Here is a 71094-nt window from a genome sequence, read left to right on the forward strand (position 1 = left end):
CTCTGCAGCTCCATATCCCATACTGCTAGGAAACCTACCAGCAAAGAAATAAGCCGCAAGAAGCACATGATAAAGAAGATAAAAACCTTTCCTTTGTGTCTACATCTTTTGACAGCAGAAAAAAGAAATAAACATTATTCCTACTACCTGTGCATCAATGACATATATCAATGCTCCTGTTCCCCTGAAGATCATCTCGTAGTCAAAAGTTGGGTCAAAAAAGTCCATTTGTCCAGGAAAATCCCATATCTGGAAATTCACAAAGGAGCTATTGGAAATGTCATCTTTATAAATCTTGTTGGTACTTTCCAAAAAGAGAGTCTCGTTGGGTGACATTTTATGAAACACCACCTGTTAAAAGAAAGAAGATAATTTTATGACTATTCAACTTTGTACTTAAAGTTCAAAATTCGACCCTGAATTAACATATAAAGGATTTGATCCTATAGCAAGAATTTTAAAAGAGATAAAAAGTGAATGGTGTATCATCAGTATTCACTATCCTTTTACTTCTGAGAAATGAGAAGGCACCAAATTACTTTCCATCAAACCTATTCTGGAGCTGAAATTTTTCTGCTATTTTCTCTGCACATAGTAAATCCTAGTAGAGCAATGTCTTTCATTGTCAATTCATTTTATTTTCTGTTAAACTGTATTAATTCTCCCAAAACCTGCTTTAATATCGTAAAAGCTTAGAGCTAAAGTTTAAGAATTTTTGTTCACTGAAAACTTACCGAAATGCCTCTATCAAGCTCTGAGAATTACAAAGGTAACTGCCTAGACTCTGCCTTCACTGAATTTGCAGTCTTGTGGAAGAAATAAAAGACAGTAATTATACCAAGTAGAAAATGATTGTGGGGTGGGGGAGTCAGGAGAGGAGTTGACAGGGAAATGACTGCTCCCATGAGAAAAGAAATGGTAAAAGTAACAGTAAAGAATCAGGATAATCACAATCCATACAACTCTAACATAAAGCTAATTTGTCTCTCACTGTTACTTTCTAGAAAAGGAAACTGGGTAGCTACTACCAAAGTTTAGTCAATGAGTAACAAGCAAGAAGAATTAAATTCAGCTTGCTAAAACCCTACCACGAATTTACTCAAAATTTGCTGTAGAGGTGAGAAAATAAAACCCAGCAATCCAGTAAATTCAGAAGTTAATAAAACAAAGTAATCCAGTAACTTCATTAGAAGGCTACTTTTCAAAACCATCACGTTTACAAAATATCACACAGATTTATTTTAGATAGACCTCTGCAACGGAATGGAAAGGGCAACAGACCAGTTATCTGGCGTCTTATTACCAGCTCACTTGTGTGTGAGGAGGGTGGCTAATGGAGGATGCCAACCTTGCCTCGGTTTCCCCCTTACTAAAAAGGGTCTAGCCCTCCGTTCGTTCCTGACAGACCCGAAGTGAAAGCAAATGGCCTGACAAAGATCTGCAAATATTCTCGAGGTCTCAGAAAATTTTTGCATCTGCACACATAACAGGAGGGACTATAACCAGCAATTACACTCGCCCGGCCCCAAATACTAAAACTGGTGGAATAACAGCTCCCCAATCCCCATCGATGTTAAATTCTCCTTCGTAGTAGGAAGCATTAAAACCGCCAGTGACTTAGTTACAGCTCTTCCTGACGCTGCTCCCTGGGGCTCACCTGGGAAGCCCCACAAACTCAGGTCACCTGAAGTGAGAGGAATACACAAAATCGGGGCAGGGGAGGGAGTCGGACAAGTTCTCCAAGTTGGAACTGCAGAGTACGTCTCAGTTTCGGAAAGGACTCTGGGGCTGGGCCCCAGGGGGGCGGAGGTCCTGGGTGGTGCCACCGGCACCTGCCTCCCTCCAGCCAGTCTCGCCTTCGGGGACCCACCTGGCCTCGGCTGACTTGGGCGTGGACTCCGAGTCGGGGTCCTCCCCCGGGCCGCGCCTCTGGCCTCGCTCCCCAGAGGACAGAAAAAGCGCGGTGGGACTGCCGGGCCGGCCAGCCCCGGCCGCCGCCCTCCTCTGGCCCTCCGCCTCAACGCGCCCGGCGGCCACCCAAGCCCCTAGGAGGGGGAGGGGGCGCCGGGGGATCCGGCGCGGTCGCACTCACCTTCTGGATGGAGGACTTGCCGCTGCGCCGAAGCCCCATGAGCAGAATCCTCGGCTTGGAGCTGTCAGCGCCCCCAGGGCCACAGCCTCCGCCGGCCCCCGCCCCAACCCCGCCGCCCGCTGCTGCCGCCTCCTCTTCCTCCTCCTCCACGCCGTAGCCGAAGTCCTTCGGAAAGGAATCCGCCGCGCCGTAACTGCCGGCCAGGGGCGTCTCCTCCGCCCCGTACTGCAGGGACATGGTGCTGGAGCCGCCGCCGCCCGCGCCCTGACAGGCCAGGCCAGGCCAAGCCAGGCCGCCGCCTCCCGAGTCCGCCGCCGCCGCCGCCCCCGGCAGCCGCCACCGCCGCGGGGCCCGCCCCCTAGAGCCCGACTCTCATAGGCTCCGCGCCGAGACCCAGCCTCTCATTGGCCGCCCGAACTGCCACTCGGGAGCAGCAGGGTAGGTGGTGCCCGTCACGTGCCCGGAATCACCTGACTTGGAGCCGTGGAGGGGGGAGGAGGAGTCACGAGGAGGGTGGCCCGGCCGGCGGAGCCCTCTGCCCTCCGCCCTACCGAGCACCTCGGTCCTGCCCAGCCACGCGCCTTGCTCCTCGCCGCCTTTCTGCCTTCTTGGGAGCTCTGGAGGCCGTCGCAACGGGAGATGCTCTCTGGGCATTTGGGGGAAGAACTGATTGTGCTCCTACAATGGTACTCGCCCAACCAGTATTTACTGATGCCCGCGATGTCCTGGGGGGGACAAGGGACACAAAAACTGAAACGGACTCGGACCCTGCCTGCCCTCATGTTGCTTGGAGATTAATAGAGCTCGGATCTCTGCGTAAGTAGCTTCGGTACGAGATATGAAGTGTAAAGGTCAAAGGTACAGGTAAAAATGCTCGGGAGTTGGGAGGGTGAGAAAGTCTGTAAGGAAGTGGCGTCTGAGCAGGTCTAGATGGATGGATGTGTTTGGGATATGCAGGGATAGGGAGGAGGAGCCAGCCTGAGTGAAGGTAAAGCCTCAACCAAAGGCAGAGTCAGGGTGTGATACAGTTCAGTCTAGCATGTAGCAGGAAAGTAAATGCAGCCAAGCTAGAACAGCTTATCCTCCCTCTTCAGCAAATCAGACGGTGGTTACTACTACCACTTCAAAATCAAAAGGACTCAGTTTCCCCTTTTCCACACCCAGTCTGCTTTGCATGTAACTTATCCTTCCCTGGCCCCATAGAACATTACATCTGCTGTGACCTTCAGCTTACAGACCAAAGGAATGAATAATGAAAGCAAACTAAAATGTTTTCACTAGATTGGTCTGAGAAAGCTAGAGGAATTTTCACTCTGGACAATCAGGCTTTAGAATTGGAAATTTGACGAAACAAGAGCCTCGTATTAAAATGGAGGTGATGGCGGTGGCACTGATTTTCCAAAGACTTTAACTTCTAGATTATGAAAGGAAAGCATGTTCTTGCCAGGTCTGGGACTTAGTTACATCTGAATATATACGTTGAAGGTAGGACACATCCTCAGAGGTCATCTAGTCCAATCTCTCTCCTAAACAGAGTCCACTCTGTAGCACCCCAGCTGATAGATAATGCAGCGTACACTTCAGTGCTCCAAGGGAAGAGAGCTCACTATTTCAAAAGGCAAGCACATCCACTGAGGTAAAACTTTGTTTGGAAGTCTTCTATTTAGACTAAAAATCACACTCACTGGAGCTTAAAATGGAACAATACAGGAGTAGTCTTCCATCTTTTTCATGACAGCCCTTCAAATATTAGGTTGCAGTCTTCATTACCCACTAAGTCTTCTCTGTTCACGTTAAACATACTCCGTTCCTTTGACCATCCCTTCTATGCTGATGTACAGTGGACCTTTCTGTGATGATGGAAATGTTCTACAACCATACTGTTCAGTATAGTAGCCACTGTGGATTGAGCATTTGAAATGTTGCTACTGTGACTGAGGAGCTGAATTTTTTAAATTGTAGTTCAGATGCGGCTAGTGGCTACCGTATACAAGCCACAACCTTGTATTTTTAAATGCATTCTCCCTGTTGATCATTCACTTTTTTACATGCATTTGAGCTTCCACCAAATGTCTAGCGCCTACAATTCAATACTAACCAATACAGCCTTAGGGATGACTGTTTGCACCTGGACAATATTTCTATTAATGCTTTCCAGATGGAATTTTTTTTTTTTAATATCCAGAGTATATGTGGTTCATAATGATAATCACTGGAACTAGTATTTTGTCAGCAATCGTAGTACCTAAACTTGTATCACTGCATTTTTTAACCTAAACATAAGACTTGACATTTTAGCTTTTTGGCTTAGGCCCAGAAGTTGGGGTACTCCAAGTTTATCATTTTCAAACTTGTTTCAATATAATTTACCAACCAGCCAACTTTGTGTCATTTATAGATTTGGCATTACACCATGTGACCAATACGTAGTCCTTTACAATTTACAAGGTACTTTTCATCTGTTATATTTAATTTGATCCTTACAACAGCCTTGTGAGGTAGGTAAGATATGAAATCTACATTTTATAGATAACGCAGCTGAATGAAGCATAGCAGGATCTGAATGGATGACGTCCTTTTTCTACTCCATTGAGCATCTTCTTGTACATTCTCTTCATCCATATCCTTGATAGAAATGATGAAGAGGATCTCCAGAGGCCAGGCTGACTCTGAATTCTTAAATAGCACTGACTGATACAACAGTTTAAACAGGTCAGTTTCCTCTTAAAAATGTGGTTATCCAACCCACTGGTTGCCCTTCTGTCCAAAAGGATGGTACAGGAGACAGTAACCTGACTTATGTAAACACTAATACTAGTCCCATAGTAGAGAAGCAAATGAGGGTCAGCTGCCAGAAAAAAAATTCTGCTTGTCTGTATTCCACAAAGGGACTGTCATACCAACTGTTTAAAGAAGCCAGGTCTCCCTCTCTTTGAAAATCCCCATGGGGCCACGTTTTATTGTTCTCATGGTTCTTAGCACTTCCTATCCCACATTGTTAATTGCTGATGTACATGTCTTATAATTAACTTCAAGTCATTCATCTCTGTAACACCCAGCACTCAGCCTACTGCTGAGCATGTAGGTGGCACTCAAATTGGTAAAAGATAAACCGATTCAAGTGAATGTTCTTCCAACAGTATCTGGCCCCCCTCCAAAAACAAACTTGTGACTAGAAGAGACACAGACCATTGCCACATTCTTGCCAACATGACTGATTAAAATGCCCTTAGAATTAGCTCGGTCACAGTTTCCAGCAAGTGCTGAGGCTTTTGCTAGTTAAATCAGCTTTCATTGATTTGTTCGGTTTTCTACGTGTGTTTTGACCAAAGAGTAAAAACAGGTTCTCTAACAAAAGGGTTAGAATACATGAAACAGGATGACTCTTAATAATGTCAAGTCAGTCAGTAAGGTATATAAGTCACCAATAAAATGAAAACATCTGACTGTAGGTCTTCCAAAAGAAAGGAAAAGGACTAACAAACAAGAATATAGTGCTTTACCATTTACACATCTTTCACATACATTCCATTTGACCCTCACAACAACCCTGTGAGGTGGGCAGAACTGATAGTATTCTTCTCATTTAACAGATGAGGAAAGTGAATCTCAGCAGGTAACTGAAGTGCCCAATGTTCTACAGTTAGTAGATAATTTGTATTAATATCAGTCTTTGGCCTAAAAATTCAGCACCCAACCTCGCCTCATACTTGCTGTACCTACTTCACAGGGATAATGAAGATAAAATGAATTCAAGGCTAGAAAAATACTTTGAGGGAAAAAGCACTATATAATTATACCCGCAAACTATAATTTTCCACAATATATGGCTCATTCCCCTTCTCATCCCAGCCTGTGCAGGAACCCAGAATTTTATATTGCCTCGTTCTGTGCTCCGCTGAGCAACTAAGTAAGGCAGGGAAACAGTGTGATCCTGTTTGAAGTTACATAAATTACAATCAGGATAACTGCTAGTATAGCAAATTGAAAAACAACACAGGCCAATGTGCAGCTAGGACCCACTGAAGCACAGAGCAAAGCAAGGCAACATCATCAGATAGGGCATGATTGCATAGAAGGAAACGTGGTGTCAGAGTTCCAACTGGCACACACACAGTCATCTAAGGCAAAGTGGTGGCAAAGAAGAGTTATTTGTTCCACATTATATAAACACGAGCAGAAGATTCATGGGAACCCATGCAAAAGCATCTTCTGTCACACTGATCTCTCCAGCTGCCTTCAGAGGATATAAACAACAGTGTCATCTTCATTTTAACAAATGACTGTAGCTGTGCTCATATCCTGCACTGAACCAAGGAACAGCTCCATGCTGAACTTCCTTGGCTAAAATACAACCAGTACCATCATTGCTAGTCAGACTAATAAACAGAATGTCTTTTAAGGTAATGAATTAGATGGCTGTGTTTAGGTTTTTTGTTTTTTTTTTTTTTCAGGATTCACTTTGGATTCTCCTGCTTTTAAGACCCAAAGAAAGTTATATTGAGTTTTTATTGGTGATTCTAAGTATATGTGTTTATGACAGTTAAAGTGTGATAGGTGAATTCAACATATTAAAAGAGTTCTAGAGCATCTGTTCAGAAAAGGTTATATACTATACAAACTATTCAAGTCATACAAAACCATTTTTTCAGTGTCTTTTCAACTGAGAAGGATCCTATTCAGCACGCTTCTCCTCCTGAGGTGGTTCATACTGAGCAAGCTATAGGGCAAAGACAGAGGAGTTTAGGTGAATTTTATTCTAAATTGGGTAAAAAAAACTTAATAGTAACAAAATGAGTAGTTAACTATTCAATTACTGAACCAGGAACTTTATATGAATATCCTATCCATTTTTAAACCATTTAAGATTGATACAATTTAAGATTTAATACAATCAAATGTAATGAAAACTCTTTTCATATAAACCTTTAAAATTACTGGGAAACCAATGCTGAATTTCAGTTCATAACTGCACTGCTCAAATACTTAATAATGCAATAATCTGTCTCTTTCTTCCCAAAGATGCTATGGCTTCTGGTAAAGGACTTAACTCTTTCTCTTTAACAAAAGTTTATTGAACTTTCTCTTAAAAAGCAGGAAAAAAGAATAATATAACATATATTAATCTAGCTAGTCAGTGAAGAGGAGCTCATGTCTTTGACTTAAATGGTGCCAAAGAGTTAACTGATAATTTGTATTGTGGAATCTTGGATTATTTAAGAGGCTGTATTTTCTGTTATGCTGATTTAGATTATTCCAGTTAGTTGAGAGATTTGAGAAGATAATTAGACTTCACTGTGCTTTAGTTTCACTGTGCTTTTAGGTTCTGTGTACCTGTTTCGCTTATCTCGCAAGGTCGTTGAGCAGATAAATCACATTATAAGAAATTCCTAGAGTAATGTAAAATGCATTATGTGATTCAGAATGTGGAAAAACCTCAAAGACTTAGAGTTGACTAATTTGAAGTTTATGAAAAGTCTCACAGGAGTTTCAACAGAGAAAAAACTTGAGCACAGACAAAATTAAGTGCAAACAAATTTATAGAGATAAACACATTACAGCGCCAGCACATACGACTGTGCAGGTTACACACTGCACAACTCTGAGAGGTGCCATTCGCAAAGCATTGACCTTACAATGACCTACTTAAATCAAGTGCTTAGGACTCCCAGAACTCTCCATTTACTCATAAGCAGCATTAACCAATGTTCTCATCCTTTTTTTTTTTTAAAGTAGGCGCCATGCTCTGCATGGAGCCCAATGCAGAGCTTGAACTTAAGACCCTAACATCCCAAGACCTAGGCTGGGATCAGGAGTTGGCAGCTTAACCAGCTGAGCCACCCAGGCGCCCCCCTCATCTTTTTCTTGATGCAGGTTCCCAAGAAGCTCTTCTTGACCACACATTGCTTGTCCTATTTACAATTTGTGGTTTTCTAGATAGAGCATCAGTTCAGCCTTGCAGTTAATCAAGATTATTTATCCTCCTCCCTCCCCTAATATCCATTTTAGTGAGGTTTTGATCTTTTAATCATTAAGGGTGAAATTATTTTTAACATGAATTCTTTTAAAACATTTACCTTTGTTTTCAGTTTTTTATTTTCTTCTACAATAGCTTCATATTTCTCTTTCATTTCTGCCAGTTCTAGGCGAAGCAGCTCTATTTCTGGATTTTCTGGAGTAGCAGCTCCTAAGTGATGCTTTAAAAAACTAATACCAAAGTTAAGAATTTACTTGAGCTGAATGAAACTAATGAAATAGCTCAGAGCAGTATCAATATCTCTGATCATGGTCACCCCACCTTACCACCACCATTTACCCAGAGATCATCATCGCAAAACATAAAGGAAAGTAACTTTTTCAATCGTGAAAAATATTTTAAATATTTATCTATGTGAAAAAATAAGAGTTCCAAAAATAAGTCCTTTTTCTGACTTGAAAGATGAAAAGGATACTCCAAAGCACTATTAGGTTTCTCTGGTTCTTCATATAAGGCTACCAATACTGCAAATCAAAAAGCAGAAAAAAGCAACAATTAAAGTCTTAAATTTGAATGCCTGAAAATTATATAGCCCAGTAAATGTTAAATGCCTGTTATACGCCAAGCACATTGCTAGGACTGCCATACCATACCATAGGACTGGTAAACAAGGCAGCTAAGGTCCCTGCTCTCAACAACTTTACAGTCTAGTGCAAAAGCAAAGAACTAGACCAAAAAAAAAAAAAAAAAAAAAAAAATTGCATCAAGTGGCAATACAAGATGATGGATTATGGGAGCACTTTGGAAGAACACCTAACTCAGCCTAACAAACCAGGGAAGGCTCCCTAACAAAGGGAAATAAGACCTGAGACTTGGCTATGAGGGTTTCAGATAAAATGGGAAGGTGAGGGGGTGGGTAGGGCAAGAGAACAACACATTGAGGAACCGAAAATTCAAGTATGGCTAGATGGAGCCGTGAACAATGTGGCAGGAAAGGAAGCTGGCAAGGTGGTCAGGACGCAGACCAGGGAGGATCCTGCAAGTTTGGTTGGACTTTGATCCTTAGAACAGGCATATAATTAAACAGTTTTAAGCAGGAGAGTGACAGGATCGCTCTTAACTACTGTGTGGAAGATCCTGAGTGGGACAAGAATGAAGGCAGGAAGAGCAGTTAAGAGGCAGGTGTGGCAATCCAGCTGAAAAAGATAGCAACCTGCACTAGAGTGAGGGGGGGGTGAAAATAAAGTAGATAAATTTGAGAAAAATTTTGGAGAGAATCAACAGGGCTATGGTAATTACTGAAAGAAGCTTTGAATTCAGAATGTGCTTCAAGAATAGTTTCATATACAACATGCTAAATAACCACCAACCAAAGACTTTACCAGTTATCCGCATGCTCAAATCAACATTATTTTAGTTTGTATCCAAAAGCTCATGTCAGCACTACCTTGCTTATCTTCTACTGAACAAATTCCTCCTGGGATTTACTACTCAGATAAAAGTCTCTAGACCAGTGGTTAAATTTTTTGTGCATGGAACCCTTTGAAAAGTGACAAAAGCCCAAAAATGTAACTACACACAAATAATGTCCATCTCTAGACTCCAAGTTAAAAACTGTTGTAAAACAACTTACACGCTTCCTTTTTTAGTTTTAATAAATCATCAAAATAGTATAGACAGTATGAGAAAATCAAATGGCAATGACTTTTTAACACCCTGCACTGAGTTCTGATAGTTATTCTTCTAAGTATATATACAACCCTATTTTTTGAGAAATTGGTAAGTTTACATCACCACCACCCTCTCTCTTCAATATGTTTTTCTTTAAATAACACACTCAAACCTGTTTCTTCTTCCATTAATTTCCACTGATCTCTGCCAACTAACGTTATAAGACATGAATACTCTTATCCTTTTCTACCTCTTCTTCCCCACCCCATTTCTTTCAGCTTCTAAATTTCTGTCTGTGGTACTATGAGGTTGATAATTACAGAACATAATGTAAATGTCAAGTTTCCTGTGCTTTTCTATAGATGAAATATACTTCCTTTTAATCAGATAAGAACTCAATAGCTGGTGTTTCCCTTTTTGCCTTAGCAGGAGGGATTTTTAGAGATTGATGTACTCAAAATAACTCAAATGCTTCTTTTTCCATATGACTTATCTTTATCTTTAGCCGTCCTTTAGTGTTAATGTTAGAAGCAGTTTCAGATCCTCTTGGAAATATGCTGTATTAAAATTAAATATGTGTAAAGTACCCGTGTTTGAAACTGAAAATCAAATTTTAAATAGGTCACATCAGTAGAGACATTATGTTAAATTCTCTGATATTATTTAGGAGACTGGAAATCTACAGAGATTGAGAAGTTAGATACCAGTAGATGTGAGCAAGGGAAAAGAAGCCTTCAGGGGTTTCCAATCTCCCAAGGGAAGATCCATGAATGGCCACAAGGCGGTTACTCCCCACCAAGGTCATTTATCTGTCTTCTAACATTCTTTTACTCTGTCCAGCCACTCTGGCCTCCTTGCCTTCCTGGAATGCTTGACATCACATTTCATCCAGATCTCTGCTCAATGTTACTTCTTGAGACCTTCCCCCATCACACCTTATAAATGGCACACCCATTGCTCTTTATCCCCTTTGCTGTGTTTTTATTCATATAATTTCCCACTGGCTGGCACTATGTATTATCTGTCTCCTCCAAATAGAATATAAGGTCATTTAGAGCAGGGGCTTCCCCCCACCCCACTGCTGTATCCCCAGTGCCTGGAACAGAGACCTGAATAAAATGATGAAAGTTAATTAACTTATGGAGTGTTTTTTTTTTTTAAGGGGAGGGGTCAATGAAATTCCAGCCTTCTGTGACACTTCAGAAGAGGAGAGAGCACAGCACTTTCATAGAATACTTCTATCATGTTTGCTGAAATTTAATTGCAAAGAGATAAGGAAACTGGTACCTGAACCTAAGGTTGGTAGCAATTCAGAATTCTCAGCCCATACATGGGAATTAAAAGTCCTGCTTTCTGTTAAGACCCAGAGTTAATCTCCCAGAATTTTCTCCTAACCTTTGCTTCCAGCCAAAGAGCAGTTACCAAATTAATTCCCACACACTTCTCATGTGGAGCCAGTCATCATTCCTGACAGCTCTTCTGTTCTATACCCTCGAAAGTCCTAGCCAATGAGCTGAATGATACATAGCAGACATTCACATTATTGCTGAGCTAATGAAGTAAGCAGTACCCCAGCTATCTCTTGGAACTCTCCAGTTTGAAGCTCCTTATTCATCTTAGGTCTTGAATCCCCTTGGAGAAAGAGATACAGTGTAACAGCTTCCATCTTAAAAACTGTAAACAATATAACCATTTTCATGTGCCCTCAAGCTCTTTAAACTGTAATTCTACTTATGAAATCTGCACAGAGCAGGAATTGGTATAGCCTACGAAATGGGGGTTGAAAAACCGCAGCCAAACTGACTATGAATCGCCTACTTGGGGGATTGAGTTCACTCAGTTACTTTATAAGCAACTTTGAAATCAGGTAATTTTCCCACTGGCCCTTTGTTCGAGGGGAAAATGCTTCTTTACATAATTTTGACTCCGCAAAAACTGTAAGGAGAGAGGAATTGGGATCTCAAGGTCTTTAGCAAACGTGCTCGCTGCGACCGCTCGAGGCAAAGCAACGGAAGTCGGAGGGACTTTGCAACAGCTGCAAGAGTTTCACTCCCCGCCCGGAGAGCGGTAGTGTGAGCGAGGCAACCCCAACTCCGGCGCCGTCCGACAGCCAGACGTGCGCCAATGCCTGCTGAACCCCGAGGCCCACCTAGCTGGACCCCAGACAGATCCCACCTGTTCCCCTTCCTTCCCTACGCCTTGGCCCGTCGGGGGCTCAGCGCCAAGGAGCACGGCGTGGACACGAAGAACCCTCTCCTAGCCCATGCTCACCCTTGGTCAGCGTGTCCAGCACCCCCGACTTCTCCAAGTACCTCCGGAACTGCTCGCGCTTCGAGTCGGCGGCCTGAGGAGACACGGCGGGTCAGTGGCCAAAGCCCAGGGGCCGGAGCAGGAAGAAGGCGCTGGGAGTCCGGCAACCCCGCCTCCGCCTCGCTACCTCAGGCCCCCAAAACCTGCACGCGCGCCCCCATTCCCACCCTCAGCCGACCAGCGGCTGGCAACCGCCCGCACGCCCCCAGCCACGCCGCGCCCCCCTCACTTTGTAATGGGCCATAGTGACAGCGGCAGCGGCGTAGCTGGCGCCCGAGACCGTGGCTGGCGGGCTCTGAGCCGCACTGCTCATGCGCGGAAGGGCGCGCGCGCCTGCGTACTTGCGAACCACGGTCCGAGATCGCAGGGGTGTGGCCTGTTTTCATGACGACCAGGACGCTGTGAGTGCCCCATAGTGGGCTAAGCTGAGGGAGGCTGCGTACGCCCGCCTCTCTGCTCCCGGAGCAGCACCTCTCCTTCCTCTTCCGGTCCTTGCCGCGACTCGGTTGCTTAGCGAGAGGCGAGGTTTTGGTAACTCCGGACTGGTGTCCAGGTGGGGCCAAAGATGGGCGTGGCGCCCGGGGGCGGGGCTTGCGGAGGCTGGTAGCGCTGGGACTGGAGCTGGGTGGGATCTTCGGACACCCGTCTGGAGCAGACCTGTCTCAAGTGGGACCTCATTAGGTGTGGCAATCTATACGTGCTGGTTTCTTGGCTCTCATCCTGAAAAGGTGCGCACGACCGACGCCGGGCAACCCTTGGGTATGCAGTGTCTGGAAAGGAGTGCTTAGACCCGTGTGTTTCTGCTCCCGCTCTTTTTGGAGTTCGTTTTGTGGCGGGCTTGATAGGGGCCTCTGGAGGATGAGAGGTAACGTACTAAGCTTTTGAGCGCTTAATGTGTGCCAGGCATTGTACTAAACACGTTTCTTATTTTAATTCTCATGCTATCCTTGTAAGGTGGGCAGTGTTAGTAAAGTGGCGAAGTTAGAGGACCAGGGAGTGTAGAGCTACGACTCCAGTCTGGGTACTGAATCAAGATGCTATAAAGCCATCAATCTTTTTAAAATTTTATTTACTAGATAGCAATATTATCACTGTACTCAGGAGACATCAGGTTGCAGTCAATAAAGAAACTAAATTAAGTCCCAGGGACAAACAATTGAACCATTGTCCAGAAATAAAAGATTAGCAAGTAGAAAGGAGAATTATGCAGAACAAGGACAGTCTCCTAAAGCTGTACTCCCTTCAGGGAAAAAGCTGTTTCCAAACCATTAAGCCTCGATTCTGAACATGTGACTTTCCCAGAATCAGTTTTCATGAATTCTAAAGGAAGCCTCTGAAAAAGTAATCCTGATTTGGTAACTATGTCTTTGAGTTTAAAACTGCCCCTTCACCATTCAGAATTAATCTCTTTTTCCTTTTTGAAATGGGTGTGCAGTTGTCTGCCTTAACACCGGGTCTTTAGGGCTACCCTTGTCTTGCCTGCGCTCCACCACCACTAGGGTACTTCTGTGATAGCTTAATATGCAGAATGTCTAGAAGCCAACAGCTGTTCAGATCTGAAGGTCTGTGGGAGCCCGCCTACCAATGAGGTTGTTTGTCAGCAACCCCAAATGATTTGGAGGACAAGCAGTAGGATTATTGCAGCTTCTGACCAAATCAGATTCAAAGGACAACTGTCCCAAAGCAGCAGGAGTATCTGGAATGTCAAGTGACTGGCAGTCTCCCTGGGAAGGAGGACGGGTGCTAATTGTGCCCTCTCTGAACTGGCCCTTCAGGTTTCCTTTAGGAGGTGACACCTGATTTTCATCTTCCTTAGAGGGACCCCATGTAGCACTAGGCCACAACTGTTCCCAGGCACAGGTAGCAGGTAGAGGGAAAGCTGTTTGGGATGACTGCCCTATGTGGTTGTCCAGATCTATAGCAACACCTGGAATAGAACAGTGACCTCTAGAGCAGTGGTTCCTTTTGCTGTCTTTGCAGTCAATTTCTCTCTTTTCCCTTAATGGGTTACCCAATTCTTTTCTAAATATTTTATGAGTGTCTTCATTATTACATGAGCTGATGTGTTGAAGATGACTACAGGTAGCGCTAAGTGTGTGCATCTCATCAGAAAGTACAATTTCTTGTTTATCCAAAACACATTTCTCATCATTTCCGCTGTGATTGTCAGGATCCACCTGAAATGCAGGTGAATTTAAACTAGGGCACACTGCTGTGTGTTTTTGCTTTTCCATTAACAGGTAATAATCAGGTGCAGAAGAGGGTCTCTTCAGTGAATTTGCAGATGTGCTCTGATACTTGGCAAGATTTTGTTTTGACTTGTTCGCAAAGAATTCATTGTGTTCATCCTTCCATTTATATTGTCCCCAAAGCCCTCTTTTAATCTTTTTAAAACCTAGGTGGAAAATTTCTAGAACATTTAAGAGAAGCGAAACAGTGGCTATGGATTGCATAAATAGTAGGAATATTGTCTTTTCTGTTGGTCTTGAGACAAAACAATCAATTATATTTGGACACGGGTGGCCATGGCATTTAAATAAAGGCTCTAAATGAAATCCATATAAAAGATACTGTCCAATCATGAACCCAACCTCAATCACGGAGCGAGTGAAAATGTGTACCACGTAAGTGCAAAGCAGTGTTCCTCTGAGTGGAGCTTTATTTAGTTTCCTTTGTTCCAGCTGACGAAGTTCTTGCTCCAGTCTCCTTCCATCCCCAGGCATTTCAAACTCCACCCCCTCCAGTGCTCCTCTCAGTTGAGCTTTCTTCCTCTGCCTCTCTTTCTCCAGAACCCTCAGTCGGTATAAAGCATGGCCCATATAGACCAGGGATGGTGAAGACACAAATATCACTTGCAAAACCCAGTATCTAACAAGGGAGATAGGAAAGGCCTGGTCATAGCACACATTTCTGCAGCCGGGTTGTTCTGTATTACAGATGAAGCCAGACTGCTCGTCATTCCAGACATCCTCAGCTGCTACACCCAGAACAAGCATTCGAAATATGAACAGGATAGAGAGCCAGATCTTTCCAATTATGGTGGAGTGGATGTGAACTTCCTCCAGGATGCCTCCAAGGAAATTCCAGTTCCCCATGTTTATTTAGTCAGCCATCTTCACTCTGAACCCCATCAAATAGGAGACAGATAAATTCTTCCATTCTGAAGGACATGCTATTTCCTAAAGCAAACCTATGGCAAAAGCATGAACAAAGCATCACTCTCTTCGTGTGCGGGTTACTCTCCTCTTTCCCTAGAGAACTGTGATAATCTTACCAAGAATTTTTTAAGCTATGAGGAATTTAAAATCACTTACGTTTAGACATTATAATGCAATGAAGAAAAAAAAAGATAGCTGGAGGAGGGGTTGTATATATTCTCTATGAAGAATAGAACTGTAGATGGGGTGCTTGGCTGGCTCAGTCGGAAGAGCATGTGACTCTTGAACTGGGGGTTGTGAGTTCGAGCCCCATGTTGGGTGTAGAGATAACTTAAAATAAGTAAATAAAAATTAAAAAAAAAATAACTCTGGGATTCCCTATAAGAGTCTTGTTATTGTTAGTTGAAGTTTATTACTGTTTTACTTTGTTTAACTGAGAACTTTCGGGGAGGTTCCTAAAACTACTGACATGATCTTACAAACCTCTCTATTAAGATTATATAAAAATTGGGACGCCTGGGTGGCTCAGTTGGTTAAGCCGCTGCCTTCAGCTCAGGTCATGATCCTGGGGTCCTGGGATCGAGTCCCGCATCGGGCTCCTGGCTCGGCAGGGAGCCTGCTTTCTCCTCTCTCTCTGCCTGCCTCTCTGCCTGCTTGTGTGTACTCTCTCTCTCTCTGACAAATAAATAAAATCTTTAAAAAAAATTATAACCAAAGTCAGTGATTTTAAAATCTCATTTATACACAAAGGAAAATGAATGTGTTTCATTTGATAATTCAGTAGGATATAGCACTTAATGAAAATCAGAGGAAACAGATCTGGCTCTTGCTATCAGAATTTAGATTTGTTTTTTAATCCATGTTTAAATGTCTAAATTCTCTTGGCTTTCTGACAGTTGTTGAGCACTTTCAGAAATCAGAAATTTCAGTAATATTTATTAATATTCATAAAATTCTTAATTAGCTATGAAAAATTGTGTACATTTTTATCATCTTAAAATGAACTCCAGTTAACTAAGTAAAACTTAAAAAAACAGAACTTCAAGATAAATACAAATAAAAAAAGAACTCCAGAAATTCTCAACTATTTTTGTCCTAGCAGAATGTTTTTAGATAGTTCTTGAAATAAACAAATGGCTGTGGTGGTGGTGGTATTATAGATATTTTCATTGTAACAATATTTGACCTACTTAGGATACATAGCTTGCTTTTATGGAAGGAACAGTGTAATAATAGAGCAAGTTATACTTTAGATGCTTGGATTATCAAGCAGTACATTCCATATTAAGGTAGAGATTCTAGTGTATCTAAGAGGAAATATATCCTACAGGAAAGATAAAAAGATGAGTGTTTTCATAACTCATTTAAAATATCAGTGTGTGTTCTATATCCTTTATATAAAGGGAAATGTTACACAGTTAAATACAATACTGGGATACTGTAGCTAAACAATATGTTCATCACAAAAACCTTATGAGGTAGGAATATTGTTTCCCCAGTTTACAGATGAGGAGACTGAGGCACACCTAAATTATCCAAGGTTGGGGCAGCTGGGTGGCTCAGTTGGCTAAACATCCAACTTTCAATATTGGCTCAGGTCATGATCTCAGGGTTGTGGGTTCAAGCCTCACATCCAGCTCTACACTGAGCACAGCATCTGCCTGGGACTCTCTCTCCCTCTTCCTTTACCCTCCCCCAACCAAATGAATAAAATCTTTAAGTTACCTAAGGTCACACAGCTGGAACTGGCATTGAAAACCAGTGTGGCTCTAAAGTCAGGTCCTGTTCTATTTTTCCTCTTTGGGTGCACTTAAGATCTGCATGAAAGAAACATTAAGAAATCATCTGTTTTCTCTTAAAAGTTTACTTAAATTAGGTATGTCAAATAGTGATAGTTTGGACTTTTTAAATAACTGATTTTAAAGTCTTTAGTTCCTTTTCTAAAGCTTCATTCAGTTGAAAAGATTTACAAAAGCATCAACCTTCTAAAATTAGTTGTACTTCTGATATAGAGAAAATTTCTATTTAACTTTATTATGTTAATAATAATATATTCTTTGATCCAACAATCCAAAACACTTTAAAGCGTAAGCAATGGTATCATTCATGTTGTTTTTAATAGTTGCAAATTGAATATGTCCAAAGTAATTATCACTACAAGAAAGGCAATGTTGTACATAATAAATAATAGTGCATCTATAGTATGGTACTATGCAACCAGTAAAAATGATAAATATATACTAATATAAAAAGATATTTGATATATTGTTTCAGTTTATAAAATAGAACAGTATGACCCCATAATCATATATTTGTTTATATGTAGAAATGCATATGAAAAAGCCTAGAAGGAAATTCATCAAGGTATTAACTATGATTAAAAAAAAAAAACTAAAGATATTAAGTATGATAATCTCTGGGTGGTGTAATTACAATTGACTTATTTTTTTATAATTACATGTATTTTAATTTGTTTTTACCATGAGCACTTCTATAATCACAAAAAAAAAAATTGTTTTTCCTTAAGATACAAAAGCATAGTATTTCCTGAAAGGAGCAGTAAATTAGCTACAAATCTTAAGTTCTGAAGCTTTCCTAAATGACATGAATACTAGTCTACAAAGACTCAATCCCACAGAATTCAAAAGCAAAGAATAAAAACACTTCAAACAACTCTTTCTTAATTTGCTAAAACAGAGATTAACACAAACCTGTTCAGATAAATCCGAGAAGCAAATCGTGTTTGTTCTCTGAAGGTGTCCTTTCCCAGGTGTTGCAGGTGTAGTGCAGTTCAATTCAATGCAGTGAGTCAGCCATCTGCTAAAATCCATTTGTGCTCATTGTTCCTTTTTCTAAAGCCACTCTGTCCAATAGAACTTTTGCAACAATGCTGAAACAGACTCTCTCTGCACTGTCCAATAAAGTAGCCACTAGCTACCATAGAGCCATTGGGCACTTGCATCATGACTTGTGTAACACAGGAACTGAGGGGTTTTTATCTTATTTAATTTTAATTAAAATTTAAGAGCTGCATGTGCCTTGTGGCTACTTTATTGGATGGGACAAATAAAGAATATTTCCAGTATTTCTAATAACACAGCAGTTTAGAAGACTAAAGTTCTGAGCCCCAAATTAAGCTGAATAGATGGTTCCTCTATAATTCAGAGACATCAAATTGAAAACACCAGATGTTCGTATGTTATTTTTTTAACAGTAATTTTGCCCTCTGGGGAGCCCAATTAGATATCACTGTTTTGGGTAATGTGAACCATGTTTCTAGTACCAAAAACTCTTTCTGACTAAAAACAGTTTCTTTTTTATTTATTTATTTGAGAGAGACAGAGAGAGCACATGATGGGGGGAGGGTCAGAGGGAGAAGCAAACTCCCTGCTGAGCAGGGAGCCTGATGTGGGATTTGATCCTGAGACTCCAGGATCATGACTGGAGCTGAAGGCGGTCACTTAACCAACTGAGCCACCCAGGCACCCCTAAAAAAGTTTTCATAGTTAGATGAATTCTGTTTCTCTGTCTAGTTTTCTGTTAGGAACAATTAAATTTCCATTTAGGTCATTAAAGTTCTCTCTTCCGAGCTAGTGACCTGATGGGTTGGCCATGACAGATGACTATTTCTTCTCTGAGCTTTTGGTTTTTTCCCTTAAGATTTTTTATTTTTAAGTAATCTCTACTCCCCAACATGAGGCTTGAACTCAGAACCCTGAGATCAAGAATGGCAGGCTCTTTAGCCTAAGCCAGCCAGACACCCCTTCTCTGGGCTCTTTACCAATTAACAGATACTTTTCAGATTAAATGCAACTATTTTACAGGGGAAAAATTATACATTTATATTAATATTTTTGTTTATTATATAAGTTACATATGTGTAATATATAAATTATACATAAACTATTAATAAACTTGAAAAACACTAAGCCTCATTAGTAGTTAGATAAATACAAATTTAAAGGAAGTATTATTTTTTCACTATGAAAATGCAGATTTTTTCAAAGATTTACAATATCTGCTTTTGGTAAAGGTATAAGGAAACTTACTATCACCTGCTGTCAGTAAGAATGTAAGTGAATGCAGCTACTTAAAAGGCAGTTTAAATCTATCAAAATTTACAGCATTTCTGTTTCTGGATGCTTAAAATATTCATTGAGCAAACATACTCAAAGGTATCCTGCACCTAGGAAGTGCACATAACACTGTTGATAATAACACAAAATCAGCAACAGTGTCCAGTAGAGGCGTGGTTAAATAACCACAGTACATCTTTATCATCCCGAGACTCAGAGAATGGAAGTCTCTAACGTCACATTGTAGAGCAAGTTACAGAGCCACACCCCTAGTATAATCTCATTTATCCTGTTAAAACCTACAGTTCATATGTATGAACTGTATACATATGTATGAACATATACATAATATGTATATTTAATTAGAACAGAGATTAACCCAGATCTTTCTAAGTTGAGGTAAATCATTCTTATAAGTTATACCAGTCCCCTTCAACTTGTTCTCTGAACTTGTCCCTTTGGGGATGCAGAGCAGATTCAGTGCCATTTAGTACAGTGAGGGAGCCAGGCATCAACTCAAATCCGTTTTCCTTTCTGCGCCTCGTGGATAGAAAAAGGTCTGCGAGAACATAGCCCCAGCTGTTGACAGCAGTCATCACCAGGGAAAAAAGCAGGTTTGGGGTGGGAAGGTAAAAAGGACTCTTTGATTTAAGTTCTTGTTCAAATCTTTGTTTAACCAAAAACATATGCATATTCTCATACTCAAAAAACTTTTTTTTTAAACAAATCTCAGATCAGTTTTTCTCAAAATGCTGACATAATACTTGGCATATTTCAAAGTAAGTATGTATGCTCCTTTCAGAATACAGCAACATGTTTAGATAGGTGTTCAAAAATAAAACATGTCAATGATGAAAGAAAAAAATTGTATTTCCTGTGTTCAGATAGCCCAATACTGTTTTGGGAAAAGGGTGACCAAGGCACCTGGGTAGCTCCTTGGTTAAATGTCTGACTCCATCATAGCTCAGGTCTTGATCTTAGGGTTGTGAGTTCAAGCCCCATGTTGGGCTCCATGCTGGGCATGGAGCCTACTTTTTTTTTTTTCTTTTTTGAAAGGGGTAGAGAAAGAGTGCAAGGGGTGAGGAGGAACAGAGGGACAGGGAGAGGGAGAATCCCGAGCAGGCTTCATGCTGAGCTCAGAGCCCGCTGGGGGGAGGGGGGAGGAAGAAGGGGGAGGGCACAATCCCGTGACCCTGAGATCATGACCTGAGCTAAAATCAAGAGTGAGCCACCCAGGTGCCCAGACATGGAGCCTACATTTAAAAAAAAAAAAAAAGGCTAACAGTCTGGGTTCTATAATAAGAAGGGAGACAGGCTTCTCAGCTTTCAGATTTGACATTTTACCTTTTGTAAATAAATCCTACCCACTCCCAGGAGAGCCACTAGCCATGTAAAGGATGAGAATCCAGAGTCCGGGATTGCACCAGAAAGCCAGTTCTAGGTTCCTCAGGCTCCTAGACACACTTCTTGAATTTTAAACTGGCAGTCCAGAAAATTTTCAGTCTCCTTTTGTAAGATATTTCTACCATCTATGATGCACTCACAGAAATGTTTGTTCTGTCCTCCCATGATACTCTCAGCTTTCAGTATTTGGGGAACATAGCCTCATTAGAGGAGGAGAGAGTGGGCTTTCGAGTCATTACCAACCTTTAAATCAGTGCCCTCTTAGAGAAGTTACTTGATTTTTTTAAATGATTTTCCATGTGGTCCTCTCTAGATAGAGTAATCGCCACCTTTCTGGGTTGCTGAAAAGATGAGCAATAATGTATATCAAGCACCTCAAACAGTGATCTGTCCACCCCCAACAGTGACAGAAAGTGATTATCAATAGTCTGGCACAGGTATGAAAAGTTTTTATTATCAGCACAGTACAGTATGTGTGAATTCTATCAAGCAGTCTCTACAGCATACCTTCCAAGGAGAGCAAGTCTTACTTAGATACATATGATGCACACCATGTGTCTGGAAAGAGCCAATCCCTGCTTCTTCTATCCCTTCCCTTTTCTCTCTTCCTTTTCCCTCCTCTGCGTTCAGAAGCTCCTTCCCTAAACCTTAACCCCTTTTGTAAACAGTCTTTGCAACTGAGGACATCCGTCATGTTCTGACCTCTTTAAAAACAAATTGTTAGCATTTGCAAGGACTTCTTGATCTCTTCGTAGACTTCAGTTTTTTTCCAGATGGCTCTTTGCATTCCTTGGTTTATATATCATGAGGCAGTTCAGTTTGCTGGGGATAGGAAAATGTTGAAAAACACGGCAAATAAGACACAAGCTAAATAAGCTGCAATTGCTATCCAGAACCTTGGGTCCTTCAGCAGAGCCTTATCAAAGCAGCTAAACACAGTGTAACCTATGGACATTCCAGCGAATCCACCTGCAACATGGGCTGCAAAAGACACCTTGGGAGGAAAAGGGGAGACATGAAAATAAGTGAAGAAAATGCTAATTGCATATTTCAGTTGCGTCCCTCTTCCTAAAATACACATACAATCAGAGTCAAACAAGAGTCTTAAAAGCCTGAAGGACAAGGAGGTAAGCGAAAAAGAGACCCAAAACTCCCAGGTGCACAGAGAGGAGATGTTCTGAAACCATGCTGAGCTAAAAAATGTCATTTCATCCACACTCCGAATGCACAGGACTGAGCCGTTCTTTCTCATTCATTCTGTCACCATCACATTCAGGATAGTTCTGTATAATGTCAAGAGGAGGTGTTGTATGACCACAGGGGATCTCTGTAGGAGCTGCATCTGACCCCACATAAATGGAATGTCAGAATGAAAACACGGATGACGGAGACACACATATGCCAGCAGAAACTACCCAATTCAAAGACTAATAACAGGGGTGCCTGGGTGGCTCAGTGGGTTAAAGCCTCCACCTTCGGCTCAGGTCATGATCCCAGAGTCCTGGGATCGAGCCCCGCATTGGGCTCTCTGCTCGGCAGGGAGCCTGCTTCCTCCTCTCTCTTTCTGCCTGCCTCTCTGCCTCCTTGTGATCTCTGTCTGTCAAATAAATAAATAAAATCTTTAAAAAAAAAAAAAAAAGGCTAATAACAAGAAAACTGGAAATCTCTCTTTTTTTTTTTTTATCTTGCAAATTCATCTGGACCAAATTTTCATTGCTGTTTTCCAATCTGCTTTGTATTCTCGGCAGACAGTGAAATCCCTTCTCTCCTGTTTTGCTCCCAGGAGTCCCAGGAGGGCAGGTGCAGAGTAGTAGAGTCAGCAGTCAGGGCTCTGAGAGAATTAAGTGAAATGGATAATCCAAAAATCTGATTTCCTCAGGAATCTGTTTACCTTCCACTGAAAAGTGTGGCTGCCCTAAATCACAGAATTGTTGCCCCTATTTGATGACCCTTTTTGGCTACTGATATGATAGCTGAACAAGTTCTTGTTAAAAAAATAATAAATGGAACTCACCGGTGACCCGTCCGCAGGGACAAAGAACCTTCTGTAGAGAGCAAATCCCATATCCGACCCAACTAGAAAGAAAAACAAATTGATGAAGACCCAGGACCACCAGAGCAATACACCAGATGTTTTGGGTTCTCTTCTAGTCATGGCAGCAGCTAACATTTATGGAGACTCACTCTGCCAGGTGCTATTATAAGAGCTTTAAGAGTATCAATTCGCTAATCCTCATAAGGACCCTATGAAATGAGTATGCCATTATCCCATGTGACAGATTGATTCATCCCACCTGTATTTGGTGGTTATCCTCTATGTGCCAGGCACTATTCTAGGTGGCGGAGATACTCTAGTGAACAGATGAGACAGCCCTGCCTCTGCCTCCTGGAGCTGATGGTCTCGTTCCGGGAGGCACACAAATTAGTAAAACATAAAACGTGCAGTACAGCAAATGGCACTAAGTGCTCCATCAAATGGGCAAAATGCAGAGAGGAAGGAGGATTAGGAATGCTGGGAGTAGGGTGTGATTTTTAATAAAGTCAAGGACAATCTCACTGAGAATATGACATTTGACGGAGATAAGAGAGCAAGCGATGCTGACATCTGAAGTAAGAGTCTTCCAGGCAGTGGGAAGAGCAAGTGCAAAGTCCCTGTGGCAGGAATGTGCCCAATGTGCTGGAGGAAGACCAGAGCAGCTGAGCTGGCTGAGTGGGTGGTTTTCAAAGTGTGGTTTCCTGCCCCTCCAAGATCAGCAGCAATATTCACCTGGAACTTAATATAAATGAAACTTCTCAGGCTCAACCTAGAATTCTTGAACCAGAAACCCTGAAGATGAGGCTCAGAAGTCTGTGTTTTAACAAGACCTCAGGTGATTATGGACTACACTTGGGGATAAAATGTTAGGCGAGGAGTAGGGGACAAATCATGTAGGGGCTTTATGGGCCAGTGTAAGGACTTTGGCTCCAAGTGGTAGGAAACCTTTGAAAGCTTTTGAGCACACGAGTGATATAATTCAACTTATGTTTTGGTTGTTGTTGTTGTTGTTTTAAGATTTTATCTATTTGCTAGAGAGAAAGAGCACAAGCAGGGGGAGCAGCAGGCAGAGGGAGAAGCAGGGTCCCCCACTGAGCAAGGAGCCTCATGTGGGACCCTGGGATCATGTGGCACCCTGGGACCCAGGACCCTGGGATCACGACCTGAGCCGAAGGCAGCTGCTTAACAGACTGAGCCACCCAGGCATGTACCTCAACGTATGTTTTAGAAAGATCATTCTGGCTGCTATACAGGAAGGAGTGTAAGGGACCAAGGACGAGAGCAGGAGACCAGCTAGATCACAGGTATGGTACCCATCCAAGTGAGGAATGATGGCGGCATCTTATCCATAAGGAAAACAAAACACAGGAGGTAAATACTTGTCCAAGGCCACACAGCTCAGAGGCAGGGACAGGATTTGAACCTTAAGAAGTCTGGCCATGGAGGCTCCCCTCTCACCTACCACACTAACTGCCTCTAAGTACCACCAGAGCACTGATGACAGGTCAAGGAAAGAGATGAGTCCATACTCTCCAATGGAACATCAAGAGCCAGAACTTGGCCTTCTTCAAATAAGTCAGATCCATGATGCCAAAGGAGCTTCCAGGACTTCTTGGCATAGAAGAACTCCACCTTCCATGTGGCCTGAACTTGGAAACATCTCATGCAGCTGTCACATTCCACACCCATCCCTCAACTCCCTGTGCTCCACTTAGTGGAGCCCCAGTGTCCTCGGAGATGGAAAGACCTAGTCCTTGCCTTTGGGGAAACAGCATCAGGGCCATGTGCTGTGGCTGGTTTCCCTTTCAATACTGTATTGATTGATGTTCAAGTGACTAGACGGGAATTGAGGTCGAGGAAGTACTCAATATTAATTTAACTGTGAATGACTGTTACACAACATGCTGGATAAATGCGTCTGAGTTGTATCTGCAGCCATCGTTTGGATTTCCTAGTCCTGTGTAAATAAATACACAACAGAGGTAGAACTAGGAAAGCTCTTACTTGAAAAAGTTACTCTGGCCTCATCGTCCACAGAACAAGGCCGCCTTTCAAAAAGTTCTTGTAACCCTTCTTAGCACATCCATTCCTCCAACCTCTTTCTCTCTGGACATGCCCTTTCTGTATCTCTCTGCCCGACTCCTCCTGCATCCTGGGGGAGTTTGCTTCTATGTCTGCTGCAGTAACTACACTGGGACATGTCTTCCCACCTGAAAAGAAGCTTCTTTTCCAATAAACCAAGTTATCGTCCTTGCTAAAAATTTGACACTGATTTTTAAGAGAGTTGCCTTTATATGGATTTTATTTTTGAAGGGTGAAAATGTGATTTCATCTTTCAAAAGCTCAGCTGCTTTTTCAGTAGACACATGGAACAATAATGCTTAGGAAGGAAGGTCCATCAGGCCAATTGTTCTTGCAATTAAGAAGAATAATTTACCTTTTTTTTTTAAACCAGTTTTAAAAAAAAAACAACTATACACTTTCCCAAGGAAATGTGTTTAAAATAAAAATATACTGTATTTTGTTAATCTCGCATGTGTTGTAATTTGCCTCTTCTTCAATAATAGGTAAACCAGGCCAAAGAACATTTAGAAATGGTCCATGCCAGGGAGTGGGAAAGGTTAACATTAACGGGTCTTAGCTGCTCTGTAAAAATAAAGTGACTTTATTACTTACCTCGGGAATGACATAATGTTACATAAACTATTTTTGGAGAACCCCTGTGCATAAGGAAAGGGTTTTTACTCCAACACTGAAGAGTATTAAAACCATTTTCCCATCAAGGGTTTGAGGCTCATTTTACAAAGTCATTCATAATTACCCTAAAAGAAACAGACTGAAAACCAGGTAACGTGTGTGTGGCAACATGTTTTGGTCTCAGGATTTGTCCCTTGGTCCCAGTTGTGACGCTTAACAGCCTAGGTGGCAGCTCTGCTCCACAGTGACTCTCACAACAGACATTTGCTGTCCTTTCTGCGCTCACAACTTTTGCCTCACATTTTCAATTTCTTATGGACAAAAATATTACATCGAGTATGTGTAACCTATAAACAAGTCACTTACCTTCTCTCAAGATGAAACAGTGTTTTTACAGCTGAACTGTCCATAAACTGGATTTAGTCTCTTTCCTCAGAGGTAGTTGGCCCTATTCCCAGCAATGTGGATAACTGAACTCTTGATACCGATTAGCAGAACCCTTTCTTCTTACCATGCAGACAGCCAAAATCTTAGGTATTATCAAGTATCGCCTCCATCATGGCCTTCAAGTGGGACCCTACCGTCTCACCCCAGGGTCTGCCTTCTCCCCACACCCTCTATGTGGCTCCAGCTTCTGCAGAAGCAGATCAAAAAACATGAGTTACTAGCCCTGCCTTGGCTCTTTTTCTTCTACCCAGTGTGGCCTGCCACCACCCAAAATCTACCATGACGTTCAGACTCGGCTAAAGTTCTGCCTCCTCTCCAGACTGAGCACTCTTCCTAAATTCCTTCAGCATGTAATTCTCTGCTATAATTCTTGGAGATTTCAAAAGCCACATTGGCCATCCTCCTAGTTCCTTGACCTCTCTGTTCCCTCACCCTCTGCTCCTGTCTTTAAGCCTCAGCCACCACTCCATGCTTAGATCCTAGATCAGATTTTTTTTCCTTAATCTAAAAATGTATAAAGTGAGGAAGAGAACAGATCATGTCAGTGTTTTTCAAGCTTTCCTGTTTCAGACAATATCATATACAGAGTCCAATGTATGAGAAAAATCCAGTATATAAAACATAAATGAAGCTGTTGTGGTTAAAGTAGACAAACTACCTAAAGCTCTACCCTCTTGACTTCCCCCACTCCAGAAAGAAACAAAAAGCAGAAACTCATTACTAAGGCACCTCTAAAAACCTCCCACAGGGGTGTGAAAACTCCTCCGTTTACCTTTCTGCTTAGGGCTATGGAGCCAAAATTCTTTGTCACTCCCTGCCAGTGTTTAGGAAAAGTGAGGCCCTCTGGAAGTCAAACTGATAAAATTACAGGTGCAAAGTGTTCACAAAACAAACTTACTTATGATGGGGCACCTGGGTGGCTCAGTGGCTCAGTGGGTTAAAGCCTCTGCCTTCGGCTCAGGTCATGATCTCAGGGTCCTGGGATCAAGCCCCGCATCGGGCTTTCTGCTCAGCAGAAAGCAGGTGCTTCCCCGCCCCCCCCCACCGCCTACCTGTGATCTCTGTCCGTCAAATAAATAAATAAAATCTTTAAAAACAAAAAAAAAAAAAAAAACTTACTTATAAGGATGATGATCAGTAGTCTGACAATTCCGAAGGCAGGAATCATTTCTCGAAAATTCTTGCAAAGAGATAAATAAAAATAATGTAAGCTATCTATTGGCAAATGAAACCTCGACCGTACTCTCTCTTCACGGGCTTTTTCATTTGAAGTTTGAGTGTCAAGTATTTACAAAATAAAGCAATGCTCTTGCAGCCCAGCTTTCAAATGTATTTGGGAAGTATAATGCTGGTGCACTTGAGAGCAAAAGGAATAGTTAATTCCTTTTAATTCCTAGTTAACTAGACAGGACTGTATTAGCAGGAAAAAAAATCTAAATATGGGTAATGTGGAAATCAATACTTAACATGTCATGGATAGAGATATGATAGGTAGATAGATAGATGCTGTCAAATGAAGTCTGATGAACTATTTCTAAGGGTTTTTTGGTTAATATTCATTCAATACTTTATCCTCTTCCTTCCAAATAGGAGTTAGTTAAAATTTGAATATTACCTCAATTCTTTTAGAGAATTTCAAAAAATTTTAAAATATTGGTTAAAAAAAAATAAAGTTTCATGTTAGCTTTGAAAAATCTCAGTCCAGGGGCACCTGGATGGCTCAGTCAGTTGAGTGTCCAACTCTTGCTTTCAGCTCAGACCATGCATGGTCTCAGGGTCATGAGATCAAGTTCCATGTGGGGCTCTGTGCTCAGCCGGGGAGTCTGCTTGAGATTCTCTCTCCTCCTGCCCCTCCCCGTTCTCTCTCTCTCTCCAAAATAAATAAATAAATCTTTTAAAAAGAAAATCTCAGTCCAGTTTACAGTACCCTCCTGTGTTACTAAAGAACTACTGAGTCAGGGGCACCTGGGTGGCTCAGTCGGTTAAGTGTCTGCCTTCAGCTCAGATCATGATCTTGGGATCCTGTGATCAAGCCCTCCATTGGGCTCCCTACTCAGTGAGGTGTCTGCTTCTCCCTCTCCCTCTCCTCCTCCCCCTGCCCCTGGCTCATGCTCTCTCTCTCTCTCTTAAATAAATAAATTAAATCTTAAAAAAAAAAAAAAAAAGAACTGAGTCAGAAAGACATCTCCACTTTAATTTATTGAGTTACTTCTCCCTTCCCTTTCAATTTATTAATTCTCTTCCCAAAGAGTAAAGACACTGAAATACCCATGTTTATTTTAAATCAATTATTTTTAAACTGTTGGGGTCACAACCTATAATAAGAAACAATTTACATAAAAATCCAGTACACACATAAATCAAACAGTATTACACGCAATACATACTGAAATTTTTTAAAAATTTTTTCTTTTTAATTTAAAAAAAAAATTTTTATTAGTTTAAGTCAGCTCCATGCCCAATATGGGGCTTGAACTCAAGACCCCAAGATTAAAAGTCACATGCTCTGCCTACTTAGCCTGCCAGGTGCCTCTTTTTGTTTAATTTTTGGTCACAATTCCTTAAACTGTGTTCATAACCCACTAATGGGCTGCAGTCCAAAGCCTGAAAAACATTTTTCTAAATAACTTCTATTTTTGGAATAGTTTTATAATTGCTTCCTATTTTCCTCCTAGGGTATTTTTTTTTAAAGATTTGATTTATTTATTTGACAGAGAGAGACATAGCGAGAGAGAGAACACAAGTAGGGGGTGTGGGGGAGGGAGAAGCAGGCTTCCCACTGAACAGGGAGCCCTATGCAGCAGGTTGATCCCAGGAGCCTGGGATCATGACCTGAGCCAAAGGCAGACTCTTAACAACTAAGCCACCCAGGCACCCCCCCCCAGACTATTTATAAGTATACCTTCGTGGGTCAAAGGGTTTCAGAACTAGCCAGGATTTAACACTATAATCTCTTTTAAAAGGTGGTTGACATTCTTACATACTAGACATTGACATATAAAATGGTATTTTGCATTTATCTATGAAAATTTAAAGCCTTTACCCAGTAAATCCACTTCTAGGAATTTATCCTACCAACACACACACACACACACACACACACACACGCGCGCGCGCGCGCGCAAAAAGATAAATGTAAGAGAACAACATCCTTACAGCATTATCTACAAGTGTGAATAGGTAGAGTCACCCCAATTTTTTTTCATTGAAGGATTAAATCAGGATACAGCTCTACAGTGTGCTGTGGGGCACTTGAAGAGACTGAAGTGGATTTCTGTGTACTGATAGGGGTAGATGGAGTCAAGATAACTCTATGTTAAGACTAAGAACAGTATCTTTAAGACTGGGTCCATTTTTGTAGTCTTAATTTTGGCAGGATTTTGAATACATCTAGGAAAAGATCTGAAAGGATGTATATCAAACTGTTAACAGATACTGTATTTGAGATTTTGACTATTTTTCTGCTTAAAAAATTTTTTTGAGTATTCATCACTTTTGAGATCAGGAAAAAAGAAAAATAAAGATAAAATATGAAAGGAAAATCCTGGTTCCTAAAAGGAAGATGAATGCTCAGTAAATATGATAAAGATTCCCTGATCCAAATACCAGTTATTCTTTAAAAGCAAAAAAAAAAAAAAAAAAAAAAAAATCCATAGATTCCATTCCCAAAGTTCTTACCACCAGAACATTCATAAAATAGCCTCCCATCAGAGCATAGACTCCTCCTGAAGCACCCACAAGATATCTGAGTGGGTCAAAAATGGAACTGGCAAGCGACCCTAAAGAAATAAAACACAAAGGATCGCACATAAGAATCATGAAAAGATAAATCTTTCTAACCTAAGGCAGAAGTTGGGAAGATTGGACCATTATCATATTAATAAGCAGCAAGTTTATTTTGTTTGTCCCTTCCGTACTATAAAAGTATAGCTATGTCACGTCAATTTTTCTGAAATATTAAATGTTCAATATGAGGACAGTATAACAGGGACAAAGAGCATAAACTCTAGAGCCAAAATTACCAGGTGTGTGACTTGAGCAAGTTTCTTAACCTCTCTGTGCCCTAGTTTCCCTACGTAAAGAGAATATTAATAGAACTTACCTCAGTGCATTGTCAGGGGAAGTGAATGAGTTGATATGTCCATCATGCTTAGAATGCTGCCTGACATGTATTATGTACTTACTAACTATTGTTTCATATTGCACATGTTTAGCCAAAACTATCAAAATACCTGAGACATTCCAACATCTTATGATCTAATGGCTGGCTTTCTCATGGAGTGAAGATGTGACCTCAAAACCCTTCTCAACATAGTATTCAATCAGATTCAAACAAGAGGAAATCTATTTGCCAACCCAATCTTAGACTGTCTGAACCAAAACAAGCCTTTAAAACCACCTTCTGCAAACTCAAAGATGGTCTCTCTGTACTGCTTTGTTCTAATACTTGGTATTTTGCTTTTAAGGCTCTCCTTCATTCCTTAGGATACAATGTAATATCTGCTTTGTGCCAGAAAGACAAAGTGGCCTTAGGAATTTTATAAACAAATGAGTAAACAAGTATAAGAAGCAGAATAAAACAACTACTATGATTTCTTAAATGTAATGAATTTGCTATGGAAGCACTTAGGAAGGAATGATTTTTTTTTTTCCCCCAGCAGAGAGGTAGAGGCCTTGCTCCACTGAGGAGGAGGATACAGCATTTTGATTAAATTCTAAAATATCTTTAAGATTTGGAAGGGAAACAAAGGAGGAGAAAGTATTCAGGACTTAGGTAACTGGAAAAGTAAAGACATAGAGACAAAGGTATATGGGTGACTAAAAATCAGTGAGTAGTCCAACAGGTTGAGGGGATGGTCCTCAAATGTCAACCTTCTGACTCGGGTTCAAGTGGCTGCATCTTAATCATACGAGTAATTTATTTTTAAAACACAGATATACATGTCCACTTCTGGCCATGATGGAGTAACAAGGATAAGATTTTCTCTCCTGCTTGAAACAGCTAAAACCACTGGACAAAATATATGAAACAGTGATGCCAAGATACTGGACATAAGATAACAAAGGACAGTGAAACCTGATGGACAAGAAAGAAATGAAGTGAGCTATCTGATTGCGCAGCTTACTGCCTTGAAAGAAATTACAGGTTACAATGCATGAAGGGGGAACCCAGATAGCTCTCAGTTAACTTTAAGTTGATGAGATAGAGTTTCAAGTCCAGATAGTCCTAGGCAGCTGGAGGTTGCAAGACAGTGCACCAGAGAGAAAGGAGCAACAGACAGAACTCCAGAGAGGAGCACGTGAGGAAATTACCTAAGCTAAAGAAAAAACCATCAGAAATGAGTAGAGGGGAGAGCAAGTAGCTTTGCTCATCCAGCACCAGAGAGGCCAAGTAACTTTCCAAACCAGAAAACTTCATAATTCATGGGGCATTGCATGAAGTACACAGAAGGGTCCTACCCAAGCAATGGGTATTAATTAGCACTAAACATGACTCAAAAACACACCTAGCAAATCTTACCAGAAAGTTTCAAACTACTTCCAAGTAACTGTGTTTCAGAACAAATTTAAGGAATATTTATAGGAATACAGTAATATCCACCATCCAAAGTTTAAATGTCTAGCATCCAAACAAAAATGGTCAGACATGCAAAGAAACGGGAAAATAGGACCAATAATAAAAATAAATAAATAAAAATTTAAAAATCAATTAAAGCCCCGAACTGACACAACTGTAAGTTTTAGCAGATAATAGCAATAAATAATTATTACAACTATATGCTATCTGTTCAAAAATTAAGTAGAGACACACAAGATATAAAACACTCAAATTTCTAGATGAAAACTACAATGTCTAAGATGAAAAAAATACACTGGCTGAGCTTAATGGCACATTAGTGCAGAAAAGATGAAAAAATACACTGGCTGAGCTTAATGGCACATTAGTGCAGAAAAATAGATTAGTGAACAGAAAGACATGGCAGTAAAAGTATCCACACATAATGAAACACATAGAGAAGAATATTTTTAAAAATAAATACCTTGGGGACACCTGGGTGCCTCAGTCAGTTAAGCCTCTGCCTTTGGCTCAGGTCATGATCCCAGGGTCCTAGAATTAAGTCCTGCATTGGGCTGCTTGTCAGTGGAGAGCCTGCTTCTCCCTCTCCCTCAGCTGCTCCCCCTGCTTGTGCTCTGTCTTTCTCCTTCTCTTTCTCTGACAAATTTTTAAAAATAAAGACAGCAGGGCACCTGTGTGCTTCAGTCAGTTAAGCATCTGTCTTCAGCTCAGTCATGATCCCATGTCCTGGGATTGAGCCCCACATCAGGCTCCATGCTTAGCGGGGAGGCTGCTTCAAGTTTCTCTCTCTCCCTCTGCCCCCTCCCCTCGCTTGCTTATACTCTCTCTCTAAAATAAATAAATAACTCTTTAATTTAAAAAATGCTAAAGAAAATTCTCAGGGAGAAGGAAAAAATATCAGATGAGAATATGGAATTACACAAAGGAGTGGAGGGCACTGGAAGTGGTGAGAACATGGGCAAACCCACAAGATTTTGCTTATTACTTAAATTCCTATAGAAGATAAACATTTAACTACTTGAAATAATAAGTAAATTATGTTGGAGGATAGAAGATCAATGTACAAAAAAATCAACTTGATGTCTATGTCATAGCAGTGAAGAATCAGAAATAGAAAATTTTTAAATAGTACCATTTACAGAATATCAAAAATATGAAATATGGAGATAAATCTGACCCACACACACAAATATGCAAGAGCTGACACTGAAAGCACAGTTCCTAAAATTTACAAAGTGATAAATTATACTTCATCAAAACTTTAATCTCTGGGTTGTGACTTCAAGCCCTGTGTTGAATGTAGAAATTACTCAAAAATAAAATACTTTTTTTTAAAGATTTTATTTATTTATTTGATAGAGAGACCATGAGAGGGAACATAAGCAGGGGGAGTGGGAGAGGGGAAAGCGGGCTTCCCGCCGAGCAGGGAGCCCATTGCCAGGCTCCATCTTAGGAACTTGGGATTGATTGTGACCCAAGCCAAAGGCAGATGCTTAATGACTGAGCTACCCAGGTGCCCCTAAAATACTTATTTTTAATTTTTTTAATTTTTTAAGTAGGCTCCACACCCAGCATGGGTCCCAACATGGGACTTGAACTCACAATCCTGAGATCAAGACCTGAGCTGAGATCAAGAGTCAGCTGCTTAACCAACTGAGGCACCAAGGTGCCCCCAAAATAAAAATTTTTAAATATAAATAAACAAACCAACCCAGTGAGATACCATCATACACCCAACAGACTGGCTAAAATTAAAGACTGATGATAGCAAGTGTTGTTGAGAATGTGGAGGAGCTGGAACTCCTGGTGAAGGTGTAAAATGGTGCCACAGTTGATCCTTGAACAAATGGGTTTGAATTGCTCAGGGCCACCCTTATGCAGATTTTTTCCCACTGAATACAGTACAATACTGTAAACGTATTTTATCTTCCCTGTGATTTTCTTTAAAGTTTTATTTATTTTTTTTAGTAATCTCCATACCCAACATGGGGCTCAAACTCATGACCCTGAGATCAAGAGTCACATGCTCTTCTGACTGAGCCAGCCAGATGCCCCCTTTGGTTTTCTTAATAATTTTTTGCTCTAGCTTACTTTACTGTAAAAACACAGTACATAATAATGTATACAAAATATGTGATCATCCACTGTGTTATCAGTAAGGCTTTGGGTCAACAGTAGGCTATTAATAGTTAAGTTTTGGGAGAATCACACATTATATGTGGATTTTCAACTGTGTGAAGGATATCAGTGCCCCTAATCCCCACATTGTTCAAGGGTGAAGTGTATTTTGTACCGTATAACCTAACAATCCCACTTACAGATATATATCCAAGAGATGAACACAAAAACTTATACACAAATATTCATAGCAACATTATTCATAATAGCCAAAAAGTGAAAGCAACCTAAACATGCATCAGTTGATGAATATGTAGAGGAAACGTGTATAGCCACATAATGGAATATTGTCTAACTATAAAAAGGAATGATGCACTGACATAACAACATCGATGAACAATGAAAACATTACATTTAAATAAAAAATGCCAATCACGAAAGACTGTATATTGTATTATTCCACTTGTATAAAATGTCCAGAATGGGCAAATCTAAAGAGACAGAAAGTAGATTAGTGGTTGCTAAGTCTGGGGAAGGGAGAATGGGGTGAGGAGTGGGGAGGGATACAGGGTTTCTTTGGGAGACAAAAAATGTCAAATTCAATTGTGATGATGGGTATATAATCCTGTGAATTAAGTTAAAAAAAAAAAACAAAAAAAAAAAAAAACACTGAATTAGGAGCGCCTGAGTGGCTCAGTGGGTTAAGCCCTGACTTTGGCCCAATTCAAGATCTCAGGGTCCTGGGATAAAGCCCCATATCGGGCTCTCTGCTCAGCAGAGAGCCTGCTTCCCCCCGCCCACCCCCCCTCTCTGCCTGCCTCTCTGCCTACTTGTGATGTCTCTCTCTGTCAAATAAATAAAATAAAAATCTTTTTAAAAAACTGAATTAAATAAGTGAATTGTATGATATATGACTTAGCTCTCAGTAAACTTACTTTAAAATGTTGGCAGTTTCTTAAAAGTTAAACATACCCTCTGAAAGGATCCAGTCATTCCATTCCTAGGTATTTACCCAAGAAAGCTGAAAACATCTGATTACACAAATACTTACACACAAATGTTGATAGACGCTTCATTTGCAATAGCCCCAAACTGGAAACAACCCCTAATGTCCATCAACAAGGAGAATGGACAATTTGTCTATTCCCACAATGAAATACAACTTGGCAATAAAAAGGAGTCAACTATTGACACACGCAGTAACGTGGATAAATCTCAAAATAATTATGCTGACTGGCAGAAGCCAGACAAAAATAAGAGTACGTACTCTACGATCCCACTTATATAAAATTCCAGAAATACAAATTAATCTATAATGATCAGTAGTTGCCAGGGAAAGGACAGGGAGGGGCAGTAGAGAGCAATACTCAAGGGTCACAGAGAAACTTTCTGGGGAGTGATGGATACATTTATTATTTTGATTGTGGTGATAGTTTGTTTCATGATTGTATACATATATCAAAATTGTCATATTATACACTTTAAATATGTACAGCTTATTATGTGTCAGTTATACCTCACCAAACAGAAAACAAAACAAAAACAAATGCCAGGGCCATATCCTCTGAGATTCTGAGTCAGTAGATCTGGGTGGGATCTAGATGGTTTTAGCTATGACAAACTCTCCAGGTGATTGTGATGATCAGTCCCACTGGGGACACTGGGTGGGACTGCACACCAGCACTTTGATCTTTAACGTGCATACAAATCACTTTTAGATTTGGTCAAATGCAGATTCTGATTAGTAGGTCTGGTTGGGGTCCAATATTCTGCAATTTTTAATGAGCTCCCAAGTGATACACATAAAACTAATCTATGGATCACACTTTACCAGGAGCAAAGATGGGGAAACTAAAGTTATTTGACATATTAAGGAATCTAGAAAAAAAAGCAAGAAAGACAGTGGACAAGAGGAAACTTTTAGAAGTGATGGACATGTTTATGACATAGATTGTAGTGAAGATTTCACAGATGTATACTTATCTCCAAACTCATCAAGTCACATACATTAGATATATACAGATTTCGGTATGCCCATCATATCTCAAGTTATTTAAAAAAAACATTTTACATCAAGTTCCCCTTAAACTATTTATGTATATATAATTTCTTTTTTGAACAGTAGTAAAGATTATGGTTCCAAGGAAAGAAAAGAAAGGCAATGGGGCCACATAGTGGAGGTAATGAGCAATCTTGGATGTTTTGACTTTCTTCTGGGCATTGTCAGTGTTTTAGGAAGGATATAATATGATCTAATCTGTGCTTGAGGAAGGTGACCTAGGCAGCAGTGTGAAGACCAGAATAGCAAAAAGACACACACCTGCCAAGAAACTATTGCAAAAATAGCCAGAGATGTGAACAGGTTAATCACGTTCTCTCCTCCCTGTCCTCTGAAACTGGGGCAGGGCTGATTCCACAGGTTGAAATCAAACTGCAGGGGAAACCCGTGCAGATGCTAGAGCCCTGAGGGCCTCACCAGCGCAAAGGCTTTCAGGGGCAGGAAAAACACGCATGTGCAGGACCGGAAGTAGAAGGTGGGAAAACAGATTCCACAAAAGCAGGAGGGAAGCCCCTGGGAAACTATGTCACTGAGCATTGCCAAGTCTGTCTCATGAAGGTTTCCTGCTCTCTGGCCCCACTGCTCTAGGAAGCTAGTAACATTTTCATCAGTGAAAAAATTTCAAGCCCTGCAAAAGGTTGGCCTATATCCCCCCAAAAAGATGTGTTGACATTCTAATGCCCAGCACCTCACAATGTGCTATTGTGTGGGAATAGGATTGTTGCAGATATGATTAATTAAGATGAGGTCATGTTGGATAGAGTGATATGACTGTGTCCTTATTAGCGGAGACAGGCACATGTGAATGGTGAACTCCACGTGACAATGGAGGCAGAGCACGAAGGGCTACAGCTGCAAGTCAAGGAATGCCAAGGACTGATGGTCACCACCAGAAGCTAGGGAGAAGGGAGGAAGGAAGGATTCTTTCACACAGGATTAGAGGACAGAGCATGGTCCTATTGACACCTTGATTTCAGACTTCCAGCCTAACTGTGAGATAGTACAGTTCTGTTGTTCAAACTGTGAGATAGTACAGTTCTGTTGTTCAAACCACCCAGTCTATGGTTCTTTGTTAGAAGAGCCCTAGGAAACTGATACAACCAGCCACTTCAATATAAGTATATTAACTTATTTGTAGGTTGCATATAAAAGTACTACTAATGTGAGTGTTTTGATGGCAGGTACATTGTACTGGTTTTCTTTCATATACTAATATGTATTTTTAATATAAAATAGATTTTTTAAAAGATTTTATTTATTTGTCAGAAAAAGAGGCAGAACAAGCAGGGAGAGCAGCAGAGGGAGAGGGAGAAACAGGGAGAGGGAGAGGGAGAAGCTCTGCTGAGCAGGTTGCTGGAGGCAAGGCTCCATCCCAGGACCCAGAGATCAAGACCTGAGCCAAAGGCAGATTAGCTTAAGCTACTAAGCCACCCGGGTGCCCCTAGAAATAGAATTTTTAAAGGATGAAACATTGATTACACAATATTTTTAAATCATTTTTACTTTATTATTGGTACAAAAACGTGGTTTTTTTAAAGATTTATTTTAGAGAGAGAGCACAAGCAGGGAGAAGGGCAGTGGGAGAGAGAGAATCCTCAAGCAGAGTCCCCACTGAGCCTAACACAGGGCTTGATCTCACAACCCTGGTATCATGACCTGAGCAGAAATCAAGAGACAGCGGCTTAACTGAGCCACTCAGGCACCCCTGGTACAAAAAGTGTTTACCAAACCATGAAAAGACAAAAGAGAAATTTAAATGCATGTTTCTAAGTGAAAGAAGCCAATATGAAAAGGCTACGTGCTATGTGATCCCAACTATATGACATTCTGGAAAAGCTAAAACTGTGGAGGCAGCGAAAGGATCAGTGGTTACCAGGGGGTTGGGGTCAGAATGGGGGTAGGGATGAATAGGCAGAACACAGAGAATTTGGGGGACAGTGAAAATACTCCATATGATACTCTAATGATGGATACAGGTCATAACACATTTGTCCCAAACCACAGAATGTACAATGCCAAGGATGAACTTCTTTATGAGCTTTGGGTGATTATGATGTGCCAGTGGAGGATTCATCAGTTGTAACAAATACCCATCTGTAGGGGATGTCAATAAAGGGATGGGGTGAGGGGACTATGCATGTGTGGGGGCAGGGGTTATGGGGAATCTCTGTGCCTTCCTCTCCATTTCTCTGTGAACCTAAAACTGCTCTAAAAAAACAAAGTCTTTAATTTAAAAAAAAAAATCTTTCAATGAGCAGATTTATAAAAATAAGCTTCATTATTTGTTTGAAAATCCTCATTAAATATCATAACCCTGAAGTACAATATATACTCCTAGATTCAGTTATTTTCTATAGAAATTTCCTCTTACTCACTGTCATAGCAAAATATAAAATTTAAAAATGACATGTAGTTTCAAATGGGAGAATTACATCATTGACTTTGCTTACTCCAATTATGAAAAAAAAAATGTGTTGTAATTTACCTGTTAATCGCCACCTTTCCCAGCATCAGTCCTCTGTTCATGCAAACTAATCAGAAGGTGTTATAAAATAGGTTTAAAACCCACTAAAACTCTTTTTTTTTTTTTTTAAAGATTTTTTTATTTATTTATTTGACAGAGAGAGATCACAAGTAGACAGAGAGGCAGGCAGAGAGAGAGAGAGAGAGAGGGAAGCAGGCTCCTCGCCGAGCAGAGAGCCCGATGCGGGACTCGATCCCAGGACCCTGAGATCATGACCTGAGCCGAAGGCAGCGGCTTAACCCACTGAGCCACCCAGGCGCCCCTAAAACCCACTAAAACTCTTAACTGAGAACTCTTGAAACTGATGAGGAAATTGTTTCCTGTGTTTTAAGTGTGAATTTCTACAACTTGTTGCATCATTCCCAGCAGCAAAGTCACCCAATGAGAGAACGATTTCCAGTTATTAGTTTTTAAAATGCCCTTTCAGAGCATAAGTATTTTTGGAAAAGCAATTATGTTCTTTCTCCTTGTATGAAAAATGCTATTATGTCATCAATGGACCATATTTTGCACTTGTTTTTTCAACAACATCTGTTCAGTAGCATCCTACTGAAAACCTTTTGTTAACACAGGGCCAAAAAAGTCAGCAAATTAGACACTCATCTTTTTGTACAAGAAAAATGCATAGTCTTTAAAACGAGCAAAAGAGGAGAGGACTCTCACTGATTTCAAGACTTACAGTGTGCGTACAGTAGTACGGACGACATGGTATCGGTGGAAGGTACCACATAGGTCGATGGAACAAACAGGAGAACCCAGAAACAATGCCCTACAAATACAGCCAACTGATTTTTGACAAAGGTGCAAAAAGAATTCAATGAAGGAAAAAGAATTTTTAATAGATTGTTGCGAAGATATGAAGTCATTTCCAAAAATCCCCAGAAGAACCTCAATCTAAACCTCACAGCTTCCACAGAAATGAGCCAACTCAAAACAGATGTCCTATTCCAATGTAAAGCATAAAACTGTGACTATAAAGGGTAGTGTAAGAGAAAATTTTCAGGACCTAGAGCTCAGTGAAGAGTTCTTAGACATCACCATGAGGAGGATTCATAAAGGAAAAAAATGGTAAATCAGACTTCATCAAAATTAAAAACTTCTGCTCCATGACTCTATTAAAACTGTGCAAAGGCAACTACACATTGAGAAAAATATACCAGTCAACCACTTATTCAATAAAGGACTAGGATCTAGAATACATCAAGAACTCTCAGAACTCAATGGTCTAAAAAAACCTAATTAGATTTAAAAAAAAAAAAAAAAAAGGAAAGGAATCCAATTAGGAAATGGGCAAAATACATGAGCAGGCATATCACTAAAGAGGTTAGGCACATCAACAGGTGTTCAGCATCATTAGCCATCTGATGGCAAATTAAGGTACTAAGGCCATGATGAGATATGACCTTAGTATCACATGCTTCTGAGCACAGCTGAAGTAAGAAATGGCAACAACACGAACACTGGTGAGGATGTGGACAAGAGAATCACCTCTACACTATTGGGGGGAATGTAAAATGGAGCAGCCATTCCGGAAAACATTTTGGCTGGTTCTTAAAACAACTCAACAGGCGCTACCATACAACCTCAGAACTGAGCACTTGGGCATTTATCCCAGAGAAACGAAAACTTCTGTTCACAAAACTTGGTACTTCTGTTCACAAAAACTTGTACACAAACAGCTTTTTTAATTTTTTTATTAACAGCTTTTTTTTTGTAATAGCCCCAAACTGGAAAAAACCCAGATAGGCTCCAGGGAGTGAAGGGTTAAAAAAATGGTGGTCCATCCACACCATGGAATACTACTCAGAGATAAAAATGAATGAAGTATTGATACATACAGCAGCCTACATGGGTCTCCCAGAGAATGATGCTGTGTGAAGACAGCCAACCCCAAAGGCTGTATACTATACCATTCCATTTACAGAACATGCTTGAATTGAGAAAATTATGGAAATAGAGAACAGATTAGTGGTTGTCAGGGGTGAAGGAGGGAGTGGGGGGTGGGGAAGAAGAGGCGATGGCTGTGAAAATGCAACGTGAGGAATCTTTGTTTTGCACCTTGACAGTATCAAGGTGGATGTCCTGGTTTGGAGACTGTACTAGAATTTTGCAAGCTGTTACCATTGGGGGTAACTGGTGAAAGAACAAATGGGACCCCTAGGCACTGATTTTGTACAACTGCAATGTAAAAAAAGTTTAATTTAAAAAAATGTTTTCAATAAATAAATGGATAGATGGGAATTCTCATACTTTCTCCTCCAACCAAAGTGGATCCTCTTAAGACACACCCCCTTTCAGAGATCTCTGCGTATTTTGCCAGTCCCTACTGAGCCCTGGGCCCCTGTAGCTCTTCTCTATGTTCCCTTCAAGCCGTCTTTCTTAAATGCACATTGGCTCATGTGACTTCCCAAGATCGCTAGTCTGACATGCTGGGCCTTCATGATCTGCCTGTTAAGTCTCTACCCAATATATATGCTCCTGGGCACCAATGTACACACAACTTCCAAGTGTGCAAAACCCAGTCTGATTCTGAGATACCCAAGGACAGGCACAATGACCTATCTCTGTGTGCTTCTCTCAAATATTTTAACTGCTGGGGGTTTTTTTGGTTTTTTGTGATTTTTGTTTTGTTTTGTTTTGTTTTTCAGTTTACATATTTATTTATTTACTTAAGTAATCTCTACACCCAATGTCAGGCTCAAACTCACCATCCTAACATCAAGAGTAGCATGGTCTTCTGACTGAGCCAGCCAGGCACCCCTCTAACTTTTCTTTCTTTCTTTTTTCCTTTTTCTTTCCTTTTTTCTTTCTTTCTTTTCCTTCCTTCCTTTCTTTCCTTTCTCTCTCTTCTTTTTGTTTTTTTTTTAGCTTTATTTATTTAAGTAATCTCTGCACCCAACGTGGGGCTTGAACTCATGACCCCAAGATCAAGAGTCCCATGCTTTTCTGACAAAGCCAGCTAGCTGCCGCTGATTAACTGATTTCCAGTGCTTATCAGGTTCCCCAGCATGTATTAGGAATGCAGGAAATCTTGACTTAAATGATTACTTTTGCTCTGGGCATTGTCCCCTAAGAGTGCAGAGGCATTGATTCTGTGTTACCCTCAGGATACTAACCTGCAATCACTCCTGCCAGGTACACCAGCCCTACTCGGAGGCCTTTGTGGACCATTTCCAAGGGAATACCCAAAGCGAGCTGCATAATGAGATTCCCCACGATGTGCTGAACTCTGCAGAGACAAACACAGTAGTCCCATATTACGACTAACCCACACTGTTGTTTCTTTGGGACATGAACAGGCATTGGTGTACTATTTCTAGTTCAAATTCCATTTTCTAATTTTTTTAGGTGACTTTTATTTCTTTAATAAAAATCTCAACACGGTGCCTCAATATGTAAAACCGATAAAAGGACATTTTGAAAGTATCATTTATTTTGTAAGTTCTGTCTTGAAACAGTGACTGACAACATCAAACGATCAGCGATGAGGATGGCTTAAGGAACATAAACTTGAAGTTAGGCTCAGATGACAATTGCCATGTTATGTCAGCCCCCTGCATCTGATCTTGTTTCGGTAGCATGGTAATGAGAAAATCCTAATTCACACGTATCAAGTTTTAAGTTTCAATAGTTTTGTTGTTGTTGTTTTCTTTAAAGGAGGCTCCATACCCAACGTGGGGCTGGAACTCTCGACCCCGAGATCAAGAGTTGCATGTGCTGACTGAGCCAGCTGGGCACCCCAAATTGCAATAGGTTTTTAAACAACTGGTCTTGCAATCTTAGGATATTCTTTTTTTTTTTTTTTAAGATTTTATTGATTTATCTTACATAAAGAGTGAGAGACAGGGACTGTGCATGAGCAGGGAGGAGGAGCCAGAGGGAGAGAGAGAAGTAGACTCCCAGCTGAGTAGGGAGTCCAATGTGGGGCTCAATCCCTGGACCCTGGAATCATGATCTGAGCCAAAGGCAGATGCGTAACTGACTGAGCCACCCAGGCACCCCAGGATATTTTTTAATAAAACAGAGATGGCAAGGGAAACCAGTTCTATTTTAAAAAGTTGAGGGGTAAGCTGCTGAGCAAGGAGCCTGCTTCTCCCTCTCCTTCTACCTGCTGCTCCCCCTGTTGTGTGCTCTCGCTCGCTCTCTCATTCTGCCAAATAAATAATTAAAATCTTAAAAAATAATAAAGTTGAGGGGCGCCTGGGTGGCTCAGTGGGTTAAGGCCTCTGCCTTTGGCTCAGGTCATGATCCCAGGGTCCTGGGATCGAGCCCCACATGGGGCTCTCTGCTCAGCAGGGAGCCTGCTTCCTCCTCTCTCTCTCTCTGCCTGCCTCTCAGCCTACTTGTGATCTCTGTCTGTCAAATAAATAAATAAAATCTTTAAAAATAAAAATAATAAAGTTGAAAAAACAGTTCCCCAGAATGAAGAAGAAAGTTTACACTAGCTGAAGTTAGTATCTCCCGTGTACTACAGTTTGGCATATAACATATTTGAGTGCAGGTGGTTTTTATTCCAGTTCTGAAAGAGGTAAAAATATTTTTAAATAAAATTCATATTATTTTGCTTGTCAAACCCTACAGGCATCTCTGGAGAATCTCTGAATGTAGTTTGGTACATTCCCACATTCTACTCATCCTTAGTTTAGTTACTACATAGCACAAGACTTTTTTTTTTTTTTTTAAGAGATTTCAGCTTAGGGGCACCTGGGTGGCTCAGTGGGTTGAGCCTCTGCCTTTGGCTCGGATCATAATCTCAGGGTCCTGGGATCGAGCCCCGCATCAGGCACTCTGCTCAGCAGGGAGCCTGCTTCCCCCTCTCTCTCTGCCTGCCTCTCTGCCTGCTTGTGATCCTTCTCTCTCTGTCGAATAAATAAATAAAATCTTTAAAAGAAAATAAGAAGACTATACAGCGAGAGGAGAAAAGGCATAAGGATGAGATCCCCCATCATAGACCCGGAATAGAAATGCTAACTTTTTCATTGAATTTTATCTACACTTCCAGGTCTAGCTTGAATCCATGTCATCTGGGAAACCATCCCCATTCGGATCTTTCTGTCTTTCTGTTTCTGTTACAGTGACTAATCCCACATCCATCTCCTTACCACCTGTCTGCCTCTTTTAGTGAGGCTGGAAGAGTTCATGTTGACTTTGCCAGCCTCTCCTAGTGAGGGGCAGCCTTGTCCATGGGTCTGGCCATTGAAATGCAGGACAGAGCAGCACCGGTGGGAAACTAGGAAGAGAGCTGCTTTCTTGACGAAAGGGATGAATGTCCCCACACCTGGTCTACCCTTCCCTTTCCTGTTTTTAATGCCCAGCTATGCTGCCAACTTGCAACCACGAGAGAAAGGTCAAGGGGAAGCAGATAATCCAGCACGGAACCAAGAGTCTTGGCCTCATTAAACTGAGGAACTAAGCACATACCTCGGGGCTTCTTATATGACAAAGAATTAACCTCCATTTGTTTAGGCCCCCATTCGATTTTTTGGTTACCTATAGCCAGAAGCATTCTGAACTCCTATACCCCGCTATGTGACCTGTCCTACACAGCCTTGAGAATCCTTTTTGAGGGCATTACTATGTGTCAGGCATTGCAAAAATTACATTATAACCACAGCCTCAATCACAGCAACCTTATAAAATAGGTGCTCTTACCCCATTTTACAGATGTGGAAACTGAGGCACAAAGAAGTTAAATAACTACTGTATACTATAATACTATATGGCCTCCCATTACTATTTAACTGACCTGACCATTTGCCCTTATAATTTTAAAGTCCTTGAGTGCAGGAACCACATTTGCTCAGAATATGTTAAATGAAAACGTAAACAAAGTATCCATAGAAACTGGGCAGTGAGCAATTTTGTTTTTATATTTCAAGTCTCTGAGCCCTCTGTCCTGCCATGGATGCCTATTTAGACACTGGCCAGAGTCATCCTTCAAGGTCCAAGGCTGGGTAGGTCACACAGATGAAGCTGGCCTCATCTGAACCCCCAGGTAAAGCATCTACTGGAGAGGGGTGGCCACAGCAAGCTGCTCATGGTCTGCAGTGGCCATAGTGAATCTTGGGTTCCAAGCAAGGTCACAAAAGACTATTAGCATATAAGATACTATAACTAGGGACTCCTGGGTGGCTCAGTCAGCTGGGGTGGTTGGCTCAGGTCATGATGTCAGGATCCTGGAATTGAGTCCTGCATCAGGATTCTTCCTCCTCGGGGAGCCTACTTCTCCCTTCTCCCTCTGCCTGCCACTCCCCCTACTGGTGCTCTCTTCCTCTCTCTTTCTGATAAATAAATAAAATCTTTAAAAAAAAAAAAAAAAGGAAGCAGTAACTAAAAAGCACTGCATTGTCCATTGCTCATATCAGTCCAGATGGACCACAGTATTATACACTCCACAAAGTGCTCGAAAATTAATTCTCCTTAAGTGTGTGGCAGGGCAGGGACGGAGGGACTGATGATCCATACCCTAAAGGGAACATTTTCACAACATCAAACAACTAGGGGAACATACGTGTGCTTTAGTAACGATGGGGTCTCTTCTCACTAATCTCCCTATATAAATGCCAGGATCAGGCAGTTACAATGCAATACAAAGTCCACTGGACTTGGGGTTAGCACGGATAGGTTGAGGTACTAGCTCTGCAACTTAGCCACGTGATACAGAGCAAGTAACCACATGCCCGAAGCCTCAGACACAAATCGGCAGGAGTAATCCCTGCCTCCCGGGGCTGCTGAGGATCAAACAAGATTATGGACGTATAAGTGCCTTATCAGTAATGAAGCACTGACCCAATCGATGCTGGGAGCTACGAGGACTCGCAGTCACCTCCGACATCAGTGACTTGCGGTGGTGTCTTACCCAGCGTGGACCAGCATATAGGAGACAAACCTCCAGGCTTGCTCCCGCTTCTTGGGATTGTAGGTAAAGGGACTCTCCAGGATGCCTGTGTCCAGGGTGATCCACTGTTTCTGAGGCTTCCACACGGCATAGTAAATAAACACCGCCAGCTGCCGGGAAGGGGCAGACACGAATGTTAACACCTTCAGCAGAAGTGGCCCCGGAAGAGCCCTCGGGCACTACTACTTTGCTCTCAAACACTCAGCTCTCAAGTGGACCCCTCTGTTGCATGTGCTCAGGAGATGACAGGAATTGGGGCACCTGGGTGGCTCAGTGGGTTAAAGCCTCTGCCTTCACCTCAGGTCATGATCCCAGGGTCCTGGGAATGAGCCCCGCATCGGGCTCTCTGCTCAGCGGGGAGCCTGCTTCCCCCTCTCTCTCTGCCTGCCTCTCTGCCTACTTGTGATCTCTCTCTGCCAAATAAATAAATAAAATATTTAAAAAAAAAAAAAGGACGACAGGAATTAAATGTCCTCGCTGTATGTCTGACCATGTAACTGGTGATATCCCACTTCTCCAGTGATGAGAAGCAGCCCTAGGGCAAATATAAAGGCTCTTTCCAAACCCCTCTACCCCCTTACGTATCCTCCACCCTTATCTTCCCACACCCACCATTTTGTCTTTCACTTCCAAGTTAACTATAAAATTAAGTCACTGCTGGCCTCCAAGGAACAGAATAGGGAAAGGGAACGATAATGACTCTACAGCACAGAAGCCCAGCAAACACGACCTTAATGGAGTGAGGGAGGCTCAGGTTGCCAGGGATGTCATGGGGATGTCCCATACTCCCCAATGTGACGTGAGGACAAAGGCGCTTCACCTCTGTATGTTCCTCCCCAAAACCTGTTAACTCCAATCTAATCATAAGGAAAACCTCAGACAAACCCAGATTGGGCAATTGTCTACAGAAATCTTGCCCATACTCCTCAAGACTATCAAAGTCATGAAAAACAAAGACAGACTGAGACAACTGTCACAGATGAGAGGGCACTGGAGAGCCACAGGAACATACTGCAAGGTGATACTCTGGGTTGGAGGGTACAGAAGGGACAGAAAGAGGACATTAATGGAAAAGCTGGTAAAAATGCATATTAAAAACTCCAAAGGAAGCCTGCAGTTTAGTTAATAGTAGTATACCCATGTCAGTCTCTTCATTTTGACAAATGAGCTATGGAAATGTAAGGTATTAACAACGGGAGAAAGGAAGTGAGACCTACACAGGAACTCTCTGCACTATCTTTGCAACTTTTCTATAAAGCTAAAATTAATCAAAAATAAAAGGTTTATCCCAAAAACTTTTATTTGAAAAACGGATCTTTCTGTGAGAGAACAGGCATCCCAGCACCCGCCCCACAGCCCTTCTATAGAGAACTGCCCTCTCCACAGCACAGACTATGGCAGTCATGTTCGGTATCATGTTCGGTATCACCTTATCCTATTAGTCCCCAATTCCCACACTCGCCAAGCACTCCCACACCTGACTAGACCATGGGTAGGCCTGCCAACCCATAGGCTGGCAGGATAACATGACAGAGTATGCCAGAAATGTTGATACATTGGGCTTTTCTTTATCTGAGCCATAAGAGGCTAGGTCCCTATGCTGGTTAATGTTATGTGTCAACTTGGCGAGACCATGACACCCAGAGAGATTTGATCAACCACCATTCTGGATGTTTCTGTGAAGGTATTTTTTAGATGAGATCAACATTTAAATCAATAGCCTTTGAGTAGGGCGCCTGGGTAGCTCAGTGGGTTAAGCCGCTGCCTTCGGCTCAGGTCATGATCTCAGGGTCCTGGGATCGAGTCCCGCATCGGGCTCTCTGCTCAGCGGGGAGTCTGCTTCCCTCTCTCTCTCTCTGCCTGCCTCTCCATCTACTTGTGAGCTCTCTCTGTCAAATAAATAAATAAAATCTTTAAAAAAAAATAGCCTTTGAGTAAAGCAGATTACCCCCCATAACATGGGGTCACATCAGTTGAAAGCCTTAATAGACCAGACTGATCTCATCTGAGGGAAAGGGAATTCTGCCAGTATGACTGCCTCTGAACTCCAATGGCAACTCTTACTCCTAGGTCTCCAGTCTGCTGGCCTATCCTAGATTTTGAACTTGCCAAGCTTCCATAATGGCACAAGCCAATTCCTTCAAATGAATCAATCTCCCTCTCAACATACATGTGTAGATAGGTAGATGGATGGATGGATGGAAAGAGAGATAGAGATGACAGATAGATGATAGACAGATGATAGATAGATAATATGTGTGTATTTGTGAATGTACACACTCTATTTATGTTTTTCTATAGAACCCTAATACAGTCCTTGATAAGGAAATTGAGACATTGGTGGGAATTAAGAGGATTACATTAAGGACTTCCTAATGTCCCTGAAGTCACACCCACACATATCCATCCCCCACCCATTCTTTTATGAGACATCATGGTAGGTGCCATGAGGCTCAGAAGAAGCCCAGTCCCGGCCCAGTCACTAAATGTGACCTTGGGCAAGTCATTCCACCTCTCTGGGTCTTGTACTCTTTTTCTGGAAAATAAAAGGGCTGACGAGATCAGAGTCTGAAAACACACTACTTGCTGCCCACAGTAGGGGATCCCATTTTTTTCCCCTACTGAAACCTGGAGCCCTAGAGCTCTTCTGGTTAGGTGTCTCTGTTGGCTCCACAAAAAGACCTTAACCAATCAATCTGAATCGGTTCATAAAATCAAACCAATTTGTGACCCCAAGATTATTTGGTGTCTAAAGCCCCAGCAACTAAAATGAAATGAAGCCACTGAAAACTATAGTCACTGCTGGGCAGTGAAAAATAAAACTCAACTCTTGGCTGAAAGTGACTGCAATCACAGGGAAGACCCAAGGGGGCTCCAGAGAGGGTGAGGTTGAGTTCCGTGTGTGCTGGACTTGCCACCACTAAGCTCTCTTCCTTCCAGTCTCTCCTCTAAATGTGATTGAAGCCTCTCCCCCCTTTCCCCCAGTCTTTTTGCAATTCCCCAGTGGTACTTGCTCTAGTGCCCACCGCCCAACATACCTCAGCAAGGCTGACGGAGATGATAAACACAGGGGGTGGGAGGCAGTTAGCTCTCTCCAAGTATGTTCTTCGGACCTTTTCAGGAAGCATCCATTTCGAGACAACCCTATGGACCTTTTTACTCTTGAAGGGATCTTCACGTCCACTGTCCTCTCTCATTTCCTTCTCTTCTTCCAGCTCTCCTTTCATGTCTCTATCCATATTCAGATTCATATCCTCCATCTCCAAATCATGATCAGCAGCCATTGTCCTGGGTCCTCCCTCCACCTGAAAAGGGCCATGAAAGTCAAGGAAAAATAGATAACCCGATAGTCCTTGGGACATGCTCTTTCCTGAGCTCTCTGGTATAACCATTGTTGGTTTCCAAGGCCTTTCCTATATACTGATAGAAGGCAACTTAAGATCTGGAGCCCAAATACTCATAGTATCCATTCCCTCATCATCTGGTTCAATTGTGGCAAAGTACTGGGGTCTCCCCAAATGAGGGAGAAGACCCCCAGGGATCACTTCTGGTTTCATCTATTGCTACCACCTGAAGGATGGACGAGAGCCTTGGAATAGAAACTCTACCTTGTATACCCTTTCCTTCCCCTCTGCCATTGACTGTCAAGTCAGCCATCAGCATAAGAGATGCCTTTGTCATAACATGATACATCTCAGAGCTTACACCATACACACTGCATAACTTGAACCCAATCTTGTCCACCTGGAGTAAATGGTCTCCTTTCCCTTCTTAGGTCTCCTTTCCCTTCTTAGTTTCATCTTGCTTCTACTCAAAGGCCAGACATAGGTCTCTGATTCCTGATTCAGAATCAAAAACAATTTACTGAGCAACTACTGTGTATCAGGAACTAAGCTGGGGCTTTCCCATCTATTGACTCATTGGACTTCCACAATAAACCCAGAAGGTAGGGTTTTGCGGTCCCATTTATCAATTTTAAAAAAGAACTGAGCAGCCCAACCTGCACCCCCAAGAAAGATTCAAGCCTACATCTTTCTAAAATACCCGCACTGCCCATTCTGTAGCACACTTGAGGAAGAAAAGCTATTCCTTACTGGTTCTCCAGGCACAAGGTCAATACCCTTGCTGAAACACATCTTCCCAACAACTCTCTGACATCTGGAGCTCTAATTTCCACATCCAGTATCCCCTTGAACTCAATCCTCAGCATTCAATTATTCAAGCATTTATTCAGTAAATATCTACAAATACCTACTATGTATCAGGCCACCATCTACCCCAAAATGTTTATAATGTAATGGAGGAGATGGAGGTCAATAAAAATCATACAGATAACTGTATCATTACACCGTGATAGAGGACACCAAGCAGGTGGGTAAGACACCAAGGGACACCTCACTGTAACAGTGAGGACAGATCCATATACTCTGTGCTTTCCCGGTGCCATGCCCTCAACCATGTTCTATCCATTTCCTGTTGGTCTGGTTCTGTTATTTTTTTACTCCTGGTTAAACTACTTAAATCACTCAAATGTTTCTGTGGTCAAGGGAGGTGGTGCTCAAAAATGAAGGGAAAAATAATAAAAATAATGTTGCAAAATAGTACAGAGAGTACAATCCAATTTTTGTAAAAAGTAGTGTACTGATACACATACAGGAAGAAATCCGGAGAATGAACCATGATTTTATCTGCATGGTGGGATTTCACTACATTTTTGCCCTCCATGGAGGAATGGATCCAGATTTTGTGGAGCCTGAAGTGTAAACAATTTGGGGAGTTTTCTTTGGAAAAATAATATAAAATGAAAATTCCAAAATATAAAAATTACAAAAGTGGATACACGGCCTTTCAAGGAGCCCAAGCCAAGTGAGAGATCTGAAGGTTAAGCTTTATTAGCTTCAGAGAAAATCCACCTGTTTATATTTGCTTTTTTTTTTTAATTTTATTTTTAAGTGATCTCTACATCTGATGTGGATTTTGAAGTTACAACCCCAAGATCAAGAGTGACACGTTCTACTGACTGAGCCAGCCAGGCACTCCTATTTGATTTTTTAAAGTATATATTACTATTTTAATTAAAAAAAAAACTAATAAAGCCATATCTATGACACCTTTACCTGATCCTAACATCTCAACTACTGTACTGTTTCTCCCCTCCCCTTTGTGGCCCAATGTCTTGAAGAAGGAATCTATACCCAACCAGCTGGTCATCTGCATGCCCCGTTGAAACTGATCTCCTGAGTTACGCCCGTCAAACAAATCCACTTCCGGAGCAATGTGAGTCCCAAACATGAATGCAGAGTACTCTTGGCACTTCAAAACTTATCCCCACTGCAAAATCTCATGTATTCCTCAGAATTACCTGAAGTAAAAAGAAGGCAATGATTATGTTCCCAATTCTTCTCATCTTCAACCTCCCTAACAGACTTTCCTGTTGAAATCTCTTCCTCCGTCTTTCATCTCAGCCATAATTCATTCACTGACTTCGTTCTCCTGCTCCCCAGACACAGGCATTCCCTCTGCATGCTTCAACAACACTCTTTTCTTTTCTTTTTTTTTTTTTAAGATTTTATTTATTTATTTGACAGGCAGAGATCAAAAGTAGGCAGAGAGGTGGGCAGAGAGAGAAAGGAAGGGAAGCAGGCTCCCTGCTGAGCAGAGAGCCCTATGTGGGGCTCGATCCCAGGACCCTGGGATCATGACCTGAGCCGAAGGCAGAGGCTTTAACCCACTGAGCCACCCAGGTGCCCCAACTCTCTTTTCTTGCAACTGGATTTCTCTAACTCGGTGAAGAAGAGTGAGCTAGTGGCAAGGTCACTAGATGACAGGAACACGGGTTTTGCACTACTCAGACCCCGGGGAATGGCCTTGTCTTGTTTTTCTTTGCAACCCTAGGCAATGGCCCTGGGACTGGTACCATGAAGAGTAGAACAGTGGTTTCTAGGGGTAGGGAAAGGGGGAAATGGGGAGTTGTGGGTTTAATGACTACAAAGATTCAGTTTAGGAAGACAAAAAAGTTCTGGAGATGGATAGTAGTGAGAGTTTCACAACATGGTAATATAGTTAATGCCACTGAACTGTGCACTTAAAAATGATTAAAATGGCAAATTTTAAGTTATGTACATCATACGCACACACACACACACACACACACACACACAAACTAAATAATGTGAAACTTTCAAAGTCACTGAGAAGATCAAATCTAGTGTTTGTGTCACCAATATGGGCTTCACCAATGATATCTTATAATACTGATATTTTCAGTTTAGGTTAATGTATCTAAATTTCCTAAATGACCCCAAATAAACTTTTTCACTATATATTTTTTTAAAAAACATGATGGCGCCAGATAGCTGGGATTAGAACACAGCTCTACTCCACACCAACTGTACATGTAGTAAGTCACTTCAGTGCTCTGAGCCTCAAATTACATTTTTTTAAAGATTTTATTTATTTATTTGACAGAGATAAATCACAAGCAGGCAGAGAGGCAGGCAGAGAGAGAGAGGAGGAAGCAGGCTCCCTGCCAAGCAGAGAGCCCAATGCAGGACTTGATCCCAGGGATCCCAGGACCCTGAGGGATCATGACCTGAGCTGAAGGCAGAGGCTTAACCCACTTAGCCACCCAGATACCCTCAAATTACATTTTTTTTAAATGTGGTAAAATACACATAACATAAAATTTACTACTTTAACCACTTTAAAGTGTACAATTCAGTGGCATTAAGTACATTTACAATGTTCTGCAATCATCACCTCCATCTCGTTCAGAAACTTTTTTTCTGAAAGATCTCTTTTTCACTTTATTTTATTTGTCAGAGAGAGAGAGAGAGAGCACAAGCAGAGGGAGAAGCAAGCAGAGGGAGAAGCAGGCAGAGGGAGTAGCAGGCTCTCCCTGAGCAAAGAGCCCAATGTGGGGCTCAATCCCACGACCCTGGCACCATAACCTGAGCTGAAGGCAGATGCCTAACTGACTGAGCCACCCAGACGTCCCTTGTTCAGGAACTTTTTTATTGCCCCAGGCAAAAACCCTGTACTCATTAAGCAATCTCTCTATAGCCACCTCCCTCCAGTCCATGGCAACCCCTAATCTACTTTCTGTCTCTATGGATTTACTTATTCTGGATATTTCTTGGAAATGGAATCATACCATGTGAGGCCTTTCGAGTCTGGCTTCTCTCTGTGGTAGTAGTAAGTCTTCAAGGTTTATCTGGGTTGTGGCCTAGGTCAGTACTTCATTCCTTTTTTTTTTTTTTTTTTTAAAGTAAGTGCCACACCCAGTGTGGGGCTTGAACTCACAACCCTGAGATCAAGAGTCTTGGGAGGGGGCTTGTAGCAATGGGTGAAAGAGGTGATGGGGATTAAGGAGGGCACTTGTGATGAGCATCCGGTGTCATACATAAGTGATGAATCACTAAATTCTACACCTGAAACTAATATTACACTGTATGTTAACCAACTGGACTTTCATAAAAACTTGAAAAGGAAAAAAAAAAAGTCACATGCTCCACTGACTGAGCCAGCCAGGCACCCTGTACTTCATTCTTTTTTATGGCTGAATAATATTGCATTGTATAGATATATAAACACATCTTTTAAAACATTTTCTTTATTCACTTTAGAGATATAAGAGAGAAAGCAAGAGAGAGAGAGAGAGTAGGAGCAGAGGGGAGAGCAGAGGGCCAGGGACAAGCAGACTCCATGCTGAGCACAAAGCCCCACACAGGGCTCGATCCCAGAACCCTGAGATCATGACCTGAGCTGAAACCAAGAGTCAGACATTCAACCAACTGTGCCACCCAGGGGCCCGTATAAACACATTTTGTCTATCCATGTGTCTGTTGCAGGACATTTAGATCTTTGATGACTATGAATGGAGCTGCTATGAACATTCCTGTGCATTGTCTGAATCCCTGTTTTCACTTATTTGGGGTATGTACCTAGGAGTGGAACTGCTGAGCTATATAGTAATTCTATATTTAATTTACTGGGAAACTCTCAGATTCCATTTTAAAGTGGGGATAATTCAAAAAAATAAAATTGAAGTGGGGATAATGATAGAACTTACCTTGTAGTATTGTTGGAAAGACTGTTCGAGGCAATGCATGTAAAGCACTTAGAATAGTATCCAGCACATAGTAAACACTCCATAATTGTTAGTTATTATTCGCTATGGATGGTTGCATGGGTGTGTGGATGGTTGAGATGGACGGAAAGACGAATGGGGCTGAGTTTAGGGCCTATTTTCACTCTGCAAGTTACTGGGAATCAACTCTTATCGAATTTATTTTTTAAAATAGTTCATTAGGCAGTTTCCACATTACAATAGATTATATTCAGTAAATTTAGGGAAGAAGAGAAATCCCCTTTTATGTTACTTTCCCCAGCAACTTTTCTGAGAAGAAAGTTCCCTCCCCTACATCATCCACCTCCCACTCTCCCAACCTCCCAGGGTCGGACACTAAGTCTGTAGACCTAACTATTTCATTAACTTTCCCTGAATGTTGTTGATTATTTCTAGATTTACAACTTCTCATAATTGGCAAAAACAGTGTGGATTTAAGATCTGTAGCTTTTAACAGCAAATATTAAAGCATTTAAAAAATAAGTTCAGGGGTAGGGGCGCCTGGGTGGCTCAGTGGGTTAAAGCCTCTCCCTTCAGCTCAGGTCATGGTCTCGGGGTCATGGTCTCGGGGTCCTGGGATCGAGCCCCGAGTCGGGCTCTTTGCTCAGCAGGGAACCTGCTTCCTCCTCTCTGTCTGCCTCTCTGCCTACTTGTAATCTCTATCAAATAAATAAATAAACTCTTTTTAAAAGGGGGGGGCACGCCTGGGTGGCTCAGTGGGTTAAAGCCTCTGCCTTCAGCTCAGGTCATGACCCCAGGGTCCCGGGATCGAGCCCCACTTCAGGCTCTCTGCTCAGCAGGGAGCCTGGTTCCCTTCCTCACTCTCTGCCTACTTGTGATCTCTGTCTGTCAAATAAATAAATAAAATCTTAAAAAAAAAAAAAAAAGTTCAGGGGCACCTGGGTGGCTCAGTGGGTTAAGCATGTGACTCTTGGTTTAGGCTCAACTCATGATCTCAGTATTGTGGGATCGAGCCCCATGTCAGGCTCTGCACTTAGGGAGGAATCTGCTTGTCCTTCTCCCTCTGCTCCTCCCTCCCCACCCCCCCACCTCCCCCACCTCCACTCATACTTTCTCTCCTCTAAAACAAATAAATTAAAAAATCTTTAAAAATTAATAATGGTAAGTTTAAGGGCACCTGGTTAGCTCAGACAGTAGAGCGTGCAACTTTTAATGTCAAGGTTTTAAGTTTGAGCCCCATGTTGGGTGTAGAGATTACTTTAAAAAAAGTAAAATAAAGGGCACCTGGGTGGCTCAGTGGGTTAAGCTTCTGCCTTTGGCTCAGGTCATGATCTCAGGGTCCTGGGATGAGTCCCACATCGAGCTCTCTGCTCTGCAGGGAGTCTGCTTCCTCCTCTCTCTCTCTCTCTGCCTGCCTGTCTGCATACTTGTGATCTCTGTCTGCCAAATAAATAAATAAAATCTTAAAAAAAAAAGTAAAATAAAACCTTTAAATCAGCGAATAAAAATAAGTTATGTTAGGGATTTTAATGTTGTATTAATAAGCTCTACTGTAAATTCAAATCCCATATACGATCATTTTATGAGGAAATAAAATTCTACACTGTTAATACAACCGTATAGCTAAAAAGGAGCTTAAAAAAAAAAACTAAGGATTACATTTCCTCAAAATTTTCTGTCCTCTAGATTTCAAATTTTCTAGAAATTTTACAGAGTCAAGCCCAGTATTTTAGGTATTTTAGAGAAATGTATTTCCTGTGCTACAAAGATACCTGACCCATTCAGCTCCGCCAAGACTTACCACGAGTCTGTTTTCTTCCTCGACACATACAGCAAAGGGATCAGACATGTAGTTCCAGCCACTTCAGCAGCTAGCAACAGAGGAAAATGTTGGTAGCACCTGCAGCATGTTGGTTTTACCTCTCTTCTCAGCAAAGGTCACACTCTGACTTCAAGCCCTGTCTGTGTGCCCTGTTCTTTGGAAACCAGGGGCACCTCCTTGATTAAGCATCTCTGACATCTTCAGGGCTCACAGGTGTGCTTTCAGACTGTGGCATTCCCTGGCCCTCCCACTCCTGTTTATCTCTGCTCCCACACCTGAATTCCTGAGCACAGTTCACCACCTTGGAAACATTCCTGATCAAACAATGAAAAAATGATCCAAAAAAAGAGAAAGAAAGAGAAGGCTTATCCATACTCACGAAGCTGTGGGAAATGGGAGCAGCGTAATTTTGGAAGGCAACTGGGCAGTACCTAGACGCTATGAAAAGCTTATACCTTCCAACAGAAACACCCTACTCCTAGAAATCTATCCTGCAAACATATTTGAGCCAGTACACAAAGCTGTATTTCAAAGATGTTCAGTGCGGAACTACATATAGTAGTGAAAACTTACAGAGAACCAGAATGTACTTCAATCGGGTTGTTGTATTTTCGGACAGTTCTAATTCTTAGAATGAGCCCCTATGATCTCCTCTTCCTTATACTGTGCTGAAATGTGCCCACTAGTACCTCTGCTCCTGGGTCCAAGTTTTTCCTCCCTAGGCTAATCTAAGGTTCTGCCATTAATTTTGTCCTTGCATGGGTGTGGTCCAGATAATCCACAGGCTCTACAGGTCAGAGTTGGGACAGAGTCTCTGGAAGCATGCTTTTTTTTTTTTTAAGATTTTATTTATTTATTTATTTATTTGACAGAGAGAGAGAGAGAAAGAGAACACAAGTAGGCAGAGGCAGGCAGAGAGAGGGGGAAGCAGGCTCCCCGCTGAACAGAGAGCCCAATGTGGGGCTCGATGCCAGGACTCTGAGACCATGACCTGAGCAGAAGGCAGAGGCTTAACCCACTGAACCACCCAGGTGCCCCTGGAAGCATGCTTTAGATTACCAGAATTTTTGATGGCCCAATTACATAAAGCAGGAGTCTCAAAACAACTCGGCAATGATGACAACACATCATAGTCTAACAGAGACATAAAAGCGTCGCAGCTATCAAATTATTCACTTGGTCACTCTCAACACCGTGTTACATGTGGAATGGAATTATTTACTGCACTGACTGGGCTTTCTTACTCACTAAGCAAAGATCATCCAAGTTTCTTGAGCTTCCTTTAATGTTGGCTTGATGTTATGCTTCACCTCCTACCTTTTATCTTTAGCAGGTGGCTGTCAACTCTGTTGAAATCAATCTTTCTCTGTCTCTTGGTCTCTCTCTCTGACTCTCTCTCTCTCTCTTTCACACACACACATACAGGTCAAAACTGGGTGGCACTGTTGTGAAAAGTTCTCATCCTGCCAGTATGGAACAATGAGGGGAAATTGTTAAAAAGAATGCTGGAAGAGTAGAAAAGACTCATAGCCATCAAACTAAAAATATGTTCCCCCTGTGCACCAAAAGCCAAAGACCTTCCCTTCATGCTTGGCAAGTTTCCCTTTTTTTTTTTTTTAAGTAGGTGCCACACCCAACAAGGTGCTCGAATTCACAACCCTGAGATCAAGAGTCACATGCTCTACCCACTGAGCCAGCCAGACTTACCAGCAAGTATTCTTAAGAGGAAAAGTGGAAAGAAGTTTCCTGCATCCTGACTGTATCTGGGATAAGTATTGTTATGTATATGGGATAAGTATATGTTATGAATCATAAAGCCATTGTGTTGCCCAAGGTATTGGAAAGGGTGGGGCCATGCTCATTTACCCAGAGCACTCTTCTGCTTAACCAAAAAAAAAAAAAAAAAAAAAAAAAAAAAAAAAAAATTCCCTAAGGAGATTTACACAGGAGATCCTTGACAATAGCAAGGGATTTTTCCAAAGACTTTCCAGGAGCCTTAATATAACCCATAGTGTCTCCCAAAATTATGTTATAAATTATAGCTGGAAAATTTTTAAGTGATTGCATTTCAGACCCTAAATAATTCTATACAGATGTAAGGTTATTTATAAAGTCTGTTATATGAGGAGTATTAATTAACCACATTCAACACTTTGCACCCAAGGTCCCAAAGAAGAAAAGAGAATAGAACCTCAGTTAGTGAATTGTGCCTCTTCATCTTTAAGTAAAATTTACCCTCTCTCTCAAAAAGCAGTTTCTGCACTGGCTGAAGCACTCATTAAGACAACTTCCCAAGGCACTTTTCCTTGTATCTATGTGACATATATGGTAGATCGCTTGGTATCAAAGATCCTAGGCACTGCTGAACTTGAGATTCCATGTCAAGTGGCACCACTGAACTTGACATTCCATGCCAAGTTTATCCATAATTTCTATTTGTGGCCACAAAAAAAAAAAAAAAGAAAGAAAGAAAGAAAAGAAATTATAAAGAAAAAAATCACTTTCTCAGGCTTCACTTTTTTCTCATTTCTTTTTCTGGCACTATCAAGTGATTTATTTTTAGGAGTCTTTTCTACTCCTCCAATAAGAAACAAAGATTTTAGTCACTGCATGCATGGTTACCTAGAGGCTGGAAACTCGTACAGAAGAGCGAAATCACGTGAGACATCAAAGTGGCATGGCAGGCTTGGCTCACTCACTAGCAAAGGACTGGCTCCAGCAAAGTCATTCAATTCACATCCCTTTACAATGGCCTTTTGGGGGCAGCTAATAGATTGCAAAAACTGTTAAGTGTTGAAGCTGCAAATGTCAAGGGCTCCCAGTGTCTTCTTTGATAACATTTATATAATGGCCCTTTGTCAGGGTTCTTGGGGAATTCTTCATCTCATGAATCCTGGCAGGCAGCTAGGACCACTTCCCGCTACCGAAGGTAAAAATCCCCACTCCTTTCGGTTCCAGGTTCCCAGGCAGCTAAGGTTCAGGTCCTGGCTTAGGCTTCACCAATCAGCAGCACTTGCTTCGGATTTTGGAGGCTGGAGTTTGACACCTGGCTAAGTTCTTTATAGCAGTGCACTATAGAGAGCAGCGTACCTAGTGTCCATGCCCCTCAGTGCCAGCTGTATCTTCTATGCAGGTGGCAGCAATGAGCACGCAGCAGCAGCAGCCAGAGCAAGCGGACCATCTGCACCTACTTGGCCCTGCGATGGATTTTGGTGTAGTTCTAGGTGCCTGGTCTTCTTTTGTCTTGGCTTATTTTCCCATCCTTGTTTCTACAGCATTCCAATGATTTTGTAACCTACCCGTGACCCTGTGATATACTAAGATATATATATTTGGTCTTCATCCCCAGTTCCCCCGCATAGACCTCCTAAAACCCTTGGAATTTCCTGACAGGGTTGGGAGGGACCAGCTTCTGTTATTCACAATAAGCCCTTTTCAACCAGACCTGAGTTTAGGCTAAGGAAGTGACTCTTGGAGGATGAGAGCTGATTGCCTGAGGAAATAACCATGTGATGAGAGCGGTGGAACTTTCAGCCCCATCTCTGGGAAGAGAAGAAGGTCTAGAGATTGAGTTTAATCAGTAATGGTCAATGACCAATCACATCCATGTCATGGAACCTCCATGAAAACCGCAAACAGAAGATTCAGAGAGCTTCCAGCCTGGTAAACATAGGAAACACCCAGAGAGCATGTGAAAGCTCTGCATTCTTACCCATCCACCTGGCCCCATGCATCTCTTCCATGTGGCTGTTCTTGAGTTGTATCCTTTATATAAAAACCAGTAATAATCAATAAAGCCCTCTCCTAAGTTCTGTGACCTGTTCTAGCAAATTCTTTTTGGTTTGTTTGTTTCAAATTTATTTATTTGTAATTATTTTTTATTATGTTCTGTTAGTCACCATACAGTACATCATTAGTTTTTGATGTAGTGTTCCAAGATTCATTGTTTACGATAACACCCAATGCTCCATGCAATATGTGCCCTCCTTAATACCCAACACCAGGCCAACCCATCACCATGCTAACCCATCCCCCCACCTCCCTCCCCTCTAAAACCCTCAGTTTGTTTCTCAAAGTCCCGAGTGTCTCATGGTTCATCTCCCCCTCCAATTCCCTCCCTTCATTTTTCCTTTCCTTCTCCCAATGTCCTCCATGCTATTCCTTATGTTCCACAAGTAATGTTCCAGCAAATTATTAAGTCCAAGAAGGGGGTCACCCCAATTTCTGCCAGTTGATCAGAAGCCCAGACTCACAATGGGCATCTGAAGTGGGGAGCAGTCATAGGGCACTGAGCCCTTAATCAGGTGGGTACTTGGTGTCAGAATTCCTTGGTGTGAAAAACCCACATATTTGGTGTCGGAAGTGTGAGTAGGAGTCGAGATATTGTTTTTCTTTTTTTTTTTTTAATATTTTATTTATCTATTTGACAGACAGAGATCACAACTAGGCAGAGAGAGGCAGGAAGCAGGCTCTCCGCTGAGCAGGGAGCCCAATGAGGGTCTCGATCCCAGGACCCTGAGATCATGACCTGAGCCAAAGGCAGAGGCCTAACCCACTGAGCCACCCAGGCACTCCGAGATATTGTTTTTCTTTTCCTACCCAACGTGCTTTCAATAAAATTAATTTACTGGAGTCATTAGCCAAAATGAGTTTCTGTCCCCTGCAGCCAAGAACCTAACTAACACCTAAATACCCAAGAAACTCTTCTAAACTCTACCTGGTGTCTTCCGGTCACAAGTTAAACTCATTTCTTGTTCTGCATTAGGGAGACACAGCGTTGGGAGGGCACAGAACCAGGAGACTTGCTTTCTGGTCTAGACTCTGCCACTTCCTGGCTGTGTGAGCTGGAGCCAGTCCCTCTCTCACCTGTGCCAGGAAATGGACAGTCTGCACCAGACCAATAGTTCCCCAAACGAATTCTGCCTTCAAATCCCCTCTAGCATTTGTTTTTCTTTTTTTTTTTTTTAAGATTCTATTTATTTATTTGTCAGAGAGAGAGAGAGAGAGCGTGAGAGTGTGAGCATAAGCAGGGGGAACAGCAGGCAGAGGGAGAAGCCCTGAGCCACCCAGGTCTCCCGAGCAACTGTTTTTCAGCATTTGTTTCTATACAGCTTCCTGGCTCCTCTCCTGAAAAAACTAATTTGATAGCTGTAGCAGATCTCTGACAGGTGACATGGAGGCAGCAGCACCTTCGAGACCCACAAACTAAGGACTCCAGGGTCCATTCCTACCACAAACTCTGTATTCTTCCAATGGAAAGCAGAGTCAGTTTTACTGCTGTATTCCTTGTGCCCCGAAAGTTCCTGGCACACAGGAGGTGTTCAGAAAATACTAGCATCTGCGTAAGGGTAAACAAACTCTCTGCAACTTTCCTGTAAATCTAAAATTATTCCAAAATAAAAAGTTTATGTAAAGAATACTGGAAGGAAGGAGAGGGGAATTCTGTCCAGACCACATTAACCAAGAGTCTTGTATCATTTTATGTTGAAAAGTGCCTTCTGCCACCCTTTTCCTCTGCACCCCACCCCACCCCCACATCATTCTGACATCACTGAACCATCAGAGACCAGCAAAGCCACCATCTTGTAATGGCTACCAAAGGGTTTGTCACCTGTCTTTGTGCTTGGCACTGTGAAGACCCAAGTTCTGCTCCCAGCATACCCCTTAATTTCACTGTGCCGCAGTTTCCTCGGCTATAAAATACACCCCCTTTCTCCCCTCAGTATCTTACAGAATTATTGTAAGAAGCAAATGAAATAAGAAGAGTTGCCATAATAGTGAGCACTTACTAAGGGTGTCTGGGTGGCTCAGTGGGAAGCGTCTGCCTTTGGCTCAGGTCATGATCCCAGGGTTCTGGGATCTAGCCCCAGGTCAGGCTCCTTGCTGAGCCAGGAGCCTGCTTCTACCTCTGCCCTTCCTCCTGCTCCTTCTCTCTTTCTCTTGCTCAGTCTCTCTCTCTCAAACAAATAAATAAATACATCTTTAAAAAAAAAATAGCACTTACAGACTTTTTTTAAGATTTTATTTATTTATTTTTCAGAGAGAGAGAGAGAGCACAAGCAGGCAGAGCAGCAGGCAGAGGCAGAGAAAGAAGCAGCCTCCCCACTGAGCAAGGAGGCCAATGTGGGACTTGATCCCAGGACCCTGGAATCATGACCTGAACCAAAGGCACCGAATTAACCAACTGAACCACCCAGGTGTCCTGCACTTACAGATTCTATGCTAAACACCTGATGAGCTTTCTCTTCATTAATTTTCATAAGAACCTTATAAAACAGGATAATAACAAAAAACGAAAGTTAAAAAAAAAATAAGATCATAACACCCCCATTGTATAGATAAGGAAACTCAGGCTTCCAGAGGAACTTTATCAAGATAACCCAGCCAGTGAGGGGAGGGCTCGGAGAGGAGCCCGGGATGTCTCACTTCACAGACCTTGTGTGTTCCTCTGTCCTGCAATTTCCGGGCACCAAGTGTTAAAGAAGTGGACATCTTTATTTAGCTTATTTTCATCCCATCCTTCCCTCTACCCTCATCTCCCTCTTCTTCCTCCAGCTCCCCAAACAGACCTGGACTAGAGCCCAGGAGTTTCCAAATGGGAGCCATGGAAGTGGCAGGTCCTCGGCCCAGAGTCTGGGGCTCCCACTGCTGCCACAGGGAGTCGGGATGGACACAGGCACCCAGGAAGGGAAAAGCATCTGCCTCTCCGAGAACCCAAATGTCTAAGTCAGGCTCCCCTTCCCTCCTTCACCTCACCCAGGAGAGCACAGGCAAGGCCACCCACCTTAGGACAACTCGTCTTTGGCAGAAGAGACTTTGGATCATGAGTTTGTGCTGCTTTCCTAGTTGCATTCACATGAGTAGGTTTTAAATATCTGAATTGTTTCTTTAAAGAGCTAGCCCCACCCACTGATTGGTACCATGCAGGCCCCTGCCAAGGCTGAGTTCAGCCTTGATGTGGCCTGGGAGCCCAGGAGGCTGAGCGGCAGGCTGTGCTGGGTGTACCCAGTTTTCGCCCAGCCGGGCCTGGTGGGGAGGCTTTTGGTGGTGTTGCTAGGCAACCTGGGTAATTGGAGAGGCCACGGATTGGGCTTCTGGGCCACAGAGATTAACAGTCTCCTTCATCACACTGCAAACCATCATTATGGCCCGTTCCGGAGGCCTGCAGCAGTCTCTGTGGTTATAGCCTGAAAGAGCACTTTTTTAGCTACAGAAATAAAGAACCAGCTTTTCAATATTATAGGTTTGTGGCTGTGGTTGTTTTCTTCTTGCTACATCTCTGAGGATACACTCGGAATAAATAAGCGGACGATTTAAAAACAAACAAACAAACACACAAACAGACGCCTTCAAAAACCTTTTCCAAAAGTTTTTCTTACGCCTAAAGCAAAGCAAACGTGCACTCACTGTGAGGGCAACTAAGGTAGAGACACCCTGCTTCCTGAGGTCTGTGTGAGCCCACGACGCGGTAAAAGCTGCTTCCTTGGAATCCCATGCAGCTGGGGCTGTGGTTCAGGGTGGGGGAGCCATGGCCTTGGTCCCGAACAAGGCCTCTCAGCAGAATAATCTCTGTCTTTCCCACTCAACAACAATCACAATACCCCCCTTCCCAGGCTCCAGCCACTTTCACTTATACTATTTCAATGGTACCTCCTTGCTGCTCTGTGAGGATGACGTCATACTCCTCCCACTTTACAGAAGAACTACTAAAGCAAGAGTCATCCCTGATCATATAGCAACCTAGGCACACCAAAGCTGAGACACAAACCCATTTTTCTGAGGCTTAGAGGGGCTCTCCCCTATCCGCACTGTTTCCCCCAACACTACCTAGGGTAGGACATACAACTTTGTACCTGATCACAATGTAAGTAATAGTAGTAACAATACTCACTGGCATAGAGACACAAGAACTATCGTATCATATCTATCATATCGTATCATATAATATACATATTATACTATTCTCCACACATCACCCTTGCTGATTGTGGCCAGTCTTCCAAAGCTGCCACCTGTACACTAAGGAATACAGTCTGGAAGAATTCCCAGAACTGGACACCCTATTTAAGTAGCTTAACCCAGTCTACCAGAGGACAGGGCTGAAGGAAAACACTGACCCTGAGCCATCTCCGCCTTCATTCGGGGAGTTAACTCTGTTGGATGGCATTCTGATACTACTTTGTCAGTCCTGTGAGTAAAGAGGCAGAATCATGGGTCTCATTAGGTATTTGTAGTTACTCTTCAAAAGGGCTTTCACTGCCTCATCTACAATGTTCCTGGTCCATCGATAGTGACCAGCTGTGCGAGACTACAGAGGACTAGGGATTTCCTGGGATGTGGGGCTTGGGGTGCTAAAATCAGGACAGTCCCGGGCAAACTGAAGACAGTCACTTCTCATAGATCACCTCCATCAGAATCATTTAGGGACGTCAGGGGAAGATAGCTGGTTCTCTCATCCTGGCAGTGGTTCCTAACCTTGGCTACACATCAGAATGATCTGAGAAGCTTGTAAAAAAAATGTTGACATCGGGGGCACTTGAGTGGCTCAGTGGGTTGAGCCTCTGCCTTCAGCTCAAGTCATGATCTCAGGGTCCTGGGATCGAGTCCCACATCGGGCTGTCTGCTTGGCGGGGAGCCTGCTTCTCCTCTCTCTTTGCCTGTCTCTCTGCCTACTTGTGATCTCTCTCTCTCTCTCTCTGTCAAATAAATAGAAAAATCTTTAAAAAAAAATGTTGACATCGGGCTCATGAGCCCAGCTCGTCCACCAATGGTATCAGAGCTTCTGGGGCTAGGTCCCAAGTGCTGGTATATTTTAGCATTCAGCCCAGACTAAAATCCCCTATCCTAGAGATTTGGATTCAGAGGGTCTGGGCTGGGGTCTTGCCCAGGAATCTCCATACCTTTTGACAGCCCCTCAAGGGATGCTTATGTATACTGTGGTTTGAGAAGCTGTGGTTTGAGAAGCAGTGAATTCTTATGTGATGTGTGCATTCACTGGACAAGCACTCCCTGAATGTCTTATGTACGTTGGGCTCTGGAAACATAAGAAAAAAAACAAAAAAACCCACCTCCTATTCCCAGGTCTTCCCTATCCAGGGAGGAATAAAGATCTATAAATTGTCCCAACACAGTATACTGTGGCTTTATTTATAAGTGACTCAGCCCCATCAGGGTGATTATGGTTAATCATTTCACAGAAGCCTAGAGTGATAGATTACAGATGGCGTCTATTATTTACCATTCCTCCCACTAAGAGGTGGAGTTTATTTCTCTTGCCCTTGAATCTGGGCCAGCGCTGTGACAGGTTTAGGCCAGTAATATGGGGCAGAAGTAGCACATCCCAAGGCCAGGCCCTAAGAGATCTGCAGCCCCACTCTTGTTCTTTGTGGAAGCCTAAGACCATAAGAAGGTTGACTACTGGGGCGCCTGGTTGGCTCAGTCAGTAGAGCATGCAACTCTTTTTTTTTTTTTTTTAAGATTTTATTTATTTATTTGACAGAGATCACAAGTAGGCAGAGAGGCAGGCAGAGAGAGAGGAGGAAGCAGGCTCCTTGCCGAGCAGAGAGCCTGATGCGGGGTTTGGATCCCAGGACCTTGGGATCATGACCTGAGCCAAAGGCAGAGGCTTTAACCCACTGAGCCACCCAGGCGCCCCAAGCATGCAACTCTTGATCTCTCATTGTCATGAGTTCAAGCCCCACATGGGGTGTAGAGCTTAATTTGAAAAAATATAAATAAGTAATTCAAAAAGAAAGTTGAGCACTGCGTATGATATGAGACTGAAAAATCACTGACCTCTACCTCTGAAACTTATAATGCATTTTATGTTAACTGAATTTAAATTAAAAACTAAATTCTTGGGGGGGCACCTGGGTGGCTCAGTGGGTTAAGCCTCTGCCTTTGGCTCAGATCATGATCTCAGGGTCCTGGGATCAAGGCTTGCATCGTGCTCTCTGCTCAGCAGGGAGCCTGCTTCCCCCTCTCTCTCTGCCTGCTGCTCTGCCTACTTGTGATCTGTGTGTGTGTATGTGTGTGTGTGTGTGTGTGAAATAAATAAATAAAATCTTTAAAAATAAATAAAGTTCTTGTGAAAGTAAGAAAAAAAAAGTAAATCCCTAGAAATAATCAATTAATTAATTAATTAATTAAAAATTTAAAAAAGAAGCTTGATTACCCTGAAGCCACCATGCTATGATGAAGCCCAATCTATTCATAAGGAGACAGAGAGGCCATGCGGAAGGGCACCGAGATGCCAGACCTATGTGTAAGTGAAGGCTTTTTTTTTTTAAGATTTATTTATTTGAGAGAGAGAATGCCTGCATGTGGGAGTAGGGGGAGGGGCAGAGGAAGAGGGAAAGAATCTCCAAGCAGACTCCCTGCTGAGTGGAGGGGGTGGGCTCACTCTCAGGACCCTGACTGAGATCAGGACCTGAGCGGAAACCAAGAGTCTGATGTTCAACGGACTGAGCCACCTGGGTGCTCCTCAGTGAAGTCTTCCTAGACCCTACAGCCCAACCCAACCACCAACTAAAGACAGCCAAGTCAGTGACCTCGGCTGACACCACACAAAGCAGAACTACTCAGCAGGACTCTGCCCAAATTCCAGACCCACAGAATCAGGGCAAAATAAAATGATTGTTGTTTTAAGCTGCCACGCTTTAGAGTGATTTGTTAACACAGCAATAGTTACCAACATACTCATCAGAACGAGAAGACAGAATGGCATCCTAGACCATTCTGTCTTCCCATTGACGTTGTTCATCTTGGTAACCCTCCCTAGAGTAGACTGCTGGTGTCCTACCTGAAATATTCTCCATCTCAGCTTCCACTCCTGCCCCCCTCCAAAGCAAACCAATACAACCATAAATCAGACTACAGCAACTCTGCTTAAAACCTCTCAACGGTTCCTCGCTGTCTTCGAGACAAATACAGGATCCTTACCAAGTCTGGTAAGGTCCTGCATGACCTAGCTCCTGCCTTCTTTGTGGAATTTTACCACTCTCCCCCCAACATCTCTATTCTTTCTTTTATATGCAAATATATGTATTCTTTTATTGAAGTATAGTTGACATACAATATTATATTGGTTTCAAGTGTATAATATAATGATTTGACAATTATATACATTACAAAATGCTTGCCACAACAGGTGTACTTGCCATCTATCACCATACAACATTATTATAGTGCTATTGACTATATTCCCTATGCTGTACTTTTCATCTGCATGACTTACCTATTTCATAAGTGGAAGTTCAACCCCTTAATTCCCTTCACTTATTTCGCCTCTCACCCTCCCCTTCGGCAACCATCAGTTTCTTCTCTGTATTTATGAGTCTGTTTCTGTTTTTGTTTGTTTGTTTATCCACTTGCTTTGTTTTTTAGATTCCACATATAAGTGAAATCATATGGTAGTTGTCTTTCTGTCTGACTTATTTCACTTAGCATAATACCCTCTAGGTCCATCCATCATGTTGTTACAAATGGCAAGATGTCATTCTTTTTTATGGCGGAATAGCATTCCGTTATATATATATACCACATCTTCTTTACCCGTTCATCTACTGATGGACACTTTGGTTGCTTCCGTATCTTGGCTATTGTAAATGATACTACAATAAACATAGGGATGCATACATCTATTTGAATTAGTATTTTTTGTTTTCTTCAAATAAATACCCAGAATTAGAATTACTGGATCATACGCTATTTCCATTTTTAATTTTTTAAGGGACCTCCACATTGTTTTCCACAAGTTTGCGTTCCTAACCCCAAGCTCTCTCCTGCCTCAGGGTCTTTGCACTTGCCGTTTGATTGACCTAAACCTCTCTCCTCCACCCCTCCCACACACTCTAACATATATACACAAGGCTGCCTCCTTCATAACAAAAAGCACCTCCCTAGGAAGTCTTCCCTGACCCACCCCTTTGCCCACCCCATATATTCTAGCACATTCCCCTGCTTATTTGCTCCCAGCACTAGACACTATCTAAAACTATAGGATGTGTTTACTCACTTTACTCTCTTCTACTAGAATATAAATTCCAGAAAAAGTAGAAAATGTGTAGTTTTTACTCCATTTGTAGGTGCTCAGCAAATGTTTGCTGAATGAACCATCAAGAAATGAAGAAGGGGGGGCGCCTGGGTGGCTCAGTGGGTTAAAGCCTCTGCCTTCGGCTCAGGTCATGATCTCAGGGTCCTGGGATCGAGCCCCGCATCGGGATCTCTGCTCAGCAGGGAGCCTGCTTCCTCCTCTCTCTGCCTGCCTCTCTGCCTCCTTGTGATCTCTCTCTCTCTGTCAAATAAATAAAAATAAAATCTTTAAAAAAAAAAAAAAGAAAGAAATGAAGAAGGTAGAAGTATGGAGTAAAAGAAATCACAACGTCAGAAATGCTTGATCTTGCTTCACTTCTGCCTCTGCTTACCTGTGGACAAGCCACTTCAGCGCTCCCATCAGGAGCCTCATCCCCAGCCTGACACACATGGCCAGTGACGGTACAAGCCATACGCCAGAAGTCCTCACATTGTTTTGCACACAAATCCACATTAGATTTTGAGAAAGCTATGACCCTCACACACATTTTACAATAATGTCTAAAATTCTTTTCACAAGTTAAAATGGGTACCAAGACAGAATTTTCTGGTGTAGTCTTATTAGAAACATGCTTTAGGTATGTTTTCATCTAAACCTTGGAGTTACACATTTAGTTCAGTTTTTGGAAAACGTCTGCCATGTAATCCAATTGTCAAAGCCAGTGCTCACTGTCCAACCGATTAGCCAAAGCAGAATACCTTTCTGTCTGTAAGAAAACCCACCTTCATTTTGAAACATTTCTATCAGTGAGTATATCTGCATCCCCAAGACAACCAATTCAGGTCCCAATTAATTCTACAATATAGAGTTAATGAGCTAAGGCACTTCAATTTAAAGCGGAGTAGCATAATAGAGCACAAATTCTAGAGGGGAGGTTCTGGAGTTCAAGTCCTGATTCTGCCACTTAATAGCTCTGTGACCTTGAGTAGCCTGTGAAACCTCTGGTTGCTGGGGCACCTGGCTGGCTCAGTCAGAAGAGTCCGGCTCTCAGTCTCAGGGTCATGAGTTTAAGCCCCACACTGGGTGTAGAGCTCACTTAAAAAATAATAATAAAATAAAATGAAAAGTAAATTTTAAGAGTCTGCAGTAAGGTACCACCCCTTCAGTTTATCTTATCTGATCCCTCAGGAACAAAGCATCCTCCAGTTGTCCTTCTGGTTTTTATAGCACCACTGAAAGTTTCAGGACAAATCTAGCAAAGCCAGAGAAAGGAAACAATGAAAGCAGAACTAGGGTCTCCTGCCTGGTTCCGCAGTGGAGCAAGGCAACCCTGAGCCTCAGGGTCTTGAGTTCAAGCTGCACGTTGGGCATGAAGCCCACAAAGAAAGAAAGGAAGAGAGAGAGAGGAAGGAAGGAAGGAAGGGAAGGAGAGAGGGAAGAAGGTAGGGAGGGAGGAAGGAATGAGTTCACAAGGAGAACTTAAAAGAATCCAGTCAGGGTGCCTGGGTGGCCCAGTGAGTTAGGTGTCCAACTCTTGATTTTATCTCAGGTCTTGATCTCAGGGTCATGAATTCAAGTCCCACACTGGGCTGCATGCTGGCTGCGGGAACCTACTTAAAAATAAAAATAATAAAATCTAAATTTAAAAAAAAATCGAGTCAAGCAGATTGCTTTCAGGAGGGAATACCTGTGGAATCTGAGGGTCCGGAAACAGATTCTCTGAAACCTATCCACATCCAGTTCCATATTCAACACAAACTCTCACGCCACATGCAGAGCCCAACACAATTCCTGGTGGCCCCCTGCAACTCCATCTCTCTCCTTTACGTAACAAAGCACAAATCAGCAAGTTGTATACCCCAGAATTTGCCCCAGATTATACAAATGTAAATCACTTGTAAATTTCAGTATTTCTATTAGAAAGAATAGATTAGCTGTAACCCAGCATACAGCCAAAGACGAAGCACAGTAGATCAGGACACAAGGCAAGTTAGGAGGCCCTTCATGAACCATTAGGAAGTCCTAAAAAGGAAGTCCTAAAGAGGAAGGCTCATTTCCTCAGACAGAGAGGAACCCTATCAGGCCTAGAGGTCTCGGTGCCATTTCCCTGACCCCCCCATGCCTCAGCCGTACTTCTGAAATACAAGTCAGATGGTGTCCTCCTTTTGCTCAATCCCTTCAATGGTTACCCAATACCCTTGGTGTAAAATCTATTTTCCTTAAACAAGGCTCATGGCCTGAGTCCTGCCCATTTATCCTTCATTCTTCCATTGACACTACCCTTCGGCCATACTAAGCTCCTAGCAATTCCAGCTCCCACCCTCCACTAGGCTTTTGCATGAGCATCTCTCTCTGCTAGAGTATCTTCCTTCCCCAATTTGTTCTCCTGGTGAACTTCTTTTTTTTCTTTTTTTCAGATTGTATTTATTTATTTATTTATTTGAGAGAGAGAGAGAGAGAGAGAGAGCAAGCAGGGGAGGGGTAGAGGGAGAGGGACAGCGAGAGAATGTCCAGCAGACTCCGTGCTGAGCATGGAGCCCAACTTAAGGCTCAATCCCACAACCCTCAGATCATGACCTAAGCAGAAACCAAGAGTTGAGCGCTTAACCAGACTGAGCCACCCAGGCGCCCCTCTCCTTCTAACACCCCCTTCTAACATTTCTAACTTCTAACTTCTAACACCCCCTTCAATACTCTGTCCTAAACACCTCCTCTGCAAAGCCTTACAGGCATCTGCCATGAGCCTGCCATTGGCTAGGCCCTGTATCCAGTAGAGAACAAGGCAGACATGGTGGAATTAAATGACACTCATCGTTCCCTCTGCAGCCTCTGTTCCTGTCTAGGGTACCATGCCTTCTTTGTATTATCACCATCTCCTCTATGTGGGTCTTGAGGTTAGGGCTTCTGTTTCATTCATCTATGAATCCCTATGAGGGAGCCCACAGAATGCATCAAAAAATGTTTGTTGGACCCATTTACAAAAGGATTCATCAAACATTCCTGTATTAGGGACACCCAAGGTGCTGGTTACACAACTGTAAACACACAGACGTGGTCCCTGCCCTCTTGTGCCCAACAGAGCACTTGAATGAACAAATGATGGGTGAATGAATAAATGAATAAATTGAATGAATAAATAAATTAATTAATGAATAAATGAATAAGTAAATGAATTAATGAATCAGGAAGGAGTGTGCCCCTCCCCATGGGGATGAAGCAACCCAGAGCAGGAGATGTACAGGAAGAGGGAAGCTGGTGTCTAAGAAGTTGGGAGAATAATCATGTCCTTTTGTTCTCTCTGATACACAGGAACTGGAAAGACAGCAAGGAGTTGGACAAAGAGCATGGATAGAGTCTGATCTAGACTTGAACTCTGGATCCATTGCTTATCAGCCCTGTGACCTTAGGCAACCCCTTAGGCTTAGCCTGTTTGTCTCTCCATGTATCTCCATTTCCTCATCCGTAAAATGGGAATAGTAATATCGTAACAGGGATGAGATAATGCATTTAAAAGCCCTTATAGCCTGAGGCCAGGCAGAGTTGGTTCTAGGAACTGGTAGTTCCCATCGCTTGCTCAGTGTGACTGCAAATTCAGAAACACCGCAGGGGGGCCTGCTGGGAACTTCATCTCCCTTCCCTGGAGTCCCAGCCCTGGTTCGGTGTTCTTACCTCAGACCCGTGGGAGGCCCCTTCCCCATCCCACCCCATCCCCACCCCTTCTGAGGCTCCCTCTCCCTTCTCCACCTCCCCCTTCCCTACCCATTCTGGGTGTACGCGTCTGCCTATGTGCTTTCAAGATCCGAGATCTTTACAAACCTATGGAGAGGGGGAGGTGGCGGTCGGAGGCTCGGGGCAGGAACGCGCGAGGGGAAGGGGGAGCGGTGTGCTAAAGAAGAAAGGAAGAGCACTGGTGTTTATTAAGGACCCACTGCCTGCCGGGCACCGGCTTGGTGCCTGACCAGCTCCCTTTCATGCCATCTTCATAACAATACCACTCTGCAGGGGCTCCTGGGTAGCTCAGCCATAGAGCGTCTGCCTTCGGCTCAGGTCACGATCCCCGGATCCTGGGATTGAGCCCAGCACAGGCTCCCGGATCCCGGGGAAG

General features: G+C 42.3%; 4 protein-coding genes across 7 annotated transcripts in view; all 4 read right to left on the reverse strand.

Annotated features, from left to right (window-relative positions):
- The window catches only part of LOC111143073 (Ras related GTP binding C), a 14720-nt gene extending 12361 nt beyond the window's left edge, over positions 1–2359 (reverse strand). Inside the window, exons 1-2 of one of the 2 annotated variants that reach the window (XM_022496529.1) lie at positions 2093–2359; positions 148–249 (exon numbers count right to left, since the gene is read on the reverse strand). In XM_022496529.1, the coding sequence (XP_022352237.1) occupies positions 148–249; positions 2093–2329 (339 nt within the window). In that variant the 5' untranslated portion in view covers positions 2330–2359. Of the gene's footprint in view, positions 1–147; positions 352–2092 lie in introns of both variants that reach the window. The other variant, XM_022496528.1, reaches the window with a different exon arrangement.
- Positions 2360–5577: 3218 nt separating this feature from the next.
- On the reverse strand, positions 5578–12361 carry LOC111143423 (MYC binding protein). The gene is made up of 5 exons (XM_022497155.1): positions 12280–12361; positions 12012–12084; positions 8545–8593; positions 8170–8299; positions 5578–6812 (listed from the first exon to the last, which is right to left on the reverse strand). Exons 1-5 carry the CDS (start codon positions 12292–12294, stop codon positions 6768–6770), a joined length of 312 nt encoding a protein of 103 aa, XP_022352863.1. The 5' UTR covers positions 12295–12361; the 3' UTR covers positions 5578–6767.
- A 1076-nt stretch (positions 12362–13437) lies between these two features.
- LOC111143505 (gap junction protein alpha 9) lies at positions 13438–15145 on the reverse strand. The gene has a single exon (XM_022497312.1). It carries the CDS (start codon positions 15143–15145, stop codon positions 13601–13603), a length of 1545 nt encoding a protein of 514 aa, XP_022353020.1. The 3' UTR covers positions 13438–13600.
- A 5977-nt stretch (positions 15146–21122) lies between these two features.
- LOC111143304 (rhomboid like 2) lies at positions 21123–56293 on the reverse strand. 3 transcript variants are annotated; one of them, XM_022496953.1, is made up of 9 exons: positions 56273–56293; positions 54935–55269; positions 48083–48349; positions 45006–45154; positions 41263–41375; positions 29546–29646; positions 26987–27047; positions 22703–22764; positions 21123–21682 (listed from the first exon to the last, which is right to left on the reverse strand). In XM_022496953.1, the coding sequence occupies exons 2-9, from the start codon at positions 54980–54982 to the stop codon at positions 21503–21505; spliced, it is 981 nt and encodes a 326-aa protein (XP_022352661.1). In that variant the 5' UTR covers positions 54983–55269; positions 56273–56293; the 3' UTR covers positions 21123–21502. The 3 variants fall into 3 exon arrangements, with proteins under 3 accessions (XP_022352661.1, XP_022352663.1, XP_022352662.1); XM_022496955.1 differs by lacking the exons at positions 54935–55269; positions 56273–56293 and adding an exon at positions 50240–50265 and having other exon boundaries at positions 21143–21682; positions 45036–45154; XM_022496954.1 differs by lacking the exons at positions 54935–55269; positions 56273–56293 and adding an exon at positions 50240–50265 and having other exon boundaries at positions 21143–21682.
- Positions 56294–71094: the final 14801 nt, after the last annotated feature.

This window comes from Enhydra lutris, unplaced genomic scaffold, assembly GCF_002288905.1.
Source record: "Enhydra lutris kenyoni isolate GAN:26980312 unplaced genomic scaffold, ASM228890v2 scaffoldscaffold9, whole genome shotgun sequence".
Classification (NCBI taxonomy): Eukaryota; Metazoa; Chordata; class Mammalia; order Carnivora; family Mustelidae; genus Enhydra; species Enhydra lutris.

Bases quoted from the DNA above. Each gene is read 5' to 3' on its own strand.
- LOC111143423 (XM_022497155.1), bottom strand. The intron at 8,594-12,011 runs GTGAGCATGGGC...TTTGATTTGCAG, and splicing joins GCTGGACACGCTGACCAAGG to TATTGGTAGCCTTATATGAA. The intron at 6,813-8,169 runs GTAAATGTTTTA...TTTGCCCTATAG, and splicing joins ATAAAAAACTGAAAACAAAG to CTTGCTCAGTATGAACCACC.
- LOC111143505 (XM_022497312.1), bottom strand. From the start codon at position 15,145: ATGGGGAACTGGAATTTCCTTGGAGGCATCCTGGAGGAAGTTCACATC.
- LOC111143304 (XM_022496953.1), bottom strand. From the start codon at position 54,982: ATGTCTGATCCCTTTGCTGTATGTGTCGAGGAAGAAAACAGACTCGTG. The intron at 29,647-41,262 runs GTTAGTATCCTG...TTATTTCTTTAG, and splicing joins CCTGGCAGGAGTGATTGCAG to GGTCGCTTGCCAGTTCCATT. The intron at 22,765-26,986 runs GTAAGTTTTTTT...TTTTCTTTCTAG, and splicing joins ACTGATCATCATCCTTATAA to TTGGGTCGGATATGGGATTT.